This window comes from Rattus norvegicus, chromosome 1, assembly GCF_021556685.1.
Source record: "Rattus norvegicus strain SHRSP/BbbUtx chromosome 1, alternate assembly SHRSP_T2T, whole genome shotgun sequence".
Taxonomy (NCBI): Eukaryota; Metazoa; Chordata; class Mammalia; order Rodentia; family Muridae; genus Rattus; species Rattus norvegicus.
The window spans coordinates 264,622,765-264,694,853 of record NC_141534.1 but is presented as its reverse complement, the minus strand read 5'-3'; the positions used below and the strand labels follow the sequence as shown (position 1 = coordinate 264,694,853).

The following is a 72,089-nucleotide window of genomic DNA, read 5'->3' as shown; positions in this document are numbered from 1 at the left end:
CATGTTCCAGATGGAAACATATTTTCTGTTTGCTTAAAGATTTTTTTCTACTTTCAGTCCCATCAACAATGAATTATTCCATTAAATTCTATGCATTTTTCTTCTGTTCCACTGAAAATTTGACTTTCTACTGTAAAGGAAATTTACTGTCATCCACCTAACATATTTATTATGAACTTGCAATGACAGAAACAAGAAATATAGTTACATGCTCCAGGATGTTTTCATAAGCAACTTGCTTAAAGGAATTGTAAAGATTTAAAACCAGCCAAACTGAGGTACAGAAGACATACCATTTAGCCTCACTGTACAGAATTGTGAGAAAAATAGCACCTGATTCTCGATATATGCAAACTCTGGCCTGTTAACCTCTTAAGCTAAAGGAAGGTTATAAATAGCATTTTGTTATCATTAGAAACAAAGATAAAGTCTTCTACCCTCCTCTGTGCCCAATGCTACTTTCTCCCAACACAGCAAGCTTGGCATGCCTTTATCTCTCTGGTCTGCCCCTAACAAGACAACACAAAAATAGCTTTGAGTACAAGCTGGGTGTTCATGGCCTAATTAGTCATGAGCTCTATCTGAGAAACAGTGTTTAGGGAAAGAACATATGTGAACTGCTCTTGTTCTCAAGCACAAGATTAGAGGAAATCTTTGCACACTGTTCTGTACCAACATGTCCCCTGGGCCCTGCACTCTACCTTGAACTTCTTCCTGAATTTTAACCCAAAACACATCAGACACCCAATACCAATGGTTGGTATTAACTGAAATTACATTTTAGTCTGCACATATACAATGAAATATTACCACCTCTGCTTCTCACTCCCTCCCACATCTCACTTCCCCTCACATTTACTTCCTAACATGTTCTCTGCTCAAATTTAAGTTTTCTTTTCTCTGATTTGAGCCAGACTCTTGTTATGATGCCCATGATGGTCCTGAGTTCTCAGTTCTCCTTTTGCAGCTTCTCAAGTGCTGAGAAGATAGTCAGGTACCACCATAACCTCAAATTAATATATATCATTATTATATATGACATAGAACGTATTATATGATTAAATTATATTAATAAATTATACTGTATAAAACATATTTTGATATAATATGTATTATATATTTCCTTGAAAGTAGAAAAAATTTATAATATATAATTTATTAATATAATATTAATACTTTATATATTATATATGAAGTTATGTAACTTGGCCTGTAAATTTTAGCCTGCCACATAGGCTTAATCATTTCCATCCAACTTTTGTACATAGCTACATGAGGGTAGAATTAACTCCCTCTATAAAAATACAAACCCTGTTTAATTCACCAGTCTACTTTTCTGGATCCTGAGTTACTTCAGTATTCAGAAATATTTTTTCTATGTTGACTTTTACATGTGGTTTTCTAGAGAAACTACTTTTATCCTTGAAGCAAATCTCAAAATCAGATTAGTTCTTCCATAATCTTTTTGACACATTTAAGACATGAACCTAGGTGTTTTTCTATTTCTCTCTTCTTCATTGTGTTTTCTCCTCCATCCAAATCTATGCCTGAGATAATTCAAACAATAGTTTTGTCTCTGTAGATAGATGGCTCTATTATCCCCATTTCTCATGTCCATAATTATCTGACTTAAAAGCTGCTTTCACTGATTATACAAAAGATTTGTATCGTGACAAAAAAGCCAGTTAGTTTTGGAATAACAGAAATCTTTTAATAATTGAAGTTTGATATTCCCAATTTTGTTAACAGATAGCATCTCATTTCGCTTGTATTGATCAAAGAATAAAATCATGATGGTCCCTGTCCCCAGATAATATATCTTCATTGACAAGAGTTCTGCAGAGTAAGTTATAAGTATTTTATACACTTGGATCTTAAGTTTAATAGCACTAAAAGTGAGCCAAAAGTAACATTGAGTAAATAGTATTCATTTTGGAACCTTACTTTCTAACTAGTCTCATAAAGTGGTCGTGTTACATGGTGTACAGTGCCTATCGAAATGTCTCGTGAGCAATTGATGTAATCATTGTTCCTGCTGAATGAACTGGTACACAGCAAGATGATTGGAAAGGAATTAAATATTAATTTGAGACACCCAAATAGTTCTCGACTTCTACTCACTTCTATATGATCTTTTTGTAACTATGGTTGCCTCCAGGTCTCTAGATGGAACCACAGGATTCATATAATTTCTCCATGAGCTTTGTGAATTGGGATCTCTTCTGTGGAGGGATATTTTTCCCACTTACTCAGAATGAACACAGGTAATTGATATTGATCTGAGCGTGCATCTGAACCACAGAAGCCTTAACTCATCAAGGCTGTCTTCCTTCCATAGAGAGAGCAAGATGGCTAAACTCCAGCAAGGGACATAAAATAAGATAGTTCTGATTTTCTTCAAGGAACAACTACTTCATAATGGATAAGGCCCAATTACATCTCCATCCTGCATAATCTAACTTAATAAATATCTTGTTAAGGAAACCAGTCATTCCTGAAACACACATTGATTCTATAGGATGTTATTGTAGATGTAGCTTAGTCATACTAGTCATACAATTAGTGAAATAAGACAGGTATGCTCAGCTGTAAGCATATAAAAATAGAGAAAACACTCTCCGTGCAGCATTTGCAAGAAAAAGTGGGCAACTATCAAGGCTGATTGTTGTCTTCTCTCTTGCCCCCATGACTCCATCCCTATGTAGACAAAGCATCTTGAGTTTCACATAGAAAGGGAAAATTATAGTTCATTAGCTGCTATTACTCTTTTATTTGAAAGACTATTTGAAAAATCGATAGTTACCTAGGTAGGAAAACTGGTATGCAATTTGACTTAATGCCAGGTCCTTTTGGTCTCTTTCTACTGTTTCTACTGTGGGGTAACAGTAGGTCTTTTGTGGATTACTGTGGAGTTTAGTAGGTCTTTCCCACAGATGTACTTTGGAAATCTTATCAAAGTTCTCTTTAGTACTTCATTGAAGATGATCTTCAGGCTCTCTTTGAACTTATTCCATCAAGAAGATTTCTTTCCTAAATACAGGATGAATTTGAAAAATTAAATGAAAACAGAATAACAGCAATAAGTAATACCAAAGGATTAGTAACAGAGAAGGGTTTGGTAAAACTGGGTATAGTTCAATTTTTGTACCTTAATAGGCATCATAGTATAAAACTGATTATAAGGGATAGGTGGTGAATTGCTCTCCAAAACACACTGCACAAACACACTGCAAGAAAATTACTTATGCTGGAGGCCAAAGTGAGGAGATGGGGCATGGAAAAGAACTGGGTAATTTTCTTGCAGAAGTACAGACATTTGGACATAGTATTACCTAAGAACCCAGAATAGCTGGGGATAGCTGCTGTGAACATAGTGGAGCATGTGTCTTTGTTATATGTTGGAGCATCTTTTGGGTATATGCCCAGGAGTGGTAGAGCTGGGTCCACAGGTAGTGCAATGTCCAATTTTCTGAGGAACCACCGGACTCATTTCCAGAGTGGTTGTACCAGCTTGCAATCCCACTGACAATGGAGGAGTGTTCCTCTTTCTCTGCATCCTCACCAGTATCTGCTGTCATGTGAATTTTTGATCTTAGCCATTCTGACTAGTGTGAGGTGGAATTTCAGGGTCCTTTTGATTTGCATTTCCCTGATGACTAAAGATGTTGAACATTTCTTTAGGTGCTTCTCAGCCATTCTATATTCTTCAGTTGAGAATTCTTTGTTTAGCTCTGTACCCCATTTTTAATAGGGTTATTTGGTTCTCTGGAGTCTAACCTCTTGAATTCTTCATATATATTAGATATTAGCCCTCTATCAGATGTAGGATTGGTAAAGATCTTTTCCAAATCTGTTGGTTGCTGCCAAACCTATTTTCTGCTGGCAGATAAGCAGGGTAACAATGCTGGAAATTGTTGAGACAGACAATTTTTTTTCTTTTTCTTTTCTTTTCTTTTTTTTTTTTTTTTGGTTCTTTTTTTCGGAGCTGGGGACCGAACCCAGGGCCTTGCGCTTCCTAGGCAAGCGCTCTAACCACTGAGCTAAATCCCCAACCCCCTTTTTTTTATTTTTCAATACATTTTCTTACCTCTGCAAAGCTGTGATTGCCACGTTCATTTGGTAACCATTGAAAGTGAACATCAAAGTGACTTGTTCAAGATTAAGCCATTACAAAACAGCTGAGCTGAGGTTCAGACCCAGTTCTCTTGGGCTTCCAAGCTCCACACAACTGCCTCATTTTCTAGTTGTTCCTTTAAAACCATTCCATAAAATTCCACAAGAGGGAGTTAATGTTTTGGGGGGTTAATTCTATAATTTTCTTTTAGTCAATGTCTTAGTCAGGGTTTCTATTCCTGCACGAACATCATGAATAAGAAGCAAGTTGGGGAGGAAATGGTTTATTCAGCTTACACATTCACAGTGCTGTTCATCACCAAAGGAAGTCAGGACTGGAAGTCACACAGGGCAGGAAGCAGGAGCTGATACAGAGGCCATGGAGAGATGTTACTTACTGTCTTCTTCCCCTGGCTTGCTCAGCTTGTTCTTTTATAGAGTCCAAGACTACCAACCCAGGGATGACATCACCCACAATGAGCCGGGTCCTCCCCGCTTGATCACCGGTTGAGAAAATGCCTTACGGCTGCGTCTCATGGCGGCATCTCCTCAACTGAGGCTCCTTTCTCTGTGATAACTCCAGCTTGTGTCAAGTTGACACACAGAAACAGTCAGTACAGTCGGTTTAGTCCTGTTTTTACCACATTGAGGGCTTTTGCACAGAACTCAGGCATGAGCTATGGGGAGACATCCAAAAGCTAGCTGTTGGCTCCTCCTGGGAGCTGATGCTTCTGAACATCAAAATTCTCATTTTTGAATCAACACTTCCATATTCATTCCTTATATTATTGTCTGGAGATGATGAGAACACGTTATGTAATCTACTGCACGGGAAAACATCCTCCAACACAGAGAAAGGTGCAGGGGTGTTGAGCCAAAAGCCAGCAGTGAGATTTGGTTGGTATTCCTGGTCTTTAGAACTATTGGCTGTATTATCAGAATAAAATGCTTGTTACATATTTCTGTCAATGCTACAGAAGAATTTGTACTTTTTCTTCTCTCAATTTGATCAGGACTAACAGATCCATGAGATATAGCTTTATATATAACTGAAGAAATTGAAATTGCAGGATTAGGGCAGACAGAGGAAATGATTTATTTAAAAAGAACTTTAAAGTATTTATCTGCATTCAAAGCATCATTGGAAAAGGTAAAAAGAGTTTCAACATTGCTTAGAATTTTCCTTGAATAGGAGAGAATGTATAGGTCTGTGTAAAACCCATGGGTGGTAGTAATTTAATAACTATGTGAACGAGGGTTGTTGAGTCAGACTTTTTTTTTCTTTATTAATTTGAGTATTTCTTATTTACATTTCGAGTGTTATTCCCTTTCCCGGTTTCCAGGCAAACATCCCCCTAATCCCTCCCCCTCCCCTTCTCTATGGGTGTTCCCCTCCCTATCCTCCCCCCATTGCCGCCCTCCCCCCAACAATCACGTTCACTGGGGGGTTCAGTCTTGGCAGGACCAAGGGCTTCCTCTTCCACTGGTGCTCTTACTAGGCTATTCATTGCTACCTATGAGGTTGGAAGCCAGGGTCAGTCCATGTATAGTCTTTGGGTAGTGGCTTAGTCCCTGGAAGCTCTGGTTGCTTGGCATTGTTGTTCATATGGGGTCTCGAGCCCCTTCAAGCTCTTCCAGTTCTTTCTCTGATTCCTTCAACGGGGGTCCCATTCTCAGTTCAGTGGTTTGCTGCTAGCATTTGCCTATGTATTTGCTGTTTCTGGCTGTGTCTCTCAGGAGAGAGCTACATCTGGTTCCTGTAGGCCTGCACTTCTTTGCTTCATCCATCTTGTCTAATTGGGTAGCTGTATATGTATGGGCCACATGTGGGGCAGGCTCTGAATGGTTGTTCCTTCTGCCTCTGTTTTAATCTTTGCCTCCTTATTCCCTGCCAAGGGTATTCTGTTCCCCTTTGAAGAAGGAGTGAAGACTTTTTAAAAGTGACATTGCAAAAATTAATTGAGAATAAATTATACACTTAAATATAATCACTAACGTCATGAAATTCTAAACCAGTGTTTCTTAGCCTGTGGGTTGCAACCACTTTAAGGTTTCATATCAGATATTTACATAAATAATAGTCACAGAATTACAGTTATGAAGCAGCAGCAAAATAATTTTATAGTTGGGCATTACCACAACTTGAGGAACTGTATGAATGGGTCATAGCAATAGCAATGTTGAGTACCAGTATTCTAAATTGAAACCTATAAATAATTCTTTGGTGAAGCATTAGTTTCTTACATGTGAGATGAGGGTCAGTGAGAAAAGGGACCCAATTTATATGGTAAGGGTACTAGAAACTTTTTTGTTTCAAAGAAAACTGTCCAGAACGGAGTCATGCACATTTTGAGAAAATATGTATAACCTATCATATATAAGGTACTTCCAAAATACATTAAGGACTATTATATTTTTGCAATAAATAATACATAACTATTTAATAGAAATATTTTCAGTTTCTTTTTTTCATTTTTTTTTATTAACTTGAGTATTTCTTATATACATTTCGAGTGTTATTCCCTTTCCCGGTTTCCGGGCAAACATCCCCCTCCCCCGTTCCCTTCCTTATAGGTGTTCCCCTCCCCATCCTCCCCCGATTACCGCCCTCCCCCCAACAATCATGTTCACTGGGGGTTCAGTCTTAGCAGGACCCAGGGCTTCCCCTTCCACTGGTGCTCTTACTAGGATATTCATTGCTACCCATGGGGTCAGAGTCCAGGGTCAGTCCATGCATAGTCTTTAGGTAGTGGCTTAGTCCCTGGAAGCTCTGGTTGCTTGGCATTGTTGTACATATGGGGTCTCGAGCCCCTTCAAGCTCTTCCAGTTCTTTCTCTGATTCCTTCAACGGGGGTCCTATTCTCAGTTCAGTGGTTTGCTGCTGGCATTCGCCTCTGTATTTGCTGTATTCTGGCTGTGTCTCTCAGGAGCGATCTACATCCGGCTCCTGTTGGTCTGCACTTCTTTGCTTCATCCATCTTGTCTAATTGGGTGGCTGTATATGTATGGGCCACATGTGGGGCAGGCTCTGAATGGGTGTTCCTTCAGTCTCTGTTTTAATCTTTGCCTCTCTCTTCCCTGCCAAGGGTATTCTTGTCCCCCTTTTAAAGAAGGAGTGAAGCATTTACATTTTGATCATCCGTCTTGAGTTTCATTTGTTCTAGGCATCTAGGTTAATTCAAGCATTTGGGCTAATAGCCACTTATCAATGAGTGCATACCATGTATGTCTTTCTGTGATTGGGTTAGCTCACTCAGGATATTTTCCAGTTCCAACCATTTGCCTACGAATTTCATAAAGTCGTTGTTTTTGATAGCTGAGTAATATTCCATTGTGTAGATGTACCACATTTTCTGTATCCATTCCTCTGTTGAAGGGCATCTCTGTTCTTTCCAGCTTCTGGCTATTATAAGTAAGGCTGCGATGAACATAGTGGAGCCCGTGTCTTTTTTATATGTTGGGGCATCTTTTGGGTATATGCCCATATTTTCAGTTTCTAATTACAACTTTTTTTTTGTTCTGGAGAACACATAAACAATAAAATAAGATTATGTCTCCCTCCCATTTCTCTTCTCTAACTCTTTTATACACCTAACATATCCCAACTTCAGGGGACATATTCCGATAAGCACCTAGTTCAACAGTGCTGCTCATATTAAAATACATTATTATGATTATTATGTGTGTATGCATGACAGCTGTGTGGGAGCTTACCTGTGACAGCACACGTACAGATGTCAGAGGATAACTTTGTGAAGTTGATTCTCTTCTCCTTTATGTGAGTTCCCAGGAGTCAAAGTCAGGTTGTCAGGTTTTCACAGCCAGTATTTTACTTCCTCTAGTGTCTGTCCTACTAAGGGATAATTCTTAAACATTTCTCCAAGAAAACATAAGGATACTGAATAGGCACGTTTCAAAAGAACCCCTCAAACTCAGCCACGTGGGAAATGCAAGGTAAAACCCCTATCAGGTGCTATTTCACACCCAGAACTTAATGGTCATGATGAGAAAGGGACATATGCTGGCTAGACCAGAAAGGTGCCTGCATACATTGTTTGTGAAATATATATTGGTACTACAAATTTTATATACATTTCCATTTGACACAGCCAATCTAGTCCTCTGTATATTTCCACAAGAAGTACAAATTAATATCCACACGGACAACAGAATGTAAGATTTTCTTAACTCTATTTATAATCTAAAGTGGAAAGGGCCCAAATGTTTGCCAGCTGATGGGTGATGTACAATGTGATTATCTGTTCAGTTGGTTCTAATTGGGTAGCACAAAGGTCAAAACAAAATATATCAGCAATGTGGATGATCTTGAAGGTGCGAGTTAAGTGCAAGAAGCCAGTCTGCCAGTCTCACATTGTATATGATTCCTTTTCTATGAGTGAACAACACCTATGAGATGGGAGATGGAATTTTGGTTGATCCGTCCCTAAAGATGCAAGGAATTGGTGAGTGATTGCTACTGTGAGTTTCCTACGAGGAAGAGTGGTACAAAACATTTTAATATTGATTTTAACTGTGGTGGTAGAACACTGTGGGCACATTAGAGCTCACGGAATTTCAATCTTTAAATGAGTAAATTGCATGGTGCATGAGTTATAGTTCAATAAAACTGTTGAAATCTCAGGCGTGTTTAAATGTATACCAACACTGTGTTCTAGAGTTTGGATAAATGAAACACATAAAACAATAGAATAAAGTGTGAGGTTGGAAAAATTAAAGAACACTTATAAATACATAAACTAGATAGCAGGGCACTCAATTTAAGCAATATTCTCCTTTTGAAGTGGGTTGTTCTCTTTATGTTGTTAGGAATTATCTGCTACGCCCCACTAGGCAGCACTTCTGGACTGTAACTAATACTACGGTGCAGAAACTAACATGATTCTTACACCTACTACCTCCCCAAAAGGGTACAAGAATTATTCAAAGAACAAAATAGATTATAATGTTAATGAGAATGGAAAGGTCACAGTGGTTTCTGATTTCTTATTTTTGACTGACCTTTTTTTTTATTGGATTTTTTAAAAATTTACATTTCAAATGCTATCCTCTTTCCCCCACCCCTTCCCATCTCCCTGCCCTGACATTCCCCTACAGTGGGGGTGTCAAACCTTGGCTGGACCAAGGGCTTATCCTCCTATTGATGCCAACAAGGCTATCTTCTGCTACATATGCAGCTGGAGCCATGGGTCTGTCCATGTATACTCTTTGGATGTTGATTTAGTCCCTGGGAACACTGGTTGGTTAGTACTGTTGTTCTTATTGGGTTGCAAACCCCTTTAGCTCCTTCAATCCTTTCTCTAACTTCTCCAGTGGGGAGCCCATTCTCAGTTCAATGGTTGGCTGTGAACATTCGCCTCTGTATTTGTCATGCTCTGGTAGAGCCTCTCAGGAGACAGCTATATCAGGCTCCTGTCAGCATGCACTTCTTGGCATCAGCAATATTGTCTGGGTTTGGTCTCTGTAGGTATATGAGCTGGATCCCCAAGTGGGGCAGGCTCTGAATGGCCATTCCTTCAGTCTCTGCTCCAAACTTTGTCTCCATATCCCCTCCTATGAATATGTTTGTCCCCTCTTTTCAGAAGGACTGAGGCATCCAAATTTTGGTAGTCCTTCTTGAGCTTCATGTGGTCTATGGATTGTATTTTGGTTAATTTGAGCTTTTGGGTTAATATCTACTTATCAGTGAGTGAATACCATGTGTACTCTTTTGTGATTGGGTCACCTTACTCAGGATGATATTTTCTAATTCCATACATTTGCCTATGAATTTCATGAAGTCATTGTTTTTAGTAGCTGAATAGCTCCATTGTATAGATGTATCACATTTTCTGTATCAATTCCTCTGTTGAAGGGCATCTGGCATAAGCCTGCTACGAACATAATGGAGCATATGTCCTGGTTATATGTTGTAGCATCTTTTGGGTATATGCCCAGGAGTGGTGTAGCTGGGTCCTCAGGTTGTACTATATCCAATTTTCTGAGGCACCTCCAGACCGATTTCCAGAATGGTTGTACCAGCTTGCAATACCCACCAACAATGGAGGAGTGTTCCTCTTTCTCCACATCCTTGCCAGCATCTGCTGTCACCTGAGTTTTTAATCTTAGACATTCTGACTGGGGTGAGGTGGAATCTCAGTGTTCTTTTGACTTGCATTTCCCTGATGACTAAGGATGTGGAACATTTTTTTTAGATGCTTCTCAGGCATTTGGTAATCCTCAGTTGAAAATTTTTTGTTTAGCTCTGTACCCCATTTTAATAGCACTTTTGACTCTCTGGAGTCTAACTTCTTGATTTCTTTGTATATATTGGATATTAACCCTCTATAGGATGTAGGATTGGTAAAGATCTTTACCCAATCTCTTGATTGCTGTTTTCTTCTATTGACAGTGTCCTTTGTTGTACGGAAACTTTGAAATTTTATTAGGTCCAATTTGTCGATTCTTGATCTTACAGAATAAGCCATTGTTGTTCTGTTCAGGAAATTTTCTCCTGTGTCTATGTGTTCGAGACTCTTTCCCACTATCTCTTCTATTAGTTCCAGTGTATCTGGTTGTTTGTGGAGGTCTTTGATCCACTTGGACTTGAGCTTTGTACCAGGTGATAGAAGGTTGACGTTCTTCTCCAAGCTGACCTCCAGTTGAACCAGCACCATTTGTTGAAATTGCTCTCTTTTTTCCATTGGATCATTTTAGCTCCTATGTCAAAGATCATTTGAGCATAGGTGTGTGGGTTCATTTCTGGGTATTCAGTTCTATTCCATTAATCTACTTGCCTGTCTTTGTACCAGCACCATGCAGTTGTTATCAAATTTCTCTGTAATACAGCTTAAGGTCAGGGATAATGATTTCCCCAGAAGTTCTTTTATTGTTGAGAATAGTTTTTACTACCCTGGGTTTTTTATTATTCCAGATGTATTTGTAAATTGCTCTTTCTAACTCTATGAAGAATTGAGTTTGGATTTTGATGGGGATTGCATTGAATCTGTAGATTGCTTTAGGCAAGATGGCTATTTTTACTATATTATTCCTCCAATCTATGAGCATGGGAGATCTTTCCATCTTCAGAGATCTCTGAATTTTTTCTTCAGAGTCTTGATTTCTTGTCATACAGATCTTTCACTTGCTTGGTTAGAGCCATACCGAGTTATTTTATCTTATTTATGACTATTGTGAAGGGTGTCATTTCCCTAATTTCTTTCTTAGCCTGTTTATCCTTTGAGTGGAGGAAGGCTACTGATTTGTTTGGGTTAATTTTATATCCAGCCACTTTGCTGAAGTTGTTTATCAGGCTTCTTAGTTCTCGGTTGGAACCCCTACTATTTCTATCTGTGACAATGAACAGTGTTCTCCAGAGATGTCATTTCCACCTAGAGAATAAAGTTATCTGCAATAAATAACATATGATGCACATGAATTAACTACAGTGTATTAGTTTCTATCTTAGACTTTCATAATTCCTCAACAGTAATGTGCGATTTTTCTATAATTTTGTTTTTCAAAATCTAAAATATGCTCCCTGGGCCAAAATCAAAATATTGGCAGAACTATGTTCCTCCCCTAGGATAGATGAAAGTGTTTTCATCTTTTCAATCTCCCTCTCTCTCTCTCTCTCTCTCTCTCTCTCTCTCTCTCTCTCTCTCTCTCTTCCTCTGTCCCTCTCTCTTCATTTGTACTCTTTCTTCCCCTCACACCTCCTGTGTGTATAAGTGATATTTCATTGTTTGCTTTGCCAACACATTTTCTTTTCTCTACTTCTGAAACTTTGCTTCTATTTTAAAGATCTTTCATACTGTGTCTCTCTCTAGCTGTCCCACTAAGGAGTAGCCCTGCAGACATGACCCTTCTAAGCCATTCTGCCTTCCCAACTAGTGAGCAGAAGCCTGCCTGGAACTTGCCAGTCACCTGACCTAATTACTCAAGGAACATTGTTTTTGTTGTTTGTTAGTTTTTGTTTGTTTTTTTTTTGTTGGTTTTGGTTTTTCTATTTTCAGTTGTATTATAAAGCCAGGTGATTATTTTCCTGTGATGAAAATTTATAGAGAAAAGTTGATTTAGTTATACACTCGTTACAGAGACAGGCTATCAGTTAAAAGATATCTTTAAAAGAAATGTTTGACTTCTTTTGTTAGAGAGGGGAGGAAAAGAACACAGGTGTTCGAGGCAAACACAGGTCCTCCTGGCTATGCTACTTCAGTACGTAATGTTGCACATTCTGGGTCTTCAGGTTCAAAAACTGTGAATGAGAATTAGCGAAGTGGTGTTAGGGAGATTAGCTCCAGAGAATCAGAGTTAAACTGCAGTGACTTGTGTATGGGAGCTGAAGATCGGAGACTGGATTCAAGTCTCATGTTTGTTCTTGGTGTTTATAATTGTACCCTGGCTGGTTTTCTGACACATAGCATTGGAGTAAACAAAACAAAACAAAAAGATAACAATAACAATAACCTACTTAGTTGATTCAGTGGGCTGTGTTCTCCCTCTGTCCTCCGTTTCTTCATCTCCTCTGACTTCTACAATCTTTGCCCCAAGGGACCTGATGGAGACCTCCGATTTAGACTCTCTTTCCTCATGGGGGAGTGGTGTGGTGTTAGTGCAGCTGGAAAGAGAGGAGGAAGGGAAAACTGTGGTCTGTATATATTGCAAATGAGAAGAATCTAGGTTCAATAAGAAGGAAAGAAAACAAAAAGAAAGAAAGAACCAACAATAACAAGGAAAAAGAAACTAATGAAAAGCACCTACTTAAATTCATCTGCCTATTTTGAGCATTTGCTTTTCCTGGCATAAATTCTTCAAATCTCCCATGGCATTATTAAATCTGTTGCCACAAAATACTTATCCCAGGGGAAAGGGATACTTGTCTATTCTTAACACAATGTGCTTGAGGTTCAGTTTGCAAACGTGTGTGTGTGTGTGTGTGTGTGTGTGTGTGTGTGCGTGTGTGTGCGTGCACATGTGTGTACTGTTTTCATAAATGTGCCCATGTGCATGTTGATGTGCTTCTCAATGTGTGTATTTGATAGTCACAGGTCAATGTATAAAGTGAGTACCTTCCTATCTCATTCCCCATATTATATTTTGGGAAAATCTCCCTGTGAAACTAGAATAGGCTGCTTTCACAAAACTCATTGTCTAGAAAAATCTCTGGGATCCACCACTCTTTTCCTGCTCTAGTCATACTGAATTCAAGGTTTCTTTAACATAACCCTCATTTTGACATTGATATTTAAGATAAAAAAAACTCAGACCTGATACCAAAAATACTCAATATAATACTCAAAACAGAATCCAAGAACACATCAAAAAATCATCTACAATGATCAGGTAAGCTTCATCCCAGGTATGCACAGATGGTTCAATACACAAAAATCCATCCATGTAAATTGACCGCATAGAAGGGGAAAAAATCATATGATCATTTCAGTGACAAAATCCAACACTGCTTCATGTTAAAACTCTTACAGAGATCAGGCATACAAGATACATACCTGAAGATGATAAAAGCAATATTCGGCAATAAAGGCCAATACCCAATATCAAATTAAATGGAAAGAAACTTAAAGCAGTTCTTCTGGTATCGTTTTTAGTGTTCACACTAGGATCTAAACCATTTTCTAGGAGAAAACGTAATTCTAACTTTATCGTGCCATTTATACATTAGGATTTATGTTTCTTAAGGGTCATTTTGTGCATTTTGTTGGGATTATTATTTCTATTTTCAAAAGAAATTTATTATTATGAACAAGGCTGTAGAAAGAAAACTTGTATGTAGGTCTGTGGAAATTTCAACTAATATCCCATCTGTTGTACTATATTTTCTGTTTTCAATAATGCTAATTTCTATAATATGGTAATAATACCAGGATAACCATGCTACTTTATACCCTATATGCTTTTTATGTTTACTGAAAAAGGCCTCCAATTACTTAGGAGCTCCATAAAAGAAGTCTATGAATCACTTTTCAGACCTAGAATTTCATAACCTCAAATAATGTTACGGGACTATTCAGCCATAACATTTATAATTGGCTACAAACATAATCCAATATCCTCATCTTACCACCTTGTCACAGAAGTTAATTGGACTTACACAGCTATTGGAAAATATATTGGTTCACACAGGAGTGACTCTTTTCTCCTTTAAACATCCTCACACAAGAGTGGTACAGAAAGAGGGTCAAGCAAAAAGAATACTCTGTTTTTCCACATCTCTGCTCTTGGTAGGCAGACATAAAGATTATAGTGTGTGTGTGTGTGTGTGTGTGTGTGTGTGTGTGTGTGTGTACATACAAGCCAGCCAAAAATTAAATATTTTTCATAATGTAGTCCATCTATGATCAAATTAGTGATGGCTGAGTTAGTTTCCTGCTTCATAATAATTTTTTTGAGACAGACCTCTAGAATTTTACCAGCCCAACTTGATGTCTATCTCAAGGGGAGGCTTTGAGACCTGACACTGTTACTGATGCTATGGATGTGCTTACAGACAGGAACCTAACATGGCAGTCCTCTGAGAGACCCAACAAGCCACTGACTGAGTCAGACACAGATACTTACACCCAACCAATGGACTAAAGTCAGGGACCCCTATGGCTGAATTAGGGAAAGGCAGATAGTAGCTGAGGAGGAGGGCAACCACATAAGAGATCTTCAGACACTGAGCCACCAACCCGGCAGCATACACTAGGTGGTCCGAGGCCCCCAACACATATATAACTCAAGACTGCCTGGTCCGCTCTCAGTGGGAGAAGATGTGACTAAACCTGGAGAGACTTTATTAGGCCCCAGGGAGTGGGGAGGCTGGTCTGTGTGTGTGGGAGGGCATCTTCTTGGAGACAGGTAGAAGTGGCAATGGAATAGTCTGGGGTGGAGGGAATGAGAGCAGGGCAGTGGCTGGACTGTAAAAAAAAAACAATAATAATAACAATAAAATAGAATTTCCAAGAATTAACGGAAAAGAGATGGCTCTTTGCTTTGCAATCTTTATTCCTCTTATAAAACAGCCCAGAGTTCATCAGATTCCAGAGACAGAGACTTCAAATTTGGATTAACCTGAGTTCCTAGAAAGAAACTGATTATATTGGCCACTAGATTTGTCACCTACAGTCTCCTGTCTTTGGGGAAGTCATAAAATACATGTCAGATTCGGTATTTTGCCCACGAAAACAGTTTTAGTTTTGTTATAAAGGCATGGGGTGATTGAACAAGGGTCACTTTCCTGCACGATTTCAGGAAGAAATTCTAAGACAGCTGGTAGTCATGGCTATATCCTCGTGCAAGGGGACTTGCACTTACTTCAAGTCAACACAGAAGGTAGACATGCACAGTTGTTAGAATTATAGAAAATGACATTAAACTTGAAATCAGATACAAACTCTGATGGGGCAGAATGAATAAAAGGAAAGCACCCGGATAACTTCTAAAGAAAATTCTGAAAAAAACTGAAAACAAATCAACTTTGTAAAGGTTTTGTAAACCCAGGGAAGCTGAGCAAAGAGTGAATACAAGAAAGTGAACATTCAGAGCACATTTTACCATAACAGAAGGCACTGACGTAGGTATGGAGCCCAAAACAGTATAATAATCCAAAAGATACAAAGAAAATGACTACATGGCAGGTGGAAATTCTCTATTTCATGTAAATGAAGTAGAGATTCACATAGAAAGGCAGAATTGAGGAGCAAAAAGGCAAACAAAAGCAAGTCAGACATGCACTTTAAAGACATAAATAGATCGCAATTAATGGGATGCAAATTTTTGTGCTCAGTGAATGATTGAGAAACTTAATGACATACGGAGCAGCTGTATTAATGCAATACAAATACTACGTGTGATGAAATTACAGTTGTAAGGACCTCCGTCCTTAGGACCACATAAAAGTTCTCCAGTTTTACATGAGTGCAGAGGACTGATCTTAAAACCCACACTTTTCTGCCCATATGGAAGATGTCGATTTGTACAGAATGAAAATATAGGTAATATGAGAGTAGAGAGGTGGATTGGTGGGAGTATAAGTTTAAGCTGGGAGGGAGTGAGGGAGATGGGGTAGAGAGAAAGTTCACCAAAAATGTCATACAGATACTTGAAACTTATATCCAAATTATATATATATATATGTATATATGTATATATATGTATATATATGTATATATATGTATAAAATTAAATAGTATTTTTCTTCTTAGTCTGTTTAAACACACACAACACTCACACACAAATATATGTCAACCAAATAATATTTATACATATACAAATATATTTATATGTGATTTACAATGATATATTTTAAATATATAATTTCATATATGATTGTCATCACATTACTTAAATGTTATAGAAAATTATATATTTTATAATATACACAGAATATATAATATATGAGTAATACATAATTAAATATAGTACATGAAGTTTTACATATCTTTTTTCTTTATATATAAAAATAACACACACATTATTTATATATATATATATATATATGTATGTATTCTAAATGAGTGTCAAGAAGCTTTCAGCAGCTACAATGAAATATTGCATAAGAAGTGGAAGGAGGGAAGCCATTCTCACAAGACGGGAGTCTTATTTTAGCTTTAGCTTCAGGATATTCAAACCCAAGCTGAAGAGGCTCCATAAAAATTCTGCCCCTGGTAATGATGCTCATCAAAGCACAGCATAGGGCTGCTCTAGAACTTTATTAGAGCAATGCTTCCCTCAAACTCAGGATCTTCCTGTGTCCACCTCCTGAGAGTTGGAGTTACAGCTATGCACTACAGTGCCTAACAGCAATACAAGTCAACATCTAGGCACCTCACTATGTTGTCACTCTGGGCATCTTTAACTGTGGCAGCCTTTGGAATATCCCACCCACATTCAAACAATAGCAAAATGCAGTTTAAATAGTTGATTAAGGAATAATAAGGTACAGGGTGTTGAACCTGATTTTTTTCTGAATATTTTCAACTTGTGGCTTGTTGAACCCATGGTTTTGGAATGAACATATAGGCAGAGCTGATTGTATAAAATCCACTTCAAAATAAATTATGTACCTAAATGGGAATGTTCACACTATATCATCTCATTGGTCTAACTTTTTTGATCTAACTTTGGATTTATAATGGTTTTTTAAGACAGGGAATACAAAAGCACACATCAATATTATCAACTTATGTTCTCTATGAGCACCATTAAGACCATGAAAAGACCACACCAAATAAGAGGAAGCATTTAAAATCATATGTCTTCTTAGATACTTGTATGAAGACAATTTAAGATTCATGATTTAGTAGTCAAAGGCACATAGCTCCATTTAAAAGTGGCCAATCCAGCTTGTAGACCTTTCACCAGAAAACTATCAGCTTTACTCTATGACCTAATTCTGGGGGCTGGCCCAGGCCGATAGGTTCAGATAAGGTGGGATACATTGTTTGAACGAAAGTCAAAGACTGATGATCACTGACCTTGTAACTCTTTTTATTATTTTGAGCCAATAAGCAGTGGTTTCTTACTAATCTGTGGCCAAATGCCTCTGGCTTCTAGTAAAACACTTTTGTTGGCAGCAGCAGAGGATTAAGAAGAAAAAAGGCTTAATTGCTAGGACTTCTTTCTCTCTGCCTCAAGGACCTCTCCCTAGCCAGAAGTATGGAACTAGTTAACTCTTCATGAACCAGAGAGAAAAGAAAAGAAGAGCAAGAAAGAATGAAAGAAGTAAAATAAGATTCACACACGCAGAAAATATTCATTCTGGATGAAGCCAAAGAAAGCTGCACCATTGTTTATTTTTGGTTCTCAGTTCTTATGATCTCAGGATAATGGATCCCATGGTTCTCCAAGTATCTTTACATTCTGTAAGTTCATAGCAAGTTCAAGACAGTAGTTCATGTCATTAGATGACAAAGACTTACAACAGGAATGCTCACATGTCTTCCTATTAGTACAAGGGGTCAGTGGTGGGGATGGAGAGATGGCTCAGTGGTTAAGAGCACTGACTGCTCTTCCAGAGGTCCTGAGTTCAATTCCCAGCAACCACACAGTAGCTCACAACCATCTGTAATGAGATCTGATGCCCTCTTCCATGTGTCTGAAGATATGTATTGTATACGCATATAAATAAAAAAATAAATCTTAAAAAAGACCAGTACCTGACTAAACATTCATTTTAGACTTATAGGTTCATTATAAGTTTGAAGCAATATTTTTTTATGTCAGAAGTTAGCATGCTTTTGTCAAGAAAGAAAACATCTGCCTTGTTTCTTATTACTTTGAGATTTTATATAGATAAACTTGTCAATATTTTATTTTCTGTCCTTGGCATGATAATAAATTTTCCATTCCCAGTTTATGACCTTTAATTACCAGATAATAGCCTCATAACTGAACTAGAAGGAATATTTTCCCTGATTATACATTTGTTCCAAGTCTGCTTTCCTTTTCTAATGCAATTAGTGTGTAACACATAAAGGTTTACAGAGCTCTAATTGCAGCTTTTTATGTAGAGGGCTAAAATTACTTGTATAAATTTAGGAATTTTACAAAATCATTATTAGGAATTATGAAGTCATCAATTTGTCTCCATAGTATTACTACCTGAGAGTACAACTTCATGTTAATTTGCAGAAAATTTGCCCAATCAGATAGGTTAGTGCCCAGGAATCATTAGACTACGTAATAGTGACAGGAAAACCTTATTAGTAGCAAGAGTCAATCCCGGGATGAAGTCTCTTAGGACCTTGCCTCTGAGCTCACCCATTGCAGGGCATGCAAAATGGTGGGCCATCTCCAGAGAAGTCACTTGCATGACTTTATCCTTTCTTAGATGGCTTCTGACAACCTAGTCGTTACTAGTAATAATAATAAAAGTGGAGCTAAGTCAAATTGTTCAACCTTAGTACTGATGAGTAGGATGTAGTCTTTGTGAAAGCCTATCACAAGGGGTTAGGTGGATTATCTGGTTGGTATTTGGCTGACATGAAAGCCCCGCTCCTTGGTGAGTGGTGTCCGTCTCCCTTGACTGTGATTTCCCTCTCAGCTGAGGTACCATTGGCACCCAGCAGACCCTGGCAGCAGGTGACTCTGTTCATGTCTTATAGTTATAGAGCGTCATTACAGGAAGTGGCAGGAGCTTGGAGACAAACAGAACAAAGTGCTAATCAGTATCTGAAGCTTGTGTTTATCTACTGAATAATCAGTTTGATTTGATAATGCCCCCTGTGTACAACTGGAAGATTATTTTCTTAAGCTACTGCAAATATAAATTCTTGTCTTTATACTGTCATTGTCTTCAAGCCAATTTCATTTTATTGGTGTCTCAGGCAATCAGAGACATTATCTGAAGCCAGAAATGACTGATTTTTGGGAAAGTCTATCATCACCTGCAGCCCACAGTGATGTATAAGGAGCAGAGGTGGGCATTTGTTTCAGCTCTTTACTCCTATTGACCTTCCAAAATATCTAATTTTTATAATGTACAGGTGACAGATGTACCTATCTTTTGGCAGAGAAATAAATTTTCCTTGTATTGTATCAGTATACTCTAATTATCTATAGTAAATGATAGAAGTAAATTACCTAATTAAAACTCGGGTTTATAGAACCAACCAAAATGCTTTTCCTAAGACTTCTTGATATCTTGATACTCTTCAGCATTTCATGAAATTATTGTCACTTTTGCCACAATGTTCATTGAAACCAGAGGATTTAGCAAATGTATTACTTTCCTTAAATTAACTTTACACTTAATTTATATAAAATTCTACAATGCAACCCTCATATTCCCATTTCCCAAATGATTTTTAGTGAACATAAATAACTTACAGAATATCACAACTGATTAGTGCCAGGCTTGCTTCGCCTGTTATTGATTTCACTGACTGTCTCCCAGGAAGAAGCCTCCTCATGCCATAAACGTTTTGCATTTAACTACCACCTAAAAGCACCTTTGATGCAAATGCCTTAGTAGTTGCCAAAGGGATGAATTAATATGACATTCCGTCCTTGAGAGACAGCACAACCAAAAATAGAAGTGATGAATCCATGAAAAGATTTTCTTGATCAAGATTAGCAAAGTGGAGTTACAGTTGGGAAGGAAACCAAGGACATTTATGGCCAATCTATCTTATTGCTACCTTCTAATGATTGCATACTCATTGATTCTTTAAAGAAACAGTGATGATTTATTACAAGGAATTTTTAAAAATAGTCATCATTGCATACCTGTTAGACCCCAAATGCTTATACTTCCCTTCACAGTGGCTGTGAATGATGGGTTAAGTTGTCCTTACCTTAGGAATTGTTCAACAAGCTCCCTATTTGTCACCACTCAACATTCCTCCAGATCTTTGGATTCTCAAGAGCATTTCTTGTGGAGCTGTGCTGCTTACAAATGTTTTAATGTGAAAGTTAAAGTCACTGGAAATGGTTATGAAGAGCAAAGAGGTAGGAAAAAGATATGGAGGAAGTCTGGGGCTATTGAAAGAGACACAAAGATGATAGAGTGGAGATTAAAAGAGGGTTATAAGAATAAAGGTTCCTTGTATTTTATTGTTGAGACTGAGATTTAATTATAAAGTCTTTCCTTTTCTTTCTCTCCTCAAACCCATCCACTATACTTTCCCACTCTCCTTCAAATTCCTGTCCTTTTTCATTGCCTGTTTTTGAACATTTATATTTTATTTTATTTTAAATCCTGTCCATTCAGACACTTTCTTGTCTGCTCTTTGCTCAGTAACACAAACTTAAATTAACTGCTGTTGTTGTCTCCCTTCTTGGCCACATTGTTGAACTAAGGAATGGGGTGAAGATCACCACTGATATGTTTTATTTTAAATAATAAATTTTGCTTTAAATAATTGAATGAAATAACCTGGATCTTTCTGGAAGATGAATTTGGAGGAAGTGGCATGGCCTTTACTTTATTGGCAAATAAATTAGTATAGTTTATTCCTTTTAGATTTGGTTTTAAGTATATACATATACACTATTGTAGAATTTCTGAAACAGAGCCCTGTACGCAGTTAAATTGATAAGGGGAACAAAAGGAAGTCTATTGCTCACCTCCTAAGACAAAGATGGAGACCTGACATAGATGTGGTTACTGCAGTTTTTCATGACACCACAGAGGCAATCCTTCAGCACATTCTCTGATTCACAGTGTAATATTACTATACAGGCAACAAAGCAGATAAGCTGAGAGGAAGTCACAGAAAGAAAATATTAAGTCATTGAAATGGACACAGACTGTGTGAAAAAATAACCCTGCATACTCCTAAGTAGGAATGGCAGGTGAAAATATCTATCTCATCACCAGCAGAATGGGTTCCCAGGGAGTTAAGATTTGATTGTGTGCTTAAGGGTACCTATTATTTATTTCTTGAAATAAGATAAGGATAGAATTGTGGAGGTAACAATTTTAATGGAAAACCACCATTCCAGCGATTCTCCATTCACATCCCCAATAACCTCTCAAAACAGTCATTACTATAGCCTTATGAGTACAGGATCTCAGGTATATTTAAAAAGAGGGTGTGTCACTAATAGAGGAGAGAAGGATTTGTTTGTTTGTTTGTTTGTTTGTTGAGGTTTTCTTCAATGGCTGTCACTGCAGAAAGCTCTCAGCAGGGAACTGTTGTGTTTACATAAATATAGTTCTTTCCAAGCTTCATATGTTATCCCTCCCTCTCTCTCAGCTTCATCATTCATTTATTGTAAATTTGCCAGTCTGCTCACTTACTCACCAATAGAAATTATGCTAGGTCAAATGAAAAGAGAAAACTGTATTGAGCAATTCAAAATGATTATTGTATTCAACAACTTGGGGGGAAATATCTGTTCGTAGGAAAGAACCTGTAGTTTCTCCCCAGAGGATTTGTAAAATAGCTGTGGATTACATTACACCACATGATACTAATGAGGCTTATAACATGACTAATCAGATGAGGCTGAGTCTTCTCAGGAAGCAGGGCTTGCACAATTGGGAGCAAGGTAACTGTCTCTCATTCTGGCCTTACGTTTTAGAGGTGGTCAAAGGCAATGCTATAATACTTCAAAAAGCAAAGAAAACACCTTATAAAAATGCCATCTTGCCACCCCTGCCCACATCCCTGGCCCAAGAGGAAACTGTATAAGGCCTCTGGGCTCCCGTGGGGGAGGGCCCAGGAGCGGCAGAACCCCTGCCTGAGACACCTCTGGAACCTGAAGGAAACAGACCTGATAAACAATTCTCTGCACCCAAATCCCATGGGAGGGAGAGCTAAACCTTCAGAGAGGCAGACAAGCCTGGGAAACAAGAAGAGACTGCTCTCTGCACACACATCTCGGACGCCAGAGGAAAACACCAAAGGCCATCTGGAACCCTGGTGCACTGAAGCTCCCAGAAGGGGCGGCGCAGATCTTCCTGGTTGCTGCCACCACAGAGAGCCCGTGGGCAGCACCCCGCGAGTGAACTTGAGCCTCAGGACCACAGGTAAGACCAACTTTACTGCTGCAAGAAAGCTGCCTGGTGAGCTCGGGACACACAGAGGCAGAATTCCTCTAGGACCGGGCACGTCCTGTGTTTACCAGAAGTCCCACACCCGCGGATCACGGCCCCCAGCAGCTCTCTGCTCCCAGACTCCGTGGGAAAGAGACCCCACCACCTGGTCAGGTGGGCACTCCTGAGGCTGCAGAGCAGAAGAGACCACCAACACTGCCCACCCTTGCCCACATCCCTGGCCCAAGAGGAAACTGTATAAGGCCTCTGGGCTCCCGTGGGGGAGGGCCCAGGAGCGGCAGGACCCCTGCCTGAGACACCTCCGGAACCTGAAGGAAACAGACCTGATAAACAGTTCTCTGCACACAAATCCCGTGGGAGGGAGAGCTAAACCTTCAGAGAAGCAGACAAGCCTGGGAAACCAGAAGAGACTGCTCTCTGCACATACAACTTGGACGCCAGAGGAAGACACCAAAGGCCATCTGGAACCCTGATGCACTGAAGCTCCCGGAAAGGGCGGCGCAGATCTTCCTGGTTGCTGCCGCCACAGAGAGCCCGAGGGCAGCACCCCCCGAGCGAACTTGAGCCTCAGGACCACAGGTAAGACCAACTTTTCTGCTGCAAGTGACCTGCCTGGTGAACTCAAGACACAGGCCCACAGGAACAGCTGAAGACCTGTAGAGAGGAAAAACTACACGCCCGAAAGCAGAACACTCTGTCCCCATAACTGACTGAAAGAGAGGAAAACAGGTCTACAGCACTCCTGACACACAGGCTTATAGGACAGTCTAGCCACTGTCAGAAATAACAGAACAAAGTAACACTGGAGATAATCTGATGGCGAGAGGCAAGCACAGGAACCCAAGCAACAGAAACCAAGACTACATGGCATCATCGGAGCCCAATACTCCCACCAAAACAAACATGGAATATCCAAACACACCAGAAAAGCAAGATCTAGTTTCAAAATCATATTTGATCATGATGCTGGAGGACTTTAAGAAAGACGTGAAGAACTCCCTTAGAGAAACACAGGAAAACATTAATAAACAAGTAGAAGCCTAAGAAAGGAATCGCAAAAATCCCTGAAAGAATTCCAGGAAAACATAAATAAACAAGTAGAAGCCCATAGAGAGGAGAAAAAAAAGTCCCTGAAAGAATTCCAGGAAAACACAATCAAACAGTTGAAGGAATTAAAAATGGAAATAGAAGCAATCAAGAAAGAACACATGGAAACAACCCTGGATATAGAAAACCAAAGGAAGAGACAAGAAGCTGTAGATACAAGCTTCACCAACAGAATACAAGAGATGGAAGAGAGAATCTCAGGAGCAGAAGATTCCATAGAAATCATTGACACAACTGTCAAAGATAAAGTAAAGCGGAAAAAGCTACTGGTCCAAAACATACAGGAAATCCAGGACTCAATGAGAAGATCAAACCTAAGGATAATAGGTATAGAAGAGAGCGAAGACTCCCAGCTCAAAGGACCAGTAAATATCTTCAACAAAATCATAGAAGAAAACTTCCCTAACCTAAAAAAAGAGATACCCATAGGCATACAAGAAGCCTACAGAACTCCAAATAGATTGGACCAGAAAAGAAACACCTCCCGTCACATAATTGTCAAAACACCACATGCACAAAATAAAGAAAGAATATTAAAAGCAGTAAGGGAAAAAGGTCAAGTAACATATAAAGGCAGACCTATCAGAATCACACCAGACTTCTCACCAGAAACTATGAAGGCCAGAAGATCCTGGACTGATGTCATAAAGACCCTAAGAGAACACAAATGCCAGCCCAGGTTACTGTATCCTGCAAAACTCTCAATTAACATTGATGGAGAAACCAAGATATTCCATGGCAAAACCAAATTTACACAATATCTTTCTACAAATCCAGCACTACAAAGGATAATAAATGGTAAAGCCCAACATAAGGAGGCAAGCTATACCCTAGAAGAAGCAAGAAACTAATCGTATTGGCAACAAAACAAAGAGAAGAAAAGCACACAAACATAACCTCACATCCAAATATAAATATAACAGGAAGCAATAATCACTATTCCTTAATATCTCTCAACATCAATGGCCTCAATTCCCCAATAGAAAGAAATAGATTAACAAACTGGATACACAACGAGGACCCTGCATTCTGCTGCCTACAGGAAACACACCTCAAGAGACAAAGACAGACACTACCTCAGAGTGAAAGGCTGGAAAACAACTTTCCAAGCAAATGGTCGGAAGAAGCAAGCTGGAGTAGCCATTCTAATATCAAATAAAATCAATTTTCAACCAAAAGTCATCAAAAAAGATAAGGAAGGACACTTCATATTCATCAAAGGAAAAATCCACCAAGACGAACTCTCAATCCTAAATATTTTTGCCCCAAATACAAGAGCACTTACATACGTAAAAGAAAACTTACTAAAGCTCAAAACACACACTGCACCTCACACAATAATAGTGGGAGATTTCAACACCCCACTCTCATCAATGGACAGATCATGGAAACAGAAATTAAACAGAGATGTAGACAGACTAAAAGAAGTCATGAGCCAAATGGACTTAACGGATATTTATAGAACATTCTATCCTAAAGCAAAAGGATATACCTTCTTTTCAGCTCCTCATAGTACTTTCTCCAAAATTGACCATATAATTGGTCAAAAAACGGGCCTCAACAGGCACAGAAAGGTAGAAGTAATCCCATGCGTGCTATTGGACCACCACGGCCTAAAACTGGTCTTCAATAACAATAAGGGAAGAATGCCCACATATACGTGGAAATTGAACAATGCTCTACTCAATGATAACCTGGTCAAGGAAGAAATAAAGAAAGAAATTAAAAACTTTTTAGAATTTAATGAAAATGAAGGTACAACAAACCCAAATTATGGGACACAATGAAAGCTGTGCTAAGAGGAAAACTCATAGCACTGAGTGCCTGCAGAAAGAAACTTGATTTTTGACAAAGGAGCCAAAACCATCCAATGGAAAAAAGATAGCATTTTCAGCAAATGGTGCTGGTTCAACTGGAGGGCAACATGTAGAAGAATGCAGATCGATCCATCCTTATCACCCTGTACAAAGCTTAAGTCCAAGTGGATCAAGGACCTCCACATCAAACCAGACACACTCAAACTAATAGAAGAAAAACTAGGGAAGCCTCTGGAACACATGGGCACTGGAAAAAATTTCCTGAACAAAACACCAATGGCTTATGCTCTAAGATCAAGAATCGACAAATGGGATCTCATAAAACTGCAAAGCTTCTGTAAGGCAAAGGACACTGTCGTTAGTACAAAATGGCAACCAACAGATTGGGAAAAGATCTTTACCAATCCTACAACGGATAGAGGCCTTATATCCAAAATATACAAAGAACTCAAGAAGTTAGACCGCAGGGAAACAAATAACCCTATTAAAAAATGGGGTTCAGAGCTAAACAAAGAATTCACCGCTGAGGAATGCTAAATGGCTGAGAAACACCTAAAGAAATGTTCAACATCTTTAGTCATAAGGGAAATGCAAATCAAAACAACCCTGAGATTTCACCTCACACCAGTGAGAATGGCTAAGATCAAAAACTCAGGTGACAGCAGATGCTGGCGAGGATGTGGAGAGAGAGGAACACTCCTCCATTGTTGGTGGGATTGCAGACTGGTAAAACCATTCTGGAAATCAGTCTGGAGGTTCCTCAGAAAATTGGACATTGAACTGCCTGAGGATCCAGCTATACCTCTCTTGGGCATATACCCAAAAGATGCCTCAACATATAAAGGAGACACGTGCTCCACTATGTTCATCGCAGCCTTATTTATAGTAGCCAGAAACTGGAAAGAACCCAGATGCCCTTCAACAGAGGAATGGATACAGAAAATATGGTACATCTACACAATGGAATATTACTCAGCTATCAAAAACAACGAGTTTATGAAATTCGTAGGCAAATGGTTGGAACTGGAAAATATCATCCTGAGTGAGCTAACCCAATCACAGAAAGACATACATGGTATGCACTCATTGATAAGTGGCTATTAGCCCAAATGCTTGAATTACCCTAGATCCCTAGAACAAACGAAACTCAGGACGGATGATCAAAATGTGAATGCTTCACTCCTTCTTTAAATGAGGAAAAAGAATACCCTTGGCAGGGAAGGGAGAGGCAAAGATTAAAACAGACACAGAAGGAACACCCATTCAGAGCCTGCCCCACATGTGGCCCATACATATACAGCCACCTAATTAGACAAGATGCATGAAGTACAGAAGTGCAGACCGTCAGGAGCCGGATGTAGATCGCTCCTGAGAGACACAGCCAGAATACAGCAAATACAGAGGTGAATGCCAGCAGCAAACCACTGAACTGAGAATAGGTCCCCCGTTGAAGGAATCAGAGAAAGAACTGGAAGAGCTTGAAGGGGCTCGAGACCCCAAAAGTACAACAATGCCAAGCAACCAGAGCTTCCAGGGACTAAGCCACTACCTAAATACTATACATGGACTGACCCTGGACTCTGACCCCATAGGTAGCAATGAATATCCTAGTAAGAGCACCAGTGGAAGGGGAAGCCCTGGGTCCTGCTAAGACTGAACCCCCAGTGAACTAGACTATGGGGGGAGGGCGGCAATGGGGGGAGGGTTGGGAGGGGAACACCCATAAGGAAGGGGAGGGGGGAGGGGGATGTTTGCCCGGAAACCGGGAAAGGGAATAACACTTGAAATGTATATAAGAAATACTCAAGTTAATAAAAAAAAAAAAAAAAGGAAAAAAAAAGAATTCAAAAAAAAAAAACTGCAAAGCTTCTGTAAGGCAAAGGATACTGTGGTTAGGACAAAACGGCAACCAACAGATTGGGAAAAGATCTTTACCAATCCTACAAGAGATAGAGGCGTTATATCCAAAATATACAAAGAACTCAAGAAGTTAGACTGCAGGGAAACAAATAACCCTATTAAAAAATGTGGTTCAGAGCTAAACAAAGAATTCACAGCTGAGGAATGCCGAATGGCTGAGAAACACCTAAAGAAATGTTCAACATCTTTAGTCATAAGGGAAATGCAAATCAAAACAACCCTGAGATTTCACCTCACACCAGTGAGAATGGCTAAGATCAAATACTCAGGTGACACCATATGCTGGCGAGGATGTGGAGAAAGAGGAACACTCCTCCATTGTTGGTGGGATTGCAGACTTGTACAACCATTCTGGAAATCAGTCTGGAGGTTCCTCAGAAAATTGGACTTTGAATTGCCTGAGGATCCAGCTATACCTCTCTTGGGCATATACCCAAAAGGTGCCCCAACATATAAAAAAGACACGTGCTCCACTATGTTCATCGCAGCCTTATTTATAATAGGCAGTAGCTGGAAAGAACCCAGATGCCCTTCAACAGAGGAATGGATACAGAAAATATGGTACATCTACACAATGGAATATTGCTCAGCTATCAAAAACAATGACTTTATGAAATTCATAGGCAAATGGTTGGAACTGGAAAATATCATCCTGAGTGAGCTAACCCAATCACAGAAAGACATACATGGTATGCACTCATTGATAAGTGGTTATTAGCCCAAATTCTTGAATTACCCTAGATCCATAGAACAAACGAAACTCAAGACGGATGATCAAAATGTGAATGCTTCACTCCTTCTTTAAATGAGGAAAAAGAATACCCTTGGCAGGGAATAGAGAGGCAAAGATTAAAACAGACACAGAAGGAACACCCATTCAGAGCCTGCCCCACATGTGGCCCATGCATATACAGTCACCCAATTAGACAAGATGGATGAAGCAAAGAAGTGCAGGCAGACAGGAGCCGGATGTAGATCTCTCCTGAGAGACACAGCAAGAATACAGCAAATACGGAGGCGAATGTCCGCAGCAAACCACTGAACTGAGAATAGGACCCCCGTTGAAGGAATCAGAGAAAGAACTGGAAGAGCTTGAAGGGGCTCGAGACCCCATATGAACAACAATGCCAAGCAACCAGAGCTTCCAGGGACTAAGCCACTACCTAAAGACTATACATGGACTGACCCTGGACTCTGACCTCATAGGTAGCAATGAATATCCTAGTAAGAGCACCAGTGGAAGGGGAAGCCCTGGGTCCTGCTAAGACTGAACCCCCAGTGAACTAGATTGTTGGGGGGAGGGCGTCAAGGGGGGGAGGATGGGAAGGGGAACGCCCATAAAGAAGGGGAGGGGGAGGGGGATGTTTGCCCGGAAACCAGGAAAGGGAATAACACTCGAAATGTATATAAGAAATACTCAAGTTAATAAAAAAAAAACTGTAGATGCCACAAACTGAGTTTTAACCCAAATTCACTTATAGTTTGTAAACAAGACATGAACAATCTGCTCCTGGATTTGCTTGGTCTTGATTCCGTAAATGATAGGGTTCAGCATAGGTGGAACCAGAATGCAGACATTAGCCAACAGGATGTGGATGTGAGGTGGGATGTGGTGCCCAAACCTCTGTGTAAGTGTTGTGAAGATCCCAGGGCCATAGAAGAGGATAATGACGCAGACATGGGAGCCACATGTGTTGAGAGCTTCGTGGCGAGCATCCTGGGAAGGCATGCGGAAGATGGATCGGAGGATCAGCACATAGGAAAGAAAAATTAACACAACATCTAAGACCACTGTGGATATGAGGACAGAAAACCCACACCACGTGTTTACTCGGATATTGTTGCAAGCATATTTAGCCAAGCCTATGTGTTCACAATAGGTGTGTGGAATAATATTGTTTTTGCAAAAAGTTAGTCTTTTCAGAAGAAATATTATGGGAAAAATTGTACCATAGCTTCTCAGAAAGATGGTCATTCCAATTTTCCCAATCAGGGAATTTGTGAGAACGGTGCTATATCTCAGGGGGTAACAAATGGCAATGTAGCGGTCAAAGGCCATCACCAGCAAGATCCCAGACTCAGCGATGAAGGTGGAGTGGAGAAAGAAGAGCTGAGTGATGCAGCGATCCAGGGAGATCTGCCCGGCATGGAACCAGAAGATGGACAAGGCCTGGGGAACTGTGGATGTGGACAGCACAATGTCTGCCCCCGCCAGCATGCAGAGGAAGAAGTACATGGGTCCATGGAGACTGGTTCTTGTGAGGATAACAAAGATGAGCAGGCTGTTCCCAAGCAGGGCAGTGACATAGGAAACGAAGAAGGGGATGGAAATCCACATGTGCTGGTCCTCTAGTCCGGGGATGCCCAGCAAGCGGAAGACTGTGTGACTTACAACAGTGCGGTTTAAAGTAGTCACACCCAGAAAAACTTCTGCAGATGTCAATCCTCCAGTTACAGAGCTGGAAGGAAGTATGTATTTTTTGTGCTATCACTGGGAGCTCTTGTAGCTTTCCACACTTTCCATCTTCTTTGAATATGTAAGCAAGAAACACAAAGGAGAAAGATGATGTACATCCCAATGAGAGACATCATTCTGCACACCTCAGTGACAAACCATCAAACCGTACACAGGATGAGTCACTGATGCGTGGGGAGCTGGACCTCAAGTGTAGGAGCAAACCGTAAGGTGAGGAATAAAAGAGAAGAGAAGAAGTGGAAGCTGACACAGAGCAATGGACAACGGTTCTGAAATGTTCTCAGTCCAAAGTAGCTGAGAGGTGGGGGATGGGGAGTGGGGATGGCTGGATGCCACATACTTTTCCTTTCAATAAAGATTTTTGAGCACTCCTTCAAAAAAAAAAAAAACCTTGTTGGTGCTTTGACTTCTCCCTCTAGCCCATCAGCAGAGATCCCTGCTGTAGCTCTGCTTTTTCCTTTTACTACCTCCTGAATCTTGAGACATTTTAACTTCTGCTCAGTTTAGTGACAGATGGTCTTGGGCCTCGGTGGACAGAGAGAGGCATCTTTGCCGTGGGATACCCACTTTTTCCTCTTCTTTTCCTTGTAACTAAAGCTCATTTCCCTACTCATCCATTCAGCAGACTCATCCTTCACAACCCATTTCCAAGCTTAGCAATTATCCGGGAGACTTTCAATGCCTGGTACAGTGCTGCAGACACTGCAGCTGAATAAGCAAAGGAATCTAGGCCTTGAGCCTTGTTTAAGAGGCTCTAGCCCCTGTGCCATTAGCAGAGGAGCCAGTGTTAGCCAACGGAACAACAAAGGAGAGATGGATTTTTTAATTGTTATTTACTGTTGAGATTGTAATTTAATTACAACATTTTCCCTTCCCTTTCCTTCCTCCAAAGCCTTCCTTGCCTGCTTTCCTTCAAGTTTATGTCCTCTTTTATAGTAATTGTTATGGAATGCATATATGCTTTCTATATGCATATATATTCATAAACATAACCTTGTCTGTATAATGTGACTTGCGTGTATGTTTTCAGGACTAATAGCTTGAGACAGTGCAGTCGATTGGTATGCTCTTCCCTTGGTGGAAGGGGCTATTTCTTTTGCTTCTAGCTTTACTCAATTGCCTGTCATTCCTTGTTCAGAGTTCAGGCCTCATGTGCCCCATCCGGTTTCCCAGGTTTATTACTGTCATCTTTTTAATTATTATTTAACTTTGTATTGATTGTTGTGAATTTCACATGATGCACCCCAATCTCGCTTATCTTCCAGATCTTGGTACCCACCCGCTACCCTTGCAACCTCCCCGGCAAATGAAAAAAAAAATCTTGTTGTGGAAGCTGAGGTAGGTCATAGTGTATGCGCTTTTACTCACACTTATAACTCGCAAATGTTCATTGCAATGAGACGGTCTGGTTGGAGGCCTCTAGCTTCTGCTACACTATGAATACTGGATCTTTTCAGATGTCTGTTGTTGTCCTGTGTCAGAAAGATCGTGCAGCTTTTGATCTGTAAGACTTGACCCTTCACATGCCCCAGCAGTTCATAGATAAGGTAGATGTTGGTTTGGGCCAACTCAAAGCTCTGGATGTGGGCCAGGGTGGTAACTTAGCTGGTCAGCCTGCCAGCTCTCCTGCACCCACTACCAGAGACAGCTCTCCTGTACAGCCCCATTAGGTCCATCAGTGCCAGAACCAGCAAGGCGTAGAGACTGTTCTCTGGCTCACCCACACCCTTGTCAGCAGGGTGTGCTGTACAGGGCAGACAGGTGTAGGGCCCTGGTCTCCTGAACATAGCTGCTGGTGATGGACAGGGTCATCTCTGTCTCTCTCATGACCTTGGGGCCAGCATTTCTGCCTGTCATAGGTAGCAAGGGGCAAGTGAAGAAGGAAGGCATCTTTCCTTTGCCTACACTACCCATGCAGTCAAATTGCAGGACTTGCTCTTCCTTCCTTATACCTTGGAGTTGGCTCACCCACACCCCTGCCACTAGGGTCAGCTCTACTATGCTGTCCAGGCAAGCTCTCCTGAGTGCCCCTGAATGTGAGGAGCAGAGTCAGCTCTCCTGCTCTCAGGATTCCAAGGTCATTTCCCCTGCCCGTCACAGGTGGCAAGGGCAGGTAGGCACTGTTATGGTCATCCCTGCTCAGTTCATATTTGAGTGGTCTCATTGGTAAGACTTTACATATGAAGCATCTAATGCAAAAACCTATAAATATTTATCCTTCTGATTACAGGTAAGTATAGTCTTCAACCATTGTCATGGAAACTCTTCTTTGTAACAGATGAAAACGACCACAGAAAAGCACAACCAGTCAAAATGTAGAGTTGTGGACCCCTGATCTGATGGACACATCTATAAAACACTTCCATAGCTGAGGCTCAGGAGAACTGTGGAAAGAATGATAGATGCATCTTTTATATCAGAAGAAGGTAATAAGTAGAGGCTAATGTCCCCCGACCACTGTAACCCTCATTTCTCCAAGCTGCTGCTTGCCTTTCACACCTGACAAGGTCAATGTAGAAAAGGGCCAAGTAGCATAAAATTTCTGGAAAAAATTTAAACAATGCACCTAAAATTTAATTATGTAAGCGTGACTGTTTGCCATTGTGAAGTGCTACAGGAACAATACAGCAAAGATAAACAAAGGATTTAATTGCAGACAAAGCTTGGTAAGTTCTGAGCTGTCACAAAGCAAGCAGCTGAAGGGGATACAAGGAGGAATACTCTGCAGGACAGAGGCCCACTAGGGGTACCAGTGCTCACCAGTGTATATTGACCAACCAATAAATACAGTGTGGTGACAGCATTGATGAGTTTCTATTAGGTGGTCACTAAAAGAGTGGGTGCTGTGCCAAGGATTCATGTTTACTAATTCTCTTACAGAGCTGAATCATGGAACGAAAGGTGACGACTAAGGCAAAGAGCCATAATTCAAATGTAAGTGACATCTATGAATATTTTATAGGGCTATAGCTTTGCATTTATAAGAATTTGCAAGTTCTTACCTATGTGTAAGAAGTAAAGGATAAGTTTGGAGAGAGAGAGAGAGAGAGAGAGAGAGAGAGAGAGAGAGAGAGAACAGAGAATATCTTCTAACCAGCCAAAGACAGGTACAGTTCTGAAAGTATGGGAAGTGAGCCTCCTAGAAGACATGAATGCCTATAAACTTCTTATTCCTACTCACATGAGGATGTTCCAAAATTCCATACCATGTCTGAAACAGGGTTTTCAGATGGCATGGCCATCCAAACAAGGCAACTACTTCATTGGATGCCCAATTCATCAACAATCTCTCAAGATGAAATAAAACAACAACAACAAAAAAAAAAACAACAACAACAAAAAAAATCAAGATGGCATTTTTTTTTATTAACTTGAGTATTTCTTATATACATTTCGAGTGTTATTCCCTTTCCCGGTATCCGGGCAAACATCCCCCTCCCCCCTCCCCTTTCTTATGGGTGTTCCCCTCCCAACCCTCCCCCCATTGCCACCCTCCCCACAGTCTAGTCTCCCTGCGGTTTAACTTCTTGAGTTCTTTGTATGTTTTGGATATAAGGCCTCTATCTGTTGTAGGATTGCTAAAGATCTTTTGCATACGGAAAACCATCAACGTGATCCATTATATAAACAAACTGAAAGAACAAAACCACATGATCATTTCATTAGATGCTGAGAAAGCATTTGACAAAATTCAACACCCCTTCATGAGAAAAGTCCTGGAAAGAATAGGAATTCAAGGCCCATACCTAAACATAGTAAAAGCCATATACAGCACACCAGTTGCTAACATTAAACTAAATGGAGAGAAACTTGAAGCAATCCCACTAAAATCAGGGACTAGACAAGGCTGCCCACTCTCTCCCTACTTATTCAATATAGTTCTTGAAGTTCTAGCCAGAGCAATCAGACAACAAAAGGAGGTCAAGGGGATACAGATCGGAAAAGAAGAAGTCAAAATATCACTATTTGTAGATGATATGATAGTATATTTAAGTGATCCCAAAAGTTCCACCAGAGAACTACTAAAGCTGATAAACAACTTCAGCAAAGTGGCTGGGTATAAAATTAACTCAAATAAATCAGTAGCCTTCCTCTACACAAAAGAGAAACAAGGCGAGAAAGAAATTAGGGAAACGACACCCTTCATAATAGACCCAAATAATATAAAGTACCTCGGTGTGACTTTAACCAAGCAAGTAAAAGATTTGTACAATAAGAACTTCAAGACGCTGAAGAAAGAAATTGAAGAAGACCTCAGAAGATGGAAAGATCTCCCATGCTCATGGATTGGCAGGATTAGTATAGTAAAAATGGCCATTTTACCAAAAGCGATCTACATTCATTGCAATCCCCATCAAAATACCAATCCAATTCTTCAAAGAGGTAGACAGAACAATTTGCAAATTCATCTGGAATAACAAAAAAACCCAGGATAGCTAAAACTATCCTCCACAATAAAAGGACTTCAGGGGGAATCACTATCCCTGAACTCAAGCAGTATTACAGAGCAATAGTGATAAAAACTGCATGGTATTGGTACAGAGACAGACAGATAGACCAATGGAACAGAATTGAAGACCCAGAAATGAACCCACACACCTATGGGCACTTGATTTTTGACAAAGGAGCCAAAACCATCAAATGGAAAAAAGATAGCATTTTCAGCAAATGGTACTGGTTCAACTGGAGGTCAACATGTAGAAGAATGCAGATCGATCCATGCTTATTACCTGGTACAAAGCTTAAGTCCAAGTGGATCAAGGACCTCCTCATCAAACCAGACACACTCAAACTAATAGAAGAAAAACTAGGGCAGCATCTCGAACACATCGGCACTGGAAAAAATTTCCTGAACAAAACACCAATGGCTTATGCTCTAAGATCAAGAATTGACAAATGGGATCTCATAAAACTGCAAAGCTTCTGTAAGGCAAAGGACACTGTGGTTAGGACAAAACGGCAACCAACAAGGTTTCAAGTATGTTTTTGTCTTCCTGACCAACATTTTATAATGCATAGAGCAATTTAGGCTTGTGGCTGAGGTTTTGTCTGTTTACTTTGGTGTTTAATGCAAGGATGTGGTGTCACTGTATTTACCTGGCTGTTCTAAGAACTGCTATATCGAACTCTTACATTTACGTAATTATCTTATCTAAGCCTCCAGAGAAGATGGCATGACCACCATGTTAGCAGATGTCAGCACCACCAAAGGAGGCTAATTGTTAATTTTAGGCTATAGCCAAGCCTCATGGACTGTCGTCCTTCCTGCTGGTCTGTCAGTCAGAATCAGTTAGTTTCCGATATATTTAGGCAGAATTGATACAACGCTAATCAAAATATACAGCACAGCTTTACTCTCAGAAAATATACAAACAATGCCATTAAAGAAAACACGACTAAGACTTTCTCCAGGTGCATAAGGACACTGAGGAATTTTATTTAATTAAGATACAATCTTAATTTCACACACAATGAAATTGAATTTTGACAACTATTAGACTGGACAAATATCTTTCACTCTCTCGTGTAAGTTCTCACTCTGTCATGCGTATTTGTTCTCACACACAGACACACACTAGTACTTCACTGTTTCACTCGTATACCTACAGAGATGAGTGATAAAAGAATGAGAAGGGAGATGGAGAGGTGGGGAAACAGTCAGAGGTTGAGAGAGTGAAAGAGACTGAATCAGAGAGATGGCAGGCGCTATATACAGAAGGTAGAGAGTGTACCTAAAACAAGGGAGCCAATAGTTTTGGAATTTTCCTTCTAAACATTTATGAATAAAGGTAGCATTATTTGGTAAGTTATTCAGTGTGCTAAAAATTCCACTTGAACCTTTAGAAAAGAGAGTAGAAATACAAGATCTTTCTAAAAAAACTTGTACCTTTAATCTATGGATGGAAAACTTCATTTTCTTTTCAAAAACAACATTAAGTTTAAGATCGATTATTCAGTTTCACTATTAAGGTGAGAATTGAAAGAGTATTGTTGATAAATATGTGGTTGGTATCTACATAAAAGGGAAGTGTTCAATAATCTTACTCTTTAAGAAAGAGTGTACTCTTCAAGTTAATGATTTTTTTATGTTAGATTCTGCTGTGAAAGAAATTTTATTTTCGGGATGTTGAAGTTAGCTAAGACCTGTAACCCAACTAAAATTCTTGATTCAAAAATGATATAAATGGGACAAGGTGAATGAGAAACAGATGAAATCACCAATGATTAAATCTTCTAATGCGTACCTCTGGCTTTGATAGTGTGAGCTATGCTGCTAATAGTGCAGATGTGACCTCCACGAATAGAAACGTGACTTGTGTAATTGACAGGTCGTCCTGTACGTTACACACACTAGGTAATGGTTGGCTGCTGTATCATTTTGGTTCAACAGAAAGAAAAGGGAACTATATGCTCCCTTGAGGACACAGAGCCAAAATGTCCCCACTCTCCTTCAATGGTGCCATCTTTTTTTATTGGCTATTTTATTTATTTACATTTCAAATGTTTTTCCCTTCCAGGTTTCCCCTCTGCAACCCCCCTATCCCACCTCCTCCCTCCTGCTTCTATGACGTTGCTCGCCCACCCACCTACTCCCTCCCACCTCACTACCCTAGAATTCCCATACAGCTGGGGCATTGAGACTTCATAGGACCAAGGGCCTCCCCTCTCATTGATGCCAGATAATGTCTCCCTCTGCTACCTATGCAGCTGGAGCCATGGGTCTCTCCTCATAGTCTTTGGTTGGTGGTTTAGTCCTTGGGATCTCTGGGTGATCTGGTTGATTGATAATAATCACACGTATTTATGGGACGTAATGTGATGACTTGATACACACAGTATCTTAAAGAAATTCTTTATCATTGCCAGTTTGTTAATTTTACCTTACTTTATCTATTACCTGATTTCCAGAGATCCTACTAGGTCAGTCAGGCTCCCTAGCTGGCCCCATGAGTGTAGCACAGGACAACTTGCTAAACGCTTCTGGTTGTGCAGCACCTACAGGCAATTGAGGCCAGACTGGAGTCACTGGGACTCGCATCAGCCACGATCCATGGGCACTGTCTCTATAGACTGATGACAAGCTGCTTTCACGTATGTGTGTTCACACACATACATGTGCTGCTTCTCATGAACAGAACAGTGGGAACACGTGGCAGTTTTCTAAGTGCCCTACCCTTTTGGAGCAAAGCATATGGACTAGATTGTGTGCGTGCGTGTGCGTGTGTGTGTGTTGGAAATAGTCTGTTATCAGGTGTAATTCTGGTTGTACCTGCTGAGGCCTGTAACCAATCAGGGCAATATTACATCCTTTCCACTTCCTAGTTCAATTCACCTTCCACTCCCGAGTCGGCAGCCATGGGTGCTTATTCATCATTTTCCTTTATTCTTAATTGTAAATTATTTTGAGTTATCAGCAAAAAAATGGAATAACAACTTTCATCAAACGGCGAAGAATCTTCAAAAGAGAAAAATCACGCAAAGCGATGTGCAAAGTGTGATATTTTGGAATTCGCTCCAAAGAATCTTCATGACTAAGTTTCAGACTTTCTCTCAAGAAGAGAAACCATGGAAATATGATGATATCTAGTGGGTGTGGAGGCTTTAAATGAGTCAGTCATTACTTTTCAGAAAAATTGTCAGAAAAAAAAAGTGTTATAATCCAACAAAGTTACTGAGGTATGATGTTGTTAAATGGCCTGCATGAGGCAGGAAAGTGAATTAGTCCGGGCCCAAGGCAGGAGTTCTCACTTCCTATGCTTTATAAAGCATTCGGGGCTCCTGATAAACTTGGGAATCTTCTCCCCAGTACATGTGTGCTTGTGTATGTTTCCTGAGTCATGAGTTGCATTTGGTGAATTGTTCTGGATGACATTATGTGATTTTTCTTCTCACTGAGGCATCTATGGGCATCTAAAAAGAACCCACAGACCTCTTGAGGGTCATTTTCTAGTCATTTGACACAGATCAAGTTCTGTGGAAGGTATGGTAGTTTCTTTAGACAACAGGTAGACTTCCAAGCACATAAATGAGATCTTTGTCCACATTCTAGTTCTAAAACACCTGTGAGAGATCCTGGGGCGAGAATTGCTATGGGTTGAACTCAGATGCTGAAATGTCTTTCACCTAGTGATGGGGGTAGCAGAAGTTACCTTTGAGAGGTCATGAAGATAGAGCCTTCGCACGAGCGTGAGTGTCTTTATAAGGATCTAAAAATATCAGAGTGCATTCCTGCAAGAACCACGTAAGAGAAGAGCTGTATTTAAACATAGAGACTTCATATAAACAATAGAGTCCTAGCCAGACCTTGAATCTCAGTGCTTGAACTTGGACTGTTTAACGTCTAGAACTCAGACAAATAGGATTCTGGTTTTGCTTTTTTATTTGTTTGTAATAAGGAAGCAAAATTATGGTGTTTTTTGTGAAAATAGACCAAATGAACCAAGGAAAGAAACAAAAAGTTCCATCAGGTGACGGGGTCAGAATTACGATATTAAAATTAGCAGGTCAGGATGGGGCTTTGGCATTATTTCACTAGACTGTAAGAAAATAAATAAATATAGACACATGTACACATGCATGCACACATGCATACACATACATGCACAGACTCATGCACATACACATGTACACACATGCATACATTTATACATACATGCACACACATGCACACACATGCACGCACACACATGCACACTCATGCATGCACACACACATGCACACATGTGTACACATATGCACACACATGCACACATGTGTACACATATGCACACACATACACACATGCACATATATATGCACATACATATGCACACACATGCACACACATGCATACACACATGTGCACACATGCACACACACACACAAAGGGGGTCAACACATAGGAAAGAAGAACATACAGTTTTACCTTTGGAATATTTGGCTGAGTAAACACATTTGGTGGTTCTGAGGACAAGTTCTGGTGTTAGGCTCCTTGGATGGTTATCTGGCTCTATCAGGGTATGAGATTGGGGGATTGGTCTTTTTGCTTTAGTACATGTATAGAAAATGAAAACAAAAATAGTACTTAAGGGTTTCATGCTAATTTAAAAAATTTAAAAGACCTAAAACAATGTTACCTATAATTGTTAAGTAGAAATATTACTTAAGGGTTTCATGCTAATTTAAATGATTTAAAGGACTGAAAACATTGTTATCTATAATTGTTAGCTAATATTAGAAAAGAATAGAATAGCAATGGAAACCAGATAGTTTAAAATATCAAAATATTTTACATTCTTATTTCAGTTTCCCAAATTATCATCAATATTGTTGAGGATATCACATCTAAACGATGCTAATTGTGAAAATCCAAAATGTATTACACGAATGAGGGATCAAGGGTGTTGGGGGTTTACAAAGAAGCTGTAGGGTGGCTGAAAATATTTTATAATTTATGAGACAGACTTTCTTTGTTTAGGATGATGGGGATAGAAGGTTGTTAATTTGCACTCCTCAGGACCCTTTAAATGTGAGTTTTAATTAATGTGAAGCTATTCTCCTGTGTGGGTTTGGATGGTGCCGGGGACGGGGGGTGCGCGTTTCATCTTCTACTATATGATGTCAAGTTTGAAATCATTATTTTTGACTCTCCTGTCTCTGCTTGTTTCTACGACAAACAAATATTTACAAAGCTTAGTAACTGTTTATTCAATGTTATAGGAAAAAGTTGGTTGCTCCATTAACGTCCAAGGCCTGACCTGAGGTATTGTGAGTGCTCTGCCCTTTATCTCATAAAGAGTAGCATCCCACTGTCTCAGAGCATACCAATCTAGGCTAGGAATCCCCATTAGTGAGGCAGCCTGAATCGTCCCCTCTCTATGCTCTCTGTATGAAAGAGAAGATGAGTGCGGCAGGCAGTCCTCTCCTCAGCATGGGTTTATACACATGATTTTAATGTTGAATTTTAGAATCCAGCAGTCCCAGCTTTAATAGTGAATTAACTGTAGGCAATTTTTTAATTGGCCTTTTAATGTCAGGGCGCTTCCACCTGTAACACTGAAAGGTATTTATCTTATTAAGGATGAAAATATTTTGGTAGTGTAAAATATAGTGATATCAGTGTGTTTTGAAGGTCTCTGTTTATGAATAAGTAGAACTGAAGGGTTTTTTTTACTACAAGTAGCAAATTTTTCCCATTATCAGGCATGACAAAAATGAAGCAATGGTGTCCACACCATAGATATCCATCCTATTTCTGGATATCTATGTAAAGGACATGTGGAAGTTAATTCTCTCTGCCTGCTTGCTTTTGGCCTCACTAGTAAATCCATTCCTTCAATGGCATTGAAGCCAGGATTCCAGGATACTTCAAGATATACTGTAGACATATCCTCTTAGACTGAACAGCTATTAAATTCTTGGACCTTCCATTGGTAAATAGGTCATTATTGGGGTAACTGAATCACAGCCTGTAAGCCATGTAATAAATTTAACAAATCTTATCATTCTATAAGTTCTATTCCTCTGGAGAACCCTGACTAATTATACCAAGAACAGGAATGACTGCATCAGTCCTCAGGTACAGAGTTGTCTGAGCTTACTAAAAGTCTGTTCTCTCTATCTAGCTTCCAAAGCAACACAATCACACGCTTCTGTTATGCCTGGATCTGGTGTGTGTCCTACAGGCTCATGTTTTCAACAGTTTTGCTCTGGTTGGTGCTGCTTCTTAGGGGTTTGTGGAATCTTTAGAAAGTGAGAAAGGCCTGGCTAGAAGAAGTAGGCTTTTTGAAAAACTTCAACACAAAATGTGTCCTGCTTACAAGATGTTCAGGGACAAAGATGGAGTAGAGACGGAGGGAATAGCCAACCAATGACTGGCCCAAATTGAGACCAATTCATAAGCAAGAAACGACTCCCGACACTATTATAGGATACTGTAATGCTTGCAGACAGGATCCAAGCATAACTCTACTCTGAGAGTCTCTACCCAGAAGCTGATAGAAACAGATACAGAGACACACAGCCAAACATGTGGGAGATGGAGATTGGGAGCCTTGTGGAAGAGTTGGGGGAAGAAGTGGAAGACCAGAAAGGGATAGGGATGCCCCAGGGAGACCATAGAGTCAACTAACCTGGACACTTGGTGTCTCTCAGCTACTGAACCACCAAAGAGTGAGCATCCACTGGAACTAGCCCCCCATCCCTGCACATATGTAACAGATGTGTATCTTGGTCTTTATGTGGGTCCCCCAACAACTGGAGACAACTGGACAACTGGAGTTGTCCCTGAGTCTATTGCCTATGGTTATCTTTCCCTTAACAGGGCTACCTTGTCTGGCCTCAGTGGGAGAATGTGCACTTATTCCTGCAATGACTTGATGTGTAAGGGTGGGGTGATGCCAAGGGGGACCTCTCTTTCCGGAGAAGAAGGGAAGGGGAGTGGGAGGAGGAGCTAGATGAGGGGAGAATTGGGAGCGAGGGGACTGAGATTAGGATATAAAGAGAACAGATAAATAAATTAATGAAGAAAAGAATGTTACCATGGTACACTTGGTTCCATTTGCATTCTTTGTTTCTTGATCTGCTGCCCTTGCAACTGGTTCTAGTATATGCTCACATTGTGGTAGAATGAGCCATTTCTAGCCATCAAGGATAGTTGTGAATCCTTTGAGACACTCTTACTCCTTGTGATATACCCTCTGAAACAATATATCAAACAAATCTTGTGATACACCCTTTGAAACAATGTGTCAAAAAAGCCTTGTGATATACCCTCTGGAACGATGTATCAAACAAACTTTTCCTCCTGTGAGTTGTTTCTGCCTATTATTTTAGTCAGAACCATGAACAAAACCAAAAACACATGTATATTTTTTGAAAAAAAACTTTAAAAAGTGACTAATACAGTTCAATAAGAAATGGTTATGAATCTCAACACAGTAAATTAACTTGTTTTCCTGTTACTTATATTAACTTGAGGAAATGGCAAGTTCAGGTTTTTGGAATTTCAATTCTGTTTTCCTACAGATTGATTAAAAACTTCATTTATTATCGATATTGGAAAATATTCTGCTTATTAAATGATTCTCTTCCTACACCTTACTAATGAATAGTAAACAGAGTAAAATGAGTTTATATTGAATATAAAATTGCTTTCATCAAAGCTAAGTATACAGGTTTAGAGAGACAGATGTACATTCTACAGACTGTTTTTAATGCATAGTTTGAATAAGAATATTGGGAGTATAGAATAAGAGCTGGATATATGTCTCAGCAATTAAGAGCATTTGGAGTCACACTTGGGGAAAGAAACCTCTCTTAAGAGTAGGCTCCAAGGCCAGTAATAGATGGCAAATGAACTCATAGGCATCTTTAGAGGTTCCTTGTCTGATAATGTAGTGTCGGGGATTTTCCTTTTTTAAAAATAAAAAACATTATTATATTTTTTTCACTTTTTACCCTACAGTTCCTTTGCATATGTATGATAGCTTTCAATTCAGTATTTTCATGGGATTCCTGAGAGTACAAATGAGTAAGTCTCTGTATCTCCATAGATTTCTTGTGCCTTTTTTGGGGGGCTCTTTTTCTTTGGTTTTGTCCTATTCTCATATGTCAGTTTTTTGTTTATCTTATTTTATTTTGTTACTATCATCTCTTAGAAGCTTGCTTAGTTTCTGATGAGAGACATGAAGGATTTAGGAGGTGGGAAGGAGCTAGGAGGAATAGAGAGAGAGGAAACCATAGTAACACATGATGTGAGAAAAATGTCTATTTGCACTAGTGGGGAAACTGCAGCATGCTTTAGAGCATGCTCCGTTGTACTATGATAAGAGACAGTTTTCCATTTGCTCCTTTGAAAGGGTCTTTTAAGTTTGGTCATAATTACAATAATTTTTGCTAGCTTTTCTCCTAAGCATTTTCCAAAGCCCTAGATAAAGTCAAGATATTGGAAGAAAGCTTTATATGAAATTTGAGAAAATAATCTTATTTTGGATACTCATGTGACTTATTATTATTAGACTTAAATATATTGCCTTGCCAAGTATAATTCACAAAACTATAAATCTTAAGCCTTAAAAGGGAATGAAACCCCAGTATGGAGAAATGCCAGGGTGGGGAGGCAGGAGTGGATGGGTAGGTGGGTGAGCACCCTCATAGAAGCAGTGGAGGGGGAATGGGTCAGGGGACTTCTGGAGGGGAAACCAGGAAAGGGGATAACATTTAAAATGTAAATAAATAAAATATCCAATAAAAAAGAACACCTGATTTACCACCTCTCAGGAAGATATTTTCTAGTTATAGCCATTTATTTCCAGTTGCAAATTTCATGATATCACTGATTTTAATAGTGGTATAATATTAGGTTGTGTAAATGTACCACATTATATTTATCTAATCTTCATTTGAGGAGCATCTAGGTTGTGTCCAATATCTGGCTAATTATGAATAAAGCTGCTATGAACGTAGTTGATTGAGCAAGTGTCCTTGTTGTACGGTGGATCACCTTGCCCTGGAGGGGCTTAGCTGGGTCTTGAGGTAGAACTATTCATAATTTTCTGAGAAACCACCATGTTAATTTCCCAAGTGGTTGTACAAGTTTGCACACCTGCCAGAATTAGAGGAGTGTTCTCCTTGTTCTCTATCCTTTTCAGAATGTGCTGTCACTTGAGTTTTTGAGCTTAGCTATTCTGATGTGTGTAAGGTAGAATCTCAGGGTCTTTTTTATTTGCATTTTCCTGATGATTTAGGATGTTGAGCATTTTTCTAAGTGCTTCTCGGCCGTTAGAGATTCCTCTGAGAATTCTCTGTTAAATGTTCCCCATTTGTAATAGGTTTGCTTTGTTCACTGTTTTCTAATTTCTTGAGTCTTTCTATGTTTTGGATATCAGCTCTCTGTCAGATGTAGGGTTGATGGAAATCTTTTCTCATTTGGTAGGCTGCTGATATTTTCTATTCCTGGTATCCTTCGCCATACAGAAGCTTTCCCCATTTATTCATTATTGATCTTAGTACTTGAGATGTTGGTGTTCTCTTCAGGAATTTGTCTTCTGTGTCTATGCATTCAAGGCTATTCCCCATATTTGCTTCCATCAGATGGAGTGTATTTGATAAAAGTATCAACCCACCCACAAAACATTTGACTCACAATTTGTCCTGCCTACAAGATGTGCAGGTATAAAGATGGAGCAGAAATTAAGGGAACAGCCAATCAATTCTTGGCCCAATTTGAGACCCTGGCCATGAGAACAAGCCCACCTCTGACACTATTAATGATACTTGCAGACAGGAGGCTAGCATAACTGCCTTCTGAGAGGCTTCACCAAGCAGCCAATGGAACCAGATGCAGAGCTCCCCAGCCAAACCTTGGACTGAGCTCAGGGAGAGGGAAAGGAAGGATTGGAGAAGCCAGAGAGCTAAGGATACCACATGAAAACCTACAGAATCAAGTAACCTGGGCCCGTATGTGTGTATGTCTGTATGTGGGTATGTGTATGTGTGAAATGCTAGGAACTTTGCTTTAGCCATTCAGTATGTGCATTTATATGTGTCTACCTGTCTATGTATCTGTCTGAATGTATGTATATTTGTATGTGGGAAGTTGGTGGGAATTGACTTTGTTTCAACCTCTCTCTCTCTCTCTCTCTCTCTCTCTCTCTCTCTCTCTCTCTCTCTCTCTCTCTCTTCCTCTCTCCTCTCTCTCTCTCTGAGTGTTTGAATTCCCCCACCCATTTTTCTTTCTTTAATCACTAGCTGCTATAACCAGCAACCCTTGTCAGTTGCTCTCAGCACTGACACCCATCAGCTTCTCTTAGCACTGACCCGCACCATCTTCCTGCCTTGGTTTACCTGTGGTGACATGGATTACCAAAGAATTTTGCATACATTAAAATAAATTTTTAGAAAAGAATAATGCGTGCTTACACAAAATATTTTGTAGCTTTGATCCATCCAGACACTCTTAAATTTGAGCATGTGGAAAACATAAAGAGGCCACCCTGGATATTCTTAATCCTAAGAGACAACCTAGTTGATGTAAGGAATTCAAAGCCATCACGAGCCACCCCCATCCATTGTCATCCCATTTCTGAGGTGAATTGGCTCCCAATAAATTACACCTGTGTAGGAAATTCAACCATGACACTTACAATGTTCCTGACAAATAGACATCAGCCACTCAAGATTAATTTCCAAATTGTTATTGGAGGGGGCCAATTTCTCAATTTCATCTCATCTCCATCCCTTGGATTCAACAGATTGTTGCAAATGAAACTGCAGTGATAGGAAAACTCTCTCTACTTATCTCAATCGCTACAGGAGAGACTGAGTCAGTCACTAAGCACCACTAGCCTTCTCATAAATCACAACATCCATTAATTGGTGGTCTAAATCCCAGGGAGAACAGATGGAGAGTGATGGACACTCAAATGGTTGTCTCTGTTGCCAAAGGCTTAGTAGTACATGACTTAGAGATGTCCCGTTCTGCCCTCTGATTCCAGCTAATGCTCTTCATGTGCCTTCCCTTCACTGTGTCTTGCTTTGCACACCTGCAGTGATTCTCAGAGACAGAACTTGGTATTTTTCTTTCATAATGCTTATGAAACTCAGAGAAGTTCATGTCTGCCTACATCCCAAGTTTATATATACATGGGGCTGAGATCTTCTGGCATCCAAATGCACTTCATAAATTTTCTATTTACACCCTGGTCAAACATCAAGCTCTCTGTGAGTCTAGAGTAGACTCATTGGAGTGACACACGGATGATAAGAAAGACTCCCTGTTTGTCAGTCCACGAATATCCAAAGCAGAAATAAAGGCCAGTATGGGCACTGAGAGAATAGGGATTGCTTCATAGCTTTACTTTCCCTTTTCTGCATTGTTTAAATTTTACAGAACAGATTTTAATGCCTATTATTTACTTATTTTTTGAAGTAAAATAACTTCAAAATAATAGAAGAATAACTACTCTTTCATGTCCTCCCTTCAATTTCTTCGATGTGGTCCTCCTTTTCTCAAATTCACAGGTTCTATCTCTCTGCGTGCGCGCGCGCACACACAAACACACACACACACACACACACACACACACACACACACGTGTGTGTGTATATATATTCTGCATATATCTATGCAAGTTACATTTATATATTTAGTATATATATTATATATATTATATTATGTTAGATAATGTACAATGCATGTATTATTTTATATAATATAACATACATATCAAATTTCAGGGATGATCTCTCAATATTGAATATAGAACTAAGGAATCCTGCAATTGGGAATAGCAATATTCCCTATGGGAAAGTCCTCACCCAACTTAAAAATATTGATTATTATTATTATTGTACATTTAGGATGTGTGTGGAATGTATATTATTATTACTGTGGGTGTAGGATGTACATGTGAGTAAGTATGTGGTTGTTGTAAGTTGTGCTGAGGTCAAAGGGTAACTTGGAGAATTCAGTTCTCTCCTTCCACTGCGGGTTCCAGAGATCCAGCTGAAGTCCTACAGTTGTCAGCCTTCCATTGACGTGAATGCTTTCCTGTGCTGAACCGCCCTGCTGCCCCTTGTATTCCTTTTATGATTAGCAATAAAAACTAGAGAAAAATCATCCAACCTATTTTGCTTTTTTTTTCCTGTAGGATTCATCTTTTGTAGTTTATATTATTCCCACTTTTCCCTATATATAGTTCTGTCTCTTCAGTTAGATCATAGACTGACTCTTCCAGGATAGGGGTTTTAGCAAATTTCTTGATATGCTACCTCATGTTTTCTTATATTTTTTATTTTAATACAAAACTGCTCTGTGGTCAATTAATTGATACAAATCCATACTTTGAATATTTTGGCCAGATCAAAGATTGTTTTTATGGAATTTATATAAGTAAATTTATATATGTAGAATTTTATTTTAATTTTTATTGGATTTTTTTATTTACACTTCAAATGTTATCCCCTTTCCCCGACCCAACCACCTACCCCTTCCTGGCCTCCCCGCCCGGACATTTCCCTACACTGGAGGGTGGGTGGGCAGGGTCCAGCCTTGGCAGGGCCAAGGGCTTCTCTTCTGGTGCCCAATAAGGCCATCCTATGGATTCTTTCTGTGGATAACACAATTTATTCAGATAAAACCAAAACAACTTTTAACACTCCCCCCCTCTCTCTCTCTGTGTATGTGTGTGTGTGTGTGTGTGTGTGTGTGTGTGTTATTTTGACATCACTGCCAGCAAAGAAAGTAAGGGGCAATGCACAATGAAATTCAGTCTGAAGGCATGATTTCAAGAGTCTAAATTCTGGCTGTGAAAGTTCTCCTTTGGTAGTGTAGGAGATGCTATATCGCGGTATTATCCTGTATACCATATTTTCCTTACTGCTCAAAGATGTTAATATTTATCACAAAGGCCTGGGTGTGCTATCATCTGATTACAGAAAATAAAAGAATTAGATTTCAACTCTGTAGCTCATTTTCTTCACTGAAAAGGCGCTTCCTATTTCTCTAGCGTACAACTGCACAGCAAAGAGAGAGCTACAGCGTTGACTTTGGGACCGCCACACACTTCAACTTGGAGTCAACTGAAGGCTTCTCTGTATGGGAACTTCCTGTCTTTATATTTTAGCTGCCCCCTGAGAAGCATTAGTGTAGTTCATCTCGCTCCACATCTTTCTCTCAGGTAACCACAGCCAATAAAAGAAGTATTTCAGAGTTAGTACCTGTTGACTGAAGCTCTAAAAAAATGTGATTATCTTTATTTCACAATCAACTGTCGTTGCTGATGAACCTGGACCTTTCTGGACATCAGATAAACCACAGTAGCATGGCCAATGTTGTGGGTGTCTCCATACAAGGGAAAGCAGAAAACAAGGACCCCATTAAGTCAATCAAGAGTTCTTATTCAATATCAGCTCCTTCAGCCTGCTGCAAACTCGAGGATTACTAGAGACCTTGAGGCCTGAGACTGAAATTTAGAATCAAGTTTTGTTGCAATTGAGTGCCATAATGAGAAACTGAACATTAATTACTACTTATAAACCAAATTTTCTCATTTGTCTAATGATGAAATGAATTATAACCCAAAATACTTTGATGGGGACCTGACAGAACTATGCATATAGTACACATAGTATAGTACTTAGCATAGAGGGAACTCCAGTAAATGAAATACACTGTGATCAACTCACCTGGCAAACTGATATTTTTAAATATTTGTCGTGACATGATAGGAGAAGGCTAAATGAAAATGAGGACTCCTGTGTCAGGTGGCCAAGGTAGCAAAGCATGTTAGGGTTTGCATGGTGACACTTTCAGTTTTCCACAGTAGTTACCTAGTGGCGTGTGACACTGAAAGTCAATTTCCATTCTTGACAGCATCAAAATGCTTATATTAATAATTACTCATAATACTTAACAATATTAAATTGTCTAATTCCAGGGAGATATTAATTCTAAATGCCGAGGTTACATTTTCTTTTTTCTTTCTTTTTATATTAATCAAGGGAGTATTTTGTAGCTTAGCTTGCATTGAAACTTACTCTGTAGCCCAAGATATCCTAGACTCAAGGATTTTATTTTCCTGGTCTCAGCTTTCCCAATATTGAGAATGTAAGAGTGATCCAGAGTATCTGATCTTAACATATTTATTTTATTTTTTTTCTTTCTCTACTTTTCTTTTTATTTTATTGGAATACTCCTTTATTTACATTTCAAATGTTATTCCCTTTCCCAGTTTCCTGTCCATAAGCCCCTATTCCCTCCCCCTCCCCCATAAGGATATTGGGTGTTCAGCCCATTCACCACCCACCCCCTTACCAAACCTCCCTCCGACATTCCCCTGCACTGGGGTTCCAACCTTGGCAGGACCAAGGGCTTCCCCTTTCACTGGTGCCCAACAAGGCCATACTCTGTTACATATGCAGTTGGAGTCCTGGGTCAATCCATGTATAGTGTTTGGTTAGTGGTTTAGTCCCTGGAAGCTCTGGTTGGTTAGCATTGATGATCTTATGGGGTTGCAGGCCCCTTCAGCCCTTTCAATCCTTTCTCTAATTCCTCCAACAGGGGTCCCATTCTCAGTATTTATTGAGGGACCTGACTTTACTTACTTACTCGGTTTGAACCCTTACTGTAAAAGTAACAAAACATCATACATAATTTATCTTGGGCAGAAAAACATCATTATTTCAAATAATTGGGACGTGGCTGGTTCTATGTAATCTTTCTATGTGGCCTCAGATGATGTCATCAACCGTGCACCTGGGCCAGCCCTTGCTTTTTAGTTCTGTGATGGCTTCTTTATGGTTTCTGAAGAGGAAAGGTGACCTGTTCTTATGAATTACCCTGGTGCTCTTTGTATTTTGATGCTATTTCTGCTTCCCCAAGAGGGGCTGCCTCAGACAAGGAGTGTACCCAGGTGACTTCAGGTGAACCTTCTCCCCATTTTAACTTGGAAAATAAGGGCTAGAGCAGGTGATTGGATAGTGGATGAGAGGTGGAGCTAAAATGTTTTGGGGAGAGGAGAGGAAAGAGAAGGGGAGACAAAAGAGGGAAAGACAGAGGGAGACTGAAAAGGAGGTGGAAGAAAAATGGAGCTGAAGCACGTGGCCCTGAGAAACCACAAGTTATAAGGGATCTCATAGCTGGGGAATAGAGTAGTGCAGTGGTAGATCTGCCCAGTCGAGGCACACAGCTTGCATTCATATTAATTGAGTCGTGTTTTCATTGTACAGGTTTATTTTGGTTGGAGACTTACTGCCACATGTTCTTCTGTTCAGGATAACGGCCTTTCCGTTGGCGAAGTCCTGACTGATCCTGCATATTCAGCTCCTAAAATGATCACCGAGAAACAGACAATGGGATAAAGTGATGGGTGTATATCACTGAGGCCTTTAAGGTCAAGAAACAGTACAATCTTGAAATTAGGATACTTTCAAGGATGCATTAGAGCACTTTTTTTTTAAACAGGAAGGAGGATTACATAAGAAGAAGCAAAGAAAGGGTAAGATTCATCCTTGTCATTTTCTAGAGACCATTTCTCTTCACCATTTCTCTCGCCTGGGACTGGTCTTCCTTGTGGTGCTATAAAACATACCAGTCCCTAAATTTTGGCTGAAGTCCATGTCAACCAGCTGTACCAACTCAATTTCTCATTGTTTGCCAATGGCATTTACAAGTCTCTTATAGATATTATTATAACCTTAGCTATGTTTGTACAATTATATCTTAACTACTCCGAGAGGGCACTGATTCCATCTTGACCTCAGCAAATCCCTAGGTACAAACAGCTCAGTGGCTCATAATCAGAAGAAGCAGAAAGTTTAGTTCTAAATAATGACTGAACTTCCAAAAACATTGTGTTCTAAAATAATAATTATCACTGACTTCTATTATTTATAACAATTTTAAATTAAATACGTATTGATCATATTCTTCTTCTCCCTCAGGTCCTTCCAGATGCTTTCCCTCTCCATACCAATTCAACTTTAAATTATTTCTCAAAAAACAATGACCTATTTAAACAACCTCTCAAAATCAAGGAAATGAAATAAACACCACTTCTCCCCACAAAGGAGCCAATGTATAAGCAAATAACAGAACACACACACACACACACACACACACACAGACACACACACACACATACACACGCACACACACACCAAAATAAAAAATGAAAAACTAATAACAAAGACAAAAACAAAAACCAGAAAGCCCCCCAAAATCCTGTGAAGTCCATTATATATTGGTCAACTATTCCTGAACATAAGGTCTGCCCTGGAGTGAATGATGTATCTAGTGTTGCTCCATTGAAGAAAAATTATTTTCTCTTTGAGCAAGCATAAATGACAGTTCAGTTGTTAACCTTTACTATAATGGCTAGGTATTCATTCATTCATTCATTCATAATTTTAATATAACAAAATGAATTTAGCAAGATAAGCAAAAAACCATTGCATTAAAGTTAGAGAAGATAGCCCAGGATGGCCTTGAACTTATGATCCTCCTGCCTCTGCCTCCTTCAGCAAATCCTACCAGTGTGTGCCACTACAATGGAAAACAGATAGCGTTTTCAGCAAATGGTGCTGGTTCAACTGGAGGTCAGCATGTAGAAGAATTCAAATTGATCAATTCTTATCACCCTGTACAAAGCTTAAGTCCAAGTGGATCAAGGACCTCCACATCAAACCAGATACACTCAAACTAATAGAAGAAAAAGTGGGGAAGAGTCTCAAACATATGGGCACTAGAGAAAATTTCCTGAACAAAACACCAATGGCTTATGCTCTAAGATCAAGAATCGACAAATGGGATCTCATAAAACTGCAAAGCTTCTGTAAGGCAAAGCACACTGTTAGGATAAAACAGCAACCAACAGATTGGGAAAAGATCTTTACCAATCCTACAACTGATAGAGGGCTTATATCCAAAATATACAAAGAACCCAATAAGTTAGACTGCAGGGAGACAAATAACCCTATTAAAAGATGGGGTTCAGAGGTAAACAAAGAATTCACAGCTGAGAAATGCCAAACGGCTGAGAAGCACCTAAAGAAATGTTCAACATCTTTAGTCATAAGGGAAATGCAAATCAAAACAACCCCGAGATTCTGCCTTACACCAGTGAGAATGGCTAAGATCAAAAACTCCGGTGACAGCAGATGCTGGCGAGGATGTGGAGAAAGAGGAACACTCCTCCATTATTGGTGGAATTGCAGAGTGGTACAACCATTCTGGAAATCAGTCTGGAGTTTCCTCAGAAAATTGGACATTGAACTACTTGAGGACCCAGCTATACCTCTCTTGGGCATATACCCAAAAGATGCCCCAACATTTAACAAAGACACATGCTCCACTATGTTCACAGTAGCCTTACTTATAATAGCCAGTAGCTGGAAATACTCAGATGCCCTTCAACAGAGGAATGGATACAGAAAATGTGGTACATCTACACAATGGACTATTACTCAGCTATCAAAAACAATGACTTTATGAAATTCATAGGCAAATGGATGGAACTGGAAAATATCATCCTGAGTGAGGTAACCCAATCACAGAAAAACACACATGGTATGCACTCATTGATAAGTGGATATTAGCCCAAATGCTCAAATTACCCTAAATGCACAGAACACATGAACCTCAAGAAGGATGACCAAAATGCGAATGCTTCACTCCTCCTTTAAAAGGGAACAAGGATAGGGAGGGGATAGGGAGGCAAAGTTTCGGACAGAGACTGAAGGACCACCCATTCAGAGCCTGCCCCACATGTGGCCCATACATATATAGCCACCAAACTAGACAAGATGGATGAAGCAAAGAAGTGCAGGCTGACAGGAACTGGATGTAACTCTGTCCTGAGAGACACAGCCAAAATATAGCAAATACATAGGCAAATGCCAGGAGCAAACCACTGAACTGGGAAGGGGACCCCCGTTGAAGGAATCACAGAAAGGACTGAAAGAGCTTGAAGGGACTCAAGACCCCATATGAACAACAATGCCAACCAACCAGAGCTTCCAGGGACTAAGCCACTACCCAAAGACTATACATGGACTGACCCTGGACTCTGACCTCATAGGTAGCAATGAATATCCTAGTAAGAGCACCAGTGGAAGGGGAAGCCCTTGGTCCTGCCAAGACTGAAACCCCAGTGAATTGATTGTTGGTGGGAGGGTGGTAATGGGGGAGGATGGGGAGGGAACACCCATAGAAAAGAGGAGGGGGCGGGGTTAGGGGGAAGTTGATCTGAAAACCGGGAAAGGGAATAACAATCGAAATGTAAATAAGAAATACCCAATTTAATAAAGATGGAGGGAAAAAAAAGTTAGAGAAGATAAATCAACAGATGTAAAGGAGCCCAAGGGAAGACACAAGAATCAGAGATCCACTTGTTTGCACATTTACGAATCCCATAATGGAGTAAATTGAAAGTCATAATGCATATGCAGAGGAACTAATGCAGACCCATGCATTCCCTGTGCATGCTGCTTCTGCTCCTTTGACTTCATTTTAGCTTTGCTCAGTTAATTTAGAAGGCCTTGTTCTACTGGTGTCCTCCAGCCCCACTTCTACCTTTCTTCTCTGTTGGGTTTCCTGAACTCTCTCTCTCTCTCTCTCTCTCTCTCTCTCTCTCTCTCTCTCTCTCTCTCTCTCTCTCTCTCTCTCTCTCATTTTGTTTCATGTTAGGTCCCTGGGCTAACTCTGAGGTTCTTGGTCACACATGCAGTTTTGGGTATGGATTCAATCTCATGAAGTCAAATCAAATCAGTTATTGGTTGGTTAACCCTACAACTGATTAAGCCATGAACGTGGAAATAGAGACAATATAGACAGCCTAAAATGAAAGAAATGTGAAAATAAAGCATTTAGAAATTGGAACAGAAACCACAAAGTCAAACTTCATGAATATAATAGGACAGATGGAACAGAGAACCTTAGGTGTTGAAGATACAATAGAAAAATGGATGCATCGATCAATGAACATGTTAAATATAATAATATTCCTGACATAAAACATCCAGGAAATCTGAAACACTGTGAAAAGACCAATCATAAGAACAAAGAGAAGGAGATGGCTATCAAAGGACAAGAAGTATAGAAGACACCAAATACACTGGCACAGAAAATAAAGTTCGCTCAGCATATAATAATCAAAACACAAAACATACAGAGCAAAGAGTAATTTCTTAGAGGAGACTATCAATGGCCTGAAGAGATATACTGTAGACTCTGAGAGATCATAAATGTTAGCCAGACTACGATATCCAGCAAAACTTTCAATCACCAGAGATAAACTAATACTAAATACAAATTTAAACCATACGTATCTACAAATACAGCACGGCAGAAGGTACTAGAAGGAGAAGTCCAACCTAAAGAGGTTAGTTTCATCCAAGAAAATAAAGGGAAGTGATAATCCCAGAGCAGCAAAATCAAAAGAAGGGACACATACAACAGCAACAGCAGCAACAACAACATAGCAGAAATCAACAATCATTGGCCACTGATATCTCTCAATATCGATGATCTCAATTCCCTAATAAAAAGACACAGACCAACAGAGTGAATGTGAAAACCATATCCATCCTCCAAGAAACACATATTGACACCAAGGACATCACCTCAAGGTAATGATATTTTAAGCAAATGGAACTAACAATCAATCGGATATAGCCATTTTACCTGACAAAATAGACTTCAAACCATAATTATTCAGAAGAGATAGGGAAGGGCATTACATACTTATCAAAAAATCCATCAAGAAGACATTTCAATTCTTAACATCTATGCCCCAAACACAAGGGCACTCAACTTTGTAAAAACAAACAGTACTATAACTTAAATCACAAATTGACCCTTACACACAGTGGGAGACATCAATACTCTGCTCTCATCAATGAATATGTCATCCAAACAAAATGTACACAGAGAAATACTGGATCGAACTGATATAATTTCACTTTAAAAGTAACAGCAGAAAAAAATAAAACAAAAACAAAACAAAACAACAACAAAACACCCAAAACTTGATCTCTGCTTCTTCTTTTTTTTTTTTTTTTTTTTGTAGTAAATAGATTTTACATTGAAATTGTGTGGTGCCTTGTCTCAGAAACAGGCATTTTCTCTCAGTTATCTCTGAACTCATGTGATAGGTAAATAAAGAGCCTCTCTTTAATTATGGAGCAGAAGCTTTTCCATGTAACTAGTGTCCAAACCACCGTCTTAATGTGGTGCTTATTGGTTTGGACAGAATCTTATTTCAGGGAGCAGATGAAAGATTGGGAGGGACATATGCTTGAATGAAGACAATGCTTTCCTAGGAGCGCCTCAGCTCATTAGGGGTTCCGTGTGCATCATAAACATGAGTGGCTGTTGAGATGAAATTCCAGCCTAAGGGTTTGTGTAAAATGTACAATGTGTCAGTGAGTCTTGGCCAAGTGTTTCCTTGCTGTTTTTTACATGGCATAAATGAACCTTTGTAGGACAAGGCTGATAGCTATTAGAAATAAGCAGATGAGGAAGAACCATCGCTTCATTTCTATGTCTTAAATTAGGATTCATTTCCTTGGTATAAAACGCAGCTCTAACTGGCAGTTTCTATGGCTCTTGTGAATTGCTTGAGACCTTAGGATTTGTAATGAATTGAACATACTTTATCTTTTAACTTTTATTTTGCTATAAAGTTGAAATCGTGCTGAAATATTTATTGAATATTTATTTTATATTGAAGTGAAATAAAAAGAATTCTTGTCTCTTGCTGGGATCATTGGCTGCTGTGGGAGTTGAATATGCATTTGTCCACATGACTGAAAACAAGTGCAAGGAGAGAGACAAAGGAGGAAAGCTTCACTGTGAATTTAGATCGTGATATAGGTTCACAATGGTAGCCTTGAGTAGAGGGTAGCCCTGTGGTTTGAGAATTGATAAAGTAGCTAATATCTAATGAATATCTATAATGGACTACCATTCTTGATAGAATTTGTCTGTTAAAGAAAGTCGCTGTGGAGCTGGTGAGATGGCTCACTGAGTAAAAGTACTCTCTAACAAACCTGACAATATGTGTTTGATCCCTGGAACCCACCCACAGTATTGGAAGGAGAAAATTGTTCTCCAAAAGTTGTCTTCTGACTTTCTTACACATAACTGAGATAAGTGTATGAACACACTTATAAACACACACACATACACACACACACACACACACACGAGCACACACAATAATAATAGAAAACATAATCAACTGAAATAGATAATACTTCATGAAATGAATTGAGGAAAATCATGAAAAAGTTAAGTGAGGGGCAGTCACTGATGACCATATACATTAAGCAGTTTTCGATTTCTCCAGCAGGTAACAGAATTAGAAGCAGATCTAGAATTAGACATTAGAAACAATGTAGTGACCATGTGTCAGGAAGACTCTGAGCTGATATCATAGCTCTGGGAACAGTCGGAGATCAGAAACAACAGTTTCTTTTATATTATTCTCTTCAAAAATATAGAATGTCCCAATTTAACTCTTGATCAGTATTCCTCACTAGTATTGAATGAAAAGGGTTTATGACAGAATCTTGGACTGAAATGAGCTTTTCCTTTGCCTGCACACCCTACTCTGGTGTGTGTGTGTGTGTGTGTGTGTGTGTGTGTGTGTGTGTGTGTACATGTGTGTGCACATGTGTATGTCTGTGTGGGTCTGTATGTGTGTGCATCTATATCTGTGTCTGTGTGTCTGTGTGGGTGATGTCTGTATGTGTATTTCTCTCTCTCTCCTCTCTCCTCTCTCTCTCTCTCTCTCTCTCTCTCTCTCTCTCTCCCTATTTCTCTCCATGTGTGTGTGTGTGTGTGTGTGTGTGTGTGTGTTTTCTTCTTAGATTACAAAGATGAAGTTCAAAATCATTTGTAGCTTAGAATAAGGCAGCGGAGTCAAAGGTATACTTCCTTTTATCAGTAAATACAACTTCAGCAAGAGAAGCCCATCAAGGCAGATGGACAGGTCCTGTTATCTGAATGTTCAAGGAATGGCATGAAGGGACATTTCATCTGAAATCAGCAAGATTGGTAAGTGATAAGAGGTGCTTGTAAGAAGATGTGGACCACGTTTGTCTTGAAAGAGAATTAAAACTAGAAAGACGGTCCTGAATAAACGTCTAAGAGCAGTATGGTCTGATTATTTCGACATTGGTACGTCTAGATAAAAGGCTGTACTTTGAAGGAGCTACAAGCTTTGTACCTACTTATGAAGGTGGAGTGCCTGGATCTATTAGTGGTCAAGTATATTCCAGGATTATGCATATATGCATTTCAACATATAACACAGAGTCTGACTTTTATTTTGAATATACTAGATACCCACTAACAAAATTCTAAATTAAATTTTAATTAGTACATAATGGCTGTAGAAAGTAAGTAGCTATTTTTATTTAGATAATTTACACCTGGGGAAAATAGGATCAGGCATTTATTTTGTTTTTTAAAGATTTAATAGCTTTATAAAGATTCCATTTATATATCATCTAACTTACTCATTAGTCTTGTATAAGTTAATAACCTTTAGTTTTCCATAAATATGTACAGCCATCACTACAGTTGTTTTTAGAGTGCTAACATAACCCATTTGGTAAGCCACTTTATAACCATTCCTGAACAAGGTGGTGCCCTTGTGGCTGGCTTTCAGGCTTCTTAGTGCAGTCTGGAGAAGTCCTCATTGTGTTTCTCGGTGGGCTCTTCTGCTGAATTCAGTCAGATACTCAGGGGTTCTTCCACTTTCCCTCTCACCATTGTGTGTTCTGGTTTTTCCTTCATTTCTGCTCTGGGCAAAGTGTTTTCTACCAACTTCCAGGACCTCATCTTATAACTTAGTGTACAAAAAGAAGATATTTTGAAAGGTCTGGAGCTGGTACATTTTTGTTGTTATGTTTTGTTTTATTTCATTCTGATATTCTCTTCCGAGTTCAGTTTCATAAACTCGTTAACACAAAGGTCCTGTTTTCTCATCTCACCACACTTTTTTTTCTTCTGTTTTGTTTTGTTTTGTTTGTCTTTGAACTCTTGATTCTCTAACTCATGCCATGAGTGATTGGAGTCTTAAGTCAGTCATCTAGTGCATTCCCTCTTTCTTATAGAACACTTCTGTGCCCCCTTATACAGCCTTATATCTAAAGCCGGTTGCCATATTTTCTCAAGCTAACTAGCCATTTATAGTGGCAAGATAAGATCAGCTCTGCCATTTTCTTCATATGCAGAAGTGAAAGCTATTACAATGACATTTAATTGTCCCTAGGGGCTGATAGCTATTCTGCTTCCTCCTTTGCATAAAGTTATCAGTAATATTTAATCTTAATCTTACACTATTAGTAACAATACATGTTTTCACCCACTCCTTGTCAATCTGGAAAACAGATTAGATTATTGGCCCACTTAATGTATATTCACAAACAAAACTCAATGTTATTGATATGATAAAGTGAAACTTATTACTAAAGAGATAGCTATATTAAATGTAGGAGTAGGCTGGTTAGAGTAAACGATATGATGGGAAAATGTATTGGAAACTAATCAATTGCTATATGCAATTTTGTCATAGGAAACTAGTACAAAGGAGTTCTTTTAAAAGTCATAAATACTGAAGGAAATCCTTGATGATGTAGAACACAAAAGATTATCTTTTAAACAAATTCACCTTCCAGGTTGGACAGGGAAGTACAGAAGCTGTAGAGTTTGTTTATGTTTCATGTTTAAGTTGACAATTATTATTATAAAAATAAATATATTACTTCAGGATGAGAAAGACAAATACTACATGCGCTCTTGTATATGTGGACCCTAGGTTTTTAATTTTTTTATATCTGTATTTATGTGTATTTATTATGGTTATGTGTAGATGAAAGAATTAGAAAAGGGCTCACGGTAAGATGTTGTGAATTAACAAGGTAAAGATAGCAGGTAAGGACTGATTTAGCTTTGTTTGGAATAAATGGCACAATTTATTTTGACTCAGTAGCTGATGTCTACTGTATGGTAAGACTTTATAATGCATTGATTAAGAAAGCAGTCTTTAAGTGAAAAGATTTTGTCAGGGTTTATTCTGACTAAAATTTGTTTTTGATTGAGACCAACCCATCCCATGTTCTGTCTCACCTAAGAGGGAAGAACACAGTCAGTCAGTGTTAGACCTAAGTGGAAACGCTGTAATCATGGGAGAGACTGAGAGAGGGGAATGAGCAAAAGGGAACATTTCAGTACTTGAGAAATATTCATGACAATGCTCGGCCAGTTTATATGATTTTAATCAGAACATACTAGCTTTCATCCTCCGTTCTCCATCACTCGACAGCACAAAACAGTAAAACATCATTGGGTCACATGATGAAGAGAAACCAAACACAGACTTCCCTTGAGGATGGGTTTGAGGAAAGCTCATGAGAAAGAAAGTACTAAGAATAGCTGAAAGTGGGAAGATACCCTGGACAGGTCTGCATAACATCTGTGTCCAGGTTCTTTTGGATTTAGTGTTTCTGTTGAGAAGTCTGGTATAATTTTGATAGGTCTGCCTTTTATGTTTCACGGCCTTTTCCCCTTACAGCTTTTAATATTCTTTCTTTGTTCTGTATATTTAGTGCTTTGATTATCATGTGGTGGGAGGGTTTTCTTTTCTGGTCCAATCTATTTGGTATTCTATAGGCTTCCTGTACATTTATGGGCATATCTTTCTTTGGTTAGGGAAGTTTTCTTCTATAATTTTGTTGAGGATGTTTTCTGGCCCTTTATACTGGGAGTCTTCACCTCCTATTCCTATTATTCTTAGCTTTTGTCTTCCCATCCACATTTCCTGGATGTTTTGGGTTGGTAACTCTTTATGTTTTGCATTTTTTTTGACTGACATGTCAATATCTTCTAGGTTATCTTCTACACCTGAGATTCTTTCTTCCATCTCTTGCATTTTGTTGGTGATGCTTGCATCTGTAGTTCCTGTTCTCTTTCCTAGGCTTGCCTAGGAATGATTTCTTTGTTGTTCATTTACACAATGAAATATTATTCAGCTATTAAAAGTGAGACCATAATGAATTTTGCAGACAAATGGATGGAACTTGAAAATATCAGCCCGATTGAGGTAATCCAGGCCCAAAAGGACATACATGATATGTACTCACTGATAAGTAGATATGAGCCAAAAGATACAGAATACCCAGGATTCAACCCACAAACTATAAGTTTTTTTTTTAAAAAGAAAGTACCAAGTAAGGATGCTTCAATACCACCTAGGGGACAAAAATCACAGGAGGCAGAGGGAAGGAGGGATCTGGTTGGAAGAGGCAGGGGAGGAAGGGGAAAAGGGGGCAGGATCAGTTATTGAGGAAGACAGGAGAAAACCCCAAACAGCCAGGAGAATGAATGAAAATGTGCAGTTGCTGGGATTGTGGGTGGGATAGGGGAACCTCTAAAAAGTGTTAGAGTAGTAGAATGTGAGATGCTCCCAGAAATCAATGGGGGTGTCCAACAGGGAGATAGAACCTGAAGAGATCACATTCAGTAGATAGAGCCCCCATTGGTAGAATGGGGTAACCAACACACCTTCAAATGTTTGATACAGAATCTTTCCTGTCCAAAACAAATACAGAGACAATAATGGAGTCAAGACTAATGCAAAGTCTATACAGTGACTACCTGACTTGAGATCTATCCCATGTGCAGGCACCGAACCCTGACACTGTTACTGATGCTGTTTTGTGGTTGCAGGCAGCAGCCTAGCATGGCTGTCTTTTGAGAGAATAAACCAGCAGCTGACTGAGACAGATGCAGACATTTATGCCAACCCTTGGACTGAGGTCGGGGACCCTTATAGAAGAGTTATCAGAAGGACTAAGGAGCTGAATAGGATGCCAACCCCATAGGAAGACCAACAATTTCAACTGACATGGACTTTTGGGAGCTCCCAGACAAAGACCACAGATGGGCTGGTCTAAGGCCCCTAGCATATATATAGCAGAGGATTGCCTTGTCTGGCCCTAGTGGGAGAAGATGTGCCTAATCCTCTAGAAACTTGATGCTGCAGGGAAGGTGTGTGTGTGTGTGGGGGGGAAGAGTGGCAGGGGGAAGAGTGCACCCTCTCATAGGTGAAGGCAAGAAAGATGAGATGAAGAACCCTAGGAGGGGGATTTGGAGGTGGCAACATTTGAGATGTAAATAAATAAAACAATTAATTACAAAAAAATACCAGATGGATCTGAAATCACAGAAGTTTCAAAAGCAACATAAATTCTAGACAAGTTTACATACAGACTGAATACTTTCTGTCATGTGATGGGATGGATCTGGATGCGAGGAGAAACAGGCTTGCCAAACATCATGAGAAAACATTTGAGGGCAGAGTCAGAAGACTGTTGAAATATGAAGCAGATGTTAGAATTAGAGAAGACAATACTGTGATTAACAAGTCAGGGTTGTAATGGACAACACTGACACTTTCTAATATATATATATGTATATATATATATATATATATATGTGTGTGTATGTGTGTGTGTGTGTGTGTGTGTGTGTGTGTGTGTGTGTGTAAATAAAGCCTAGGTTTAATCGCCACTCCCAGGAAATAAAAGATTGTAACTATGGCATATCCTTCAAACTGATCTAGTTGATCTTGAGAGGTGACTCAGTGGGTAAACTGCTTGTTTCTCACAGGTTGGATACCCATGACCAACATTAAAAAGCTGAGAATGGTATGGTGGCCACCCACGATTCCAGAACTCCAGAGGCAGAGAAAAACAAACTGGCTAGCAACACTATATGAATTGGACCACCTTTGCGTTTAATTAGAAATCCTACCTCAATAAATAAAGACGAAGACACCTGTTCAGGTTGGCTTTTCTCAACTTAGTATGGTTTAGAATCACCCAGGTAGAGGGAATTCCCTGACTATGGAGAGTTGGAATGCTACAGATTCAGAGCCATCTTACCTCTTTAGTCTCTTTGTGGCTAGCAAATAATGCATTTTAGGATATATTAACTAATGCATTTTGGAATATATTAACTAAGCAGAGCACTAGTTTCCTGTAGCCCAATAGGTAATCATGTCATCAGATGTTATCTGAGGCCAATCTCCCACTTTGCTATAATCTGATGATCTGATTTTTCACCAACTATTTGAAAAGTGCTTGATTTATATTCTTTTGTTCCATGACTTTACAAATATCATGGATCCCTTTTCACCTGGAAACATGCTAACTGCATGGAATTAAGGTAGTAGCATCTGAATCCACATGCCCAGGCTCTGCTCATTTACATTTAGCCAAAGAAAAACCACTTATGCTCTTTGAGCTAGGAACTGTGAACTATTGAGTGCACATTTCACACTTCTGTAAGTGAACTTTTATTATTGTGCTTATCCTCCATCCAAGTAATCTTGCAGGAAGGAGTTGGTCCTGTAACTCTGCCTTAATGGGGTCAGAAAAATGAAAAGAACAGATTATCTAAAAACTTAAAGAGTTACAATGAGGAGTGAGTGGGGTATGAATTTAGAAATAAGCAGAGGAGGTTGTGTGGATAGAAGGATCAAGGTTCAAAGTTATAGATGTTAAACTATGCTAGCAATTATTTTGCTTCCTATCTTGGGCGTAAAATATAGTCTCATTTCCAGTGATTGTGTAGGTAAAGATATTTTTTCTGATACTAAAAGTGTATTGCCTTTAAGAATAACCAGCAATGTGGATAAAGTGAAGATAGAATTGTCCGTGGAATTGCCTTCTTAGGACACAGGCATGATATAGCCTTTGCCCTGTTTTGTCATGAGTAAACAATTAATTCTTTCATACTAGAAAGCTTTCTAAGCAATTGTATGTGGGGAAAACACTTAATTGATATAAAGATTCATTATTTATCTGTAAATAACAAAGTTAATTTTCTAACATCATCATAGAGCTTCCCTACTTATTTTCAAATTAACCTATTATTATGATAATTAATTGTACTAGGCAAAGAAACTACTCAAACCTGAGAAATGTGATTTCTATCTTAAGGCTTCTCCTTTGAGAAGGTTGTGTTTTCAGTGTGAAATAGACTCATGGTTCTGAACATTTGGGCAACAGCTGCTGCTACTAATGTTGAAAGTTGTAGAATCCTTTCTAGACAAAGTGAATCATTAGGAACAGCCTTGAGGATTGATAGCCTAGAACCACTCCCCCCTCCCCCAAGCTTCCTCACTGCAGACAGTGTGACAGCAACCCTACTCCCATCTCCAGTCTTTCCCACCATTCCACTGTGGCCTGTATCTCTTCAAACTGTAAGCCAAACTAAACCCTTCCTCCTACAGGTTTGTCTGATACTTGGTCACAGAAAAAGAAATGTAAGTAACACAGGGCTTTTCATCCTGAGAATCACATTACCTCAATTTTGATCTACTTTCTTATTTCTGTTGTTAATTTTATGATTGAGATGTCATGTGTCCTTTTTTCTTGTCTGTGATAGGTTTTACTATGAGAACTATCTTGGCCTCACACTGGAGGTCATTCTACCTCAGTTTCTTAGGTGCCTGAAGTATGGGTGTGCACCACTCTTTCTGGCTCCTAGTGCTTTCTATCTGGACAGCATCAATAAGTTATATTTGAGGATTAGTCACCTATGGGCTCCATTTTATGGTTAATGTTTAGAAGTATTCTAAAGTAAACATTCTATGATCATGAAATTCAGCAAAGTACAAATTTTGCCATTATTATGTCTAATATCCAGAGCCACACCAGTGTCATAGCCACATGTCTGTTCCTATGATGGCTGATCTATCATCTTGTCGTTGAGGGGGATTCTGAACTCCAGCTGTAATGGTAGATCTATCTTATTCTACATTTTTTTCTGTATTTGCGGTACATTCTTAGTCCTGTGTTTCAGCTTACAAACACTTAAGTTTTGCTGTTGGATCTCTTTGTCAATGTGTCGGTTTCTTCTCAGTCTTTGATAGTTTCATCCTGAAGTCTTCTTACTACACAGCGATCACTGCCGCCTTCGGATTTTTGTTTCACGTGGCTCATGGTTTATCTCTTCTATCTTTTGAATTCAGTGGATAGCACTAAGTATGAGAAGTGATATTTCTGTAGACAACACATTTGAATTATTTATTTTTTCTACTTAGACAAGTCTGCTGTTGAAATAATACATTTTGAAACTATGCATTTTATACTATTTTATTTACTGTAGCTTAATTCTGTCTTATTTTAATTTTTCTATTACTCTGTATTTTTTTTCTGCTTCACTTCTCTGTTTCAGGTTCTAGTGTCACTGAGACGCAGTTGGATCCAGTTTTGATCATTTCATGTTGATCCTGCTTACTCTACACAGGGATGTTCTAGTTACTACATTCTGGCATTACTGAAATCTCACCATTTTGGCTTGAAAACTTGTCTTCTTTCAAGAGATTTTACTGTGTCCTGTTTTTAACTGTTTCAAATAAGTACCCTCTATGTATTGACCACCGTATACAGATGGTATGCAATTTGCCTTGCTTCATTATTTACAAAACTCAAGAATGTACTCCTCCTTGGTATTTCATGCCTATGTTTATTCTTTCCCATTGTTCTGAGACCCTTCATTTCCATCCTGTGCCAAGGGCTTCCTTATGATACTCTTCTAGGATACTGTGTTGGCAACAGGTTCTCTTATTTTCTTTCCCGTGTAGTGTTTTCATTTAAAGTTTTTCTTCTGTTCCTCACATTTATCCATTGTACTCAGGGCTCCAGATGGGTGATTGACAAATGCAACAGCTTCAGAAAAGAAGTTTGCTCTGAGTGCCAGCAGTGTTAGATGCTCCTTTTTGTTCTATACAGGCATCCTATGAAAGTTTGTACCGCCAACCAAGTCAAACAGCAACACAGAACAAACTACCTGTCTGTACTGGAGAGCAGGGAGCCAGAGCAGTCTGGGATATTTTTAGTTCTGTGTTAAGGGCTGTTGAAGGGATTTAGAGCAAACTACACATTATAATTAAAGCTACTAATGAAATCTCACTGAGCTCCAGTTTCTGGTTCTGAGTCACACTTCTGCGACTCTTCTGACCCTTTAGTGAGATCACTGGACACTGACTCTTCTAACAAGACAGATGTACACGCAAAATTATTCAGAAAACCTCTCCCTACTCAGAGGGAATCATGCTTGGGGGAGGTAGGGGTCGTAGAATTTTTAGATTTTACCCTACGAGGTCAGCATAAGCAAGAGTCTCAAGCTGCCTAAAGTTACAGGGCAAGCATGGGCTTGAGCAGAGAGTCTGAAACAGTTATCACACTTGTAAACAATTCTATCCTTCATCTGTTCTGTTCTGTACCATAGGTTAATGATGATTTTTCTTATTTTACTTGATCAGCTTTGTAGCTATGTGTTAGGTTTCTTAATGAAACTGTTCACATTGTTCTTGTCTAAGGAAGCTGACTTCTGTCATTGTATAAGCATAGCAATCCTCTGCTCTCAATCACTGTGTATAAGGTGGGACTGCAAATCTTCCTTGACACCTTACTCTGAGTGCCTTGTGGATTCATACTTTGCTGCAGACTTTGTCCCACGGACAAGTGGAGGGAGTCACTTCCCACTCGATTCTTTAGCTCTGAATTTATATTTCCTCTAGATTGATGTTCTCGAACACCTTCCGTTCTTTTTTGTCTCATTTCTTTCAGAAATATCTAGCATGTCATCATACAGTTCTAGATAGCCTAGAATTGCCTGACATGCTATTTTTATATGTGCGTTATATATAGGTATTGAATGTTATACATTGTCATGTTCTGCTGTATCATTTTGATGTGCACTCAATATCCATGTTTCTATGTGTTTTTTTTTATTTTGTGTTTTCTTTGTGTCGTAGCAGAATGATTAAAAAGATTGTCTTAAGGGGTTGGGGATTTAGCTCAGTGGTAGAGTGCTTGCCTAGCAAGTGCAAGGCCCTGGGTTTGGTCCCCAGCTCCGACAAAAAAGAAAAACGAGAAAAAAAAAAAGATTGTCTTAACTATGGTTTATAGCGTGATAAACTTCATTACTAAGAGCAACTTGTAGATAAAATAATATATTTATGCTTATACCTCTAAATTACAGTCCTGCTATACAGTCAATCTCTAAGGGAAGACAGAACAAGAACTTATATCAGGCAGGAGCCTGGAGACAGCAGCTGATATGGAGGCCATTAAGAAGTATAGCTACTGGCTTGCTCCTTAGGACTCGCTCTGGTTGCTTTCTTTTCCAGGACCAAGCTGCCACCAAGACTTGCACCTCTCCATGAATTGGACCATCCAACATTAAACATTAATCAAGAAAATGCCCCCACAAGCTTGTCCGAAGTGCCAGTCTTGTCAAGACATTTGCTCAGTTGGGATTTTCTTCTCAAAGATCCTAGCCAATGTCAAGTTGACACGAAACCTAAAGCGCCCAAAGGCATAAGATTATATGTCAAAACCAACCATTAAGAGTATCCATATGCATTCTTAGTCCCAAATTTATGATTTTATATGTGTGACTGAAAATTCCATAATAACTTATGGGACAGTAATTTTTAATACCATTATTTTATAGGTAGGCCATTAAAGCAAAAAAGAGTGAATCCCCTAATAATTATAAAACCAAGAATAGCTAACAGTTTCTGAGTATAGCTCTAGTCAGACTCTAATTGTTGTTTTTTTTATGCGTTTAACTTCTATGAGCCTGGGTCATATGGAAATTCAACATATGTGAGAGATGCTAAGTAAGCAGAAATGTTAGTTACAGAAAATCTGCTGGGCAGGGACACTCATGCTTAGAGGGAAGAGTGAGGGAGCATTTTCCTGGCCTTTAGGGTATTTTCAGGTTAATGGAAATTAGCTTGAATGTGAGTGGAGAAAACATGCAACGCCTTGTTAAGATCTACCAAAAGAAAGAGTAAATTGCTCTACAACAATTGAAGTGTGGATGCATCCCTACCGAAATAAAAATTTGATAGGATGCTGAGTAAGAACCAGTTTAATAAAAAACAGAAGAGTGCCTGTCAAGGAGGGGAGAGGAAGGGAGAATTCAAAGAAGATAAGACAAATCATTCTGAAGTACAAGGGTGAGGTGAGGATGATGCACTGGAGAACTGGAAAGTATAGCACATCTGCCCTATGAGGAAGGTGCTGAGGTTGGGGCAAGCTGGATCATTGTAGGTAAATAGACTCTGAGCTTTGATGTTGGTGCTAAGTTTCTTGATGCCTTGGGATAAAGAATCTCAATTGATCTTCACCTCTAAGGAGCAGGCAAAGTGTTGTACTCTCTTGAGATAACCCAGAGTTCAACAGAGACCTCGGTCTGGGCAAACAAGTTGTAGTTTACCCATTCTGGTAGAAATCAAAGAAATCTCTTGTAAAGAAAGGATGTGAGTCACCATATGAAAATATTTCTGAGGTAAAGGTCAGCATGTGCTGATAGAGCTCTCAGACTCCCCACGTGAGAGAACACATCAAACCTATCCCGTCAAATGCTCTTGTTCACTTCACTATGTTCTTGGCTGAAGGAAAAACCCCTGGGTTTTGCAGAAGTTGGCTTTTTCAATATAGAATTTCTCATACCTCTTGTAAAAATGTCACTGGCTTGATTAAAAAAAATATTTTTATTGGTACCTAAGCTGCCAAGGTCTGCAAGTGATGCTGTGAAAGCTGCATTCTTTAAAACATACCCACCCCAATCTGGGGCAGAAAACAATAAAATCATCAGAGCCAAGTTGGAATGTGATGACCCTTTCTCCCAGAGTTCTTTGCAAACATTACTTTACAGTTAACCTATGGCAACTAAAGTTGTGCCAGTCTTCTGGTAAAATATGCGTTTTCTATTTTTTCTTGATTTTATTTCTTTCCTTGTTTTTTTTAAACCTTTAAAATATCAGTTTCTCAGAGACAGAAGGAACACCCATTCAGAGCCTGCCCCACATGTGGCCCATACATATACAGCCACCCAATTAGACAAGATGGATGAAGCAAAGAAGTGCAGGCCGACAGGAGCCAGATGTAGATCTCTCCTGAGAGACCCAGCCAGAATACAGCAGATACAGAGGCGAATGCCAGCAGCAAACCACTGCACTGAGAATAGGACCCCCGTTGAAGGACTCAGAGAAAGAACTGGAAGAGCTTGAAGGGGCTCGAGACCCCATATGAACAACAATGCCAAGCAACCAGAGCTTCCAGGGACTAAGCCACTACCTAAAGACTATACATGGACTGACCCTGGACTCTGACCTCATAGGTAGCAATGAATATCCTAGTAAGAGCACCAGTGGAAGGGGAAGCCCTGTGTCCTGCTAAGACTGAACCTCCAGTGAACGTCATTGTTGGGGGGAGGGTGGTAATGGGGGTAGGATGGGGAGGGGAACACCCATAAAGAAGGGGAGGAGGAGGGGTTAGGGGGATGTTGGCCCGGAAACCGGGAAAGGGAATAACATTAGAAATGTAAATAAGAAATACTCAAGTTAATAAAAAAATATCAGTTTCTGATAGTTTTGTGAGATTTACCATGGAAACACTGAAGAATATCAAAGACATCACCAACCTGCACCCCTGAGCAGTTTATCCTATAAAGATGAACTGAGCCAAGGCATTAAAAAAATCCCTTTTAGAAAGTAGCACAAAATCAGGTATATTCATCCTAATAGTGTAAGGGGTCCCTTTTTCTCTCTGAAGCTGAAACTTAGGACCTATTAAATTTGACTAATTTACTCTGTTACTTGGGAATATGCCTTATGGAAGTTTCTCTGGACACGGCAGAGAAACTTCTCTTGGAGGGCAGAAGCTCCCCCTTGTTCTAGTCATCACTTTTTGAAGCTTAGTAATATCTATACTTTGTAGTGGGCAGCAACAAGTACAAGGGTGACAGGCAGGAGGTTGGTTTAATCTATGTCCAAGTTGTTCTTTTATGGTTCAAAACTATATAAAATACCTCAGACATTTCTTTCGTAAGAAACATTGCTCCCAGGGTCCACATGTTACCCTTCCTAGGCCAATTTACTCACTTACTGGCAAAGTACAAAGATTATTACCAGACACATTTCCAAATCTTCTTTTTTTTCTCATAAGAAATAAAAGAACCAATGGCCTTTAATCATTATTAAACATCTGTTTTTGCATTGTTCACTATGATAACTAACGTCACAAGAACTTTTAATATTTTAGACAAGCTCAAAATGTTGATTTCATTGTATTGATTTTGTATATGAAAAAAACCTAAAGGTTGAAGATAATCTAATAAAATGCTACCCTGAAAGCTAATTCCAAATGCTCTTTGAATCCACATTTCACATGTCCATAGATAGTGTCCTCATGAGGGAATAGCACCAATGACTCAGGCAGAGAGAGCTGAGTAAAGACAGCAACTTTGCTAGTTTTACTTGGGGATCTAAAGCAAACTCACTGGGCTGTGATTTTTTTTTGTACTTAATAGTTACTTGAAGTAATAATATAATTACATCATTTCCCCAATTTTCTTTTGTTCTTCCAACCCCTCTTTCTCTCTTTCAAGTCTACGGTCCCTTTTTCTTTTAGTTGTATCATAATTAGATCCTGTTGTGCTCAGGCCCAATTGACACATCTACCACAGAGTACCAGTGGCTAGTGCTGAGGTCTGGTTTCTTTATGTGTTACAATAAGAAGTTTATAAGGTCTTTGTGACAATAAAATAATCTAAATTTAGCAAATGCACCCAACACATTGCCTAGTGGTAGGCAGTTAACCTTTGCTTCACTTTGAACTGTATCATTTCCTGAAAGGTCAACAACAAGCTGTTGGCTATCAATACTCCTACGGCCTTTGACTAATCCCATCCATGAAGACATTAAAAAGTTACGGTATTAGGCAAGAGTACAAAAATGGCCACACATGCTTCTTTTTAGTATTGGGAAGGAATTCACAAATGGTTTCAGTTGACATTTTATTTAAGTTGCATAGTATGAACACAGATAATATTGATTCTCTTAGCATATCTTAACAATATCATAATATATCATCAAAATTTAACAACAATGTTGGTTCTAGTTTTTAGACTAAAAACATTGTGTGTGTGTAGATGTGTGTATGTGCATATGCATGTATATGTATTTGATGTATCCGTATCTATCTGTATCTGTATTATTTGTATCTGTATCTGTATCTGTATGTATAATTTCAATATTCATCAATACCACACACACACACACACACACACACACACACACACACACACAGTACTTCCAAGATTTCTACCTTTATAGCTTTTATCTAGTATCCCTATTGGAACTAATGTATTATGTCTTTATAGTTTAAATACTTAGGTCATCAATGAAATGCTGTAAAGAACAACCAAGATGGAGTGTTTGATCAATGCAAAGGATGCTTCTCCTTTGTGTTGCATCTGAGCTAATTCTGGACATGTGGTAGGTACTCTGCTATAGCTGGACACTAGTTGGCTCCTCTGATGATGCGCACCAAAAATGTATAGTCTATCCTAATTAAGGATAGATTATTTGTGTCAATCATCATCATTAGTTTCAAGTTCCAAGCTTTAGCACTGTCATTAATTAAGCTTAGGAAAAAAGCAGTGAATGTAAGACATGGCTAGCAGGTATTAACTAACAATAGCATCATCAGCATCAACAGTAACAGTAAAACCTGATTACAGGTGTTGAGTTCCTTTCATATACCAGGTATACACGTAAGGTTCTATATCCTATCTCATTTGGTTCTAAGGAAACAGAACTTTACTACTGCAAAGCCCATTCATGAATGAGAGTGTAAAGCTCAAGGAAGCTAAATAATCTACCCAATGCACTAAGTATAAATTGTAGATATATTCTAAGTATGAATTATAGATATATACTATACCTCCTTTATGGATCATGAGAGGTAGTTTACTAAGGCAATTAGTTATGGGAAATTGGTGTCATATAAAACCAAGGAGGAGTAAGGAGGATTTGCTCTGTTGTAGAAAGGCTATGAAACTTTAAAATGTATTGCATAGCATGTGAAGAGGTACAGGCCACAGAAGTTGCATGTTACATTTGTATTTCTGTAAAGAGTTGAACATTGAAAGGTTGTTAAAATTTAAGTAAGAATTGCCAAAAAATTTAGAAACCTGTCGATTACCATAATTTCCATAGTTATTTGAATAAGTTAATTGTCAAACAAAATTGAACGATAAGTAGGATCAAGAGTACCAGGAGATTCTGTGCCACTTTATGGACACATGTATACATGTATACTAACCTATATAAATACTTGTAAATTTGTTTTAAGTGAGTCAGACAAATTGAGAAGAAATGTATTTATAGCTGTGAGTGTCTTGAAAGATCCAAGATATATAGCCATGATATCTTGATGGTAATACAATGCCTATAGTGAGATAAACCCACCAGCATTCCAAGGACAAAAGGCTGACTTTGTATAAAACACTTTCCTTAAGCTCAGTAACACTAGTCTTCCAAATCCTATCATATGGAAGTTTATTATAGCGATGTTTCTCTTCTTACTTTAAAAAGTTATTGGCTGGTGGTAAATTTATGGAGGATTTAAATAGAGTATGTGAGACATAAAGCATTTCTGGTGGTTAATAAAATATAGGAGATATTGCTCAGGTCATTGGGATTTGCTGCTGGTTTCTTGAAGATTAAATCTTACAGACTTGTATTCTTAAAACTTACTTTAATAACTGTGTTTAGATGCTGTATCCTCCCTTCTAGCTAACCACTCACCACAAGTAGTAGAAAGGAAAGGTTAATGGGGCAAAGGAGAATGAGGACCTGTCTAGAAATAGTTCTTTGGGGTGGGTGGATACAGTCTGTGTTGTCAGGATATCAGCAGTTCATTTCACAGGAACTAGCAGTGGCAGCTCAATCCACTATCAAACACCATTCAGGAATCAACAATAGCAGTTCAATCCAGAAGAAACCTCAAGGCTCTCCCAATCAGTCTGAGTCCATGGAAGCAGCAAGAAGCCACAACACTACCACCAGAAGTTCTTTGGTGCATTTCTCTCTATGGAGTCATGACAAATAATGATCAGCAGAGAGTGGTAAGGCGAACCAATACCACACAAGTGTCATGCACTATCCGTTGGGTTATACTTATATCCTTTTCAAATATCAAGTGTTCTCTCAAGAGTCTGCTCTAGCAAAACATGACATGCCCATTTTCAATGAAATTTCCAGGAAAATATCGTGTGTTTGTTCTCAGAAAACATCCTCACACCTGTCTACTTCAGCAAAAACATCCAGAAAACATAATTTGACACAACTGAGTCTTCCACTTCAGAACCTCACTATAAGACTGTTTTGATATACTTTATAAGCCAAATTTTATTTTTAATACTTCTCTGTTTTTTAAATTAAAATATAATTGCATTGTTTTCTACCTTCCCCTTCTTCTTTCAACCCTTCCCTAAAACTACTCTTTTGCTTTCTTTCAAATTGATGGGCTTTGTTTCTTTGATTGCTGATATAAATGCACACCAACAATCTGCTCAACTCATACAATATAACTTTATTTTATATCTAAATGTATGTCCTGATGATTATCTCATTCTTGTTATCTTAGGATGCTCTGAATTTTCCTGACAGTATCAAGGTTTTCTGTATTGTGGATTCTTTTCTGGTCTAGGGCTTCTTGATGTGTAGAAGGGACAAAAACGTGGCTTACTGGATCCAGCTTTTGCTAGAGCAGGATGGGTTATTTGCAAAAC

The 72,089-nt window shown here is 39.2% G+C and overlaps 1 protein-coding gene and 1 long non-coding RNA gene across 2 annotated transcripts in view; one reads left to right on the top strand and one right to left on the bottom strand.

The window, feature by feature from the left end:
• The window catches only part of LOC148007926 (uncharacterized), a 6,060-nt gene extending 6,040 nt beyond the window's left edge, over window positions 1-20 (top strand). The window contains exon 3 of the long non-coding RNA XR_015653540.1: window positions 1-20. This exon is cut by the window's left edge and continues 449 nt beyond it. This is a non-coding gene — a long non-coding RNA (uncharacterized LOC148007926).
• A 28,910-nt stretch (window positions 21-28,930) lies between these two features.
• Window positions 28,931-63,433, bottom strand: LOC148007925 (olfactory receptor 52B4-like). The gene is made up of 3 exons (XM_087604395.1): window positions 63,386-63,433; window positions 49,669-49,742; window positions 28,931-29,918 (listed from the first exon to the last, which is right to left on the bottom strand). Exons 1-3 carry the CDS (start codon window positions 63,431-63,433, stop codon window positions 28,931-28,933), a joined length of 1,110 nt encoding a protein of 369 aa, XP_087460521.1.
• Window positions 63,434-72,089: the final 8,656 nt, after the last annotated feature.

Bases quoted from the DNA above. Each gene is read 5' to 3' on its own strand.
- LOC148007925 (XM_087604395.1), bottom strand. From the start codon at position 63,433: ATGAGCCACGTGAAACAAAAATCCGAAGGCGGCAGTGATCGCTGTGTA. The intron at 49,743-63,385 runs GTAAGAAGACTT...TGATCATTTTAG, and splicing joins GCGGCAGTGATCGCTGTGTA to GAGCTGAATATGCAGGATCA. The intron at 29,919-49,668 runs GTAAGTCTCCAA...ACTTCCTTCCAG, and splicing joins GAACAGAAGAACATGTGGCA to CTCTGTAACTGGAGGATTGA.